General features: G+C 30.9%; 1 protein-coding gene across 2 annotated transcripts; it reads right to left on the bottom strand.

Moving 5' to 3' along the window:
* Positions 1 to 7553: 7553 nt before the first annotated feature.
* Positions 7554 to 54669, bottom strand: Stt3A (catalytic subunit 3A of the oligosaccharyltransferase complex). Of its 2 annotated transcripts, none has more exons than XM_075380757.1 (14): positions 54608 to 54669; positions 53673 to 53785; positions 49855 to 50022; positions 47649 to 47809; positions 42589 to 42679; positions 41412 to 41518; positions 36268 to 36459; positions 31932 to 32085; positions 28098 to 28336; positions 23577 to 23741; positions 21353 to 21541; positions 14946 to 15165; positions 12731 to 12919; positions 7554 to 10810 (listed from the first exon to the last, which is right to left on the bottom strand). In XM_075380757.1, exons 2-14 carry the CDS (start codon positions 53764 to 53766, stop codon positions 10665 to 10667), a joined length of 2115 nt encoding a protein of 704 aa, XP_075236872.1. In that variant the 5' UTR covers positions 53767 to 53785; positions 54608 to 54669; the 3' UTR covers positions 7554 to 10664. The 2 variants fall into 2 exon arrangements, with proteins under 2 accessions (XP_075236872.1, XP_075236873.1); XM_075380758.1 differs by lacking the exon at positions 54608 to 54669 and adding an exon at positions 54494 to 54512.
* Between the last annotated feature and the right edge of the window lie 7746 nt (positions 54670 to 62415).

Raw genomic sequence — 62415 nt, forward strand, 5'->3', positions numbered from 1 at the left:
AGGTTGTGAAAAAGGCTCCCATCTCGGATAATAAAATTAAAGACATAGAACCAAAAAAATCAAAATTGAAAGTAAAGGTTAAAAATTATCAATAACCCCTGTAGCATAAAAATATATATGATAATATTACATTTTTTGCAGTGTGCATAGGGGTGCGACTCCTCCCGACATTAGGTACTCGTGCGTCCTCGTAAGTCCTATCCGTAACCGGCAGAGGACTACTTCCTCACGACGAGTTTTTCTGCAAGAGGAGCCCGATGGCAACACTGAATCTTTAATCCGTCGGAGTTTATTATCGACGGTAGTCGCCCAGTCACTTTGACACCTTGCTCTCAGTGATTGTTTTACAGAATTAATAAAATCAAAGGTAGTAACTCGGGTGGTGAAAGGAGGTTGAATACACCCTTCTTTGGCAGCATAATCTGCTTGTTCGTTACCTGGAATCCCTACGTGGCTAGGGACCCAGCAAAAATTGACCCCTGTGTTGCGATTACCTAACTCGGCGACTGCATCGAAAAATTTCAACATGACGACAGGATGTTTGGAAAAATGTTTTCTAACGCCTTGAGAGCACTGCAAAAACCGCCTTGAGACACGAGTCACTGCAAATAAGAATGTTTCTATATTTAGGGTTAACGATATTTAGAGCCTTATTTATAGCAAGTACATCAGCGGTGAACACACTCATAATACCGGGTAGGCCAAAAATATAAGTTCTTTCATTGACAACAAAGGCACAACCAACGGTATCGTCTTGTTTCGACCCATCAGTGTATATCACCGCGTCTGGGTTCGTCTTGGTGAGAATATACTGAAACATTTGCCGGAAAATAGCAGGTTCAACACTACCTGCTCGTTTATGTTGTAAGGTCAAATGTAAAATTTACACGGTTTATTCTCCACGGAGCATATGAGCACGGACATGATGGAAAGAACGAGGGAATGTCAACATTTATATTCTGCAGCAGACATCGGGTACGGATACCCACAGGTGTAGTACAGCGTGGACGGTCCTCATACTTCCTTAAATTAGGATTCCTAAGAACTGGGACAAAAGCCGGGTGATTTGGTTGTCCTTTGAGAGGCAAAATAAGATAACAAAAGTTGGTCTCGTCTATCTCAAAGTGATGGCTCGCCACAGGCTACAAGTAAGCTTGCGATAGGGCTTGATCTAAACGCCCCTATGGCAAGCCGAAGAAAAGCATGATGTACAACGTCCAGCAGTTTAAGCACGGTTTGACGAGCTGAAGAGTAGGCGACACAACCTTAATCTAAACGGGAACGAACAAGAGAATAGTAAAAACGTAACATACATGACCGATCGGCTCCGCAATTGGTGTTACTAAGGACCCGCATCATATCTAAAAGTTTGGAACATTTTGTCCTTAATTCCTTTATATGTCTGACCCAAGTAAGACGGCTATCAAAAAGCAAACCTAGAAACTTGATGTAAGAAGAGATAGCAATAAGCTCTCTGTTCAGAAAAACCTGCGGAATAGAAGGGTTTCGTAGCCGAGAAAAGACTACACATTTGGTTTTGTCGGATGAAAATGTAAACCAGTAGCAGTAGCTCTGCAGTGGGCGTTGAACGGCTCTTATAGTAAATAACAAAATCGTCAACGAATAGAGAACATGAGACAGGAGCCTGTACACAATTGGTAATGCTGTTTATGGCTACAGAAAACAGCTCTTTCTTTTTCCTGTTTAGCCTCCGGTAACTGTTTAGATAATTCTTCAGAGGATGAATAAGAATGATATGTATGAGTGTAGTCTTGTACAGTCTCAGTTTGACCATTCCTGAGATATGTGGTTAATTGAAACCCAACCACCAAAGAACACCGGTATCCACGATCTAGTATTCAAATCCGCGTAAAAATAACTGGCTTTACTTAGGACTTGAACGCTGTAACTCTCGACTTCCAAATCAGCTGATTTGGGAAGACGCGTTAACCACTAGACCAACCCGGTGGGTTATGGCTACAGAAAACAAGGTGGCACTTAATACACTACCTTGAGGTACTCCATTTTCCGAGACGACACGGTCTGAAAGTGAATCGTCTACACGAACACGAAACGTTAGGTGATTTAAGAATCCCCGGATAAAAACAAGCATATTGCCTTTGATTCCCCATCTCTTGAGGCTGTTAAGAATACCACGTCGCCAGGCTGTGTCGTACGCCTTTTTTATATCGAAGAAGATAGCAACGAGGTGTTGGCGGTTCAGGAAGGCGTTTTGTATGGCTGTTTCCATTGATATTAAATGGTCAATGGAAGATCGTCCTTGTTGGAAACCGCACTGTTCCGAAGAAAGAAAGCCATGTTTCTCCAAGTACCATGTAAGCGGTTTACCATCCTCTCCATTATTTTACACAACATGCTTGTTAAGGAAATAGGGCGGTAGCTTGAGGGATCGGTTTTGTCTTTACCAGGGTTTAGTACTGGTAAAATAAATGCTTCTGACTAGCCTGACGGAAAGACTTGTTCGGAGAATAAACCATTGTAAATATCCAAAAGATGTTGTAGTGCTGAGTTAGGAAGGTGTGAAAGCATACAAAGGCGAACGTTGTCAGGTCCAGGGGAAGTGTCACGTGAATTCTTAAGTGTGTACAACAATTCTTTAAATACGAATGGAGTGTTCGATTCACCAATGTTTAACGTCAATATTTCTATCTGTGCTTTGTACCTCTGAAAGTCGTTATTATATGAAGTGAGCGACACCGAGCGGAAAGATTTTGCTAAAGTATTTGCTACAGCCGATGATGAAAGGAGTTCTCCTTCATCAATGAGACCGAGAATACATTGCCTTGGCGATCTGAAAATTGCCATGTATTTTTTCTACACAGTACACGTGGGAGTAGTACGTGAGATGGTGTTCACATATTTCGTCTATGAATTCCTCTTAGCGTTCAAGAAGATCCGACGGCATACCGCTCTAGCCCTGAGGTACAAATTTAGATGTTCAGTTGTAGGTCTATTATTAAATTTGCGTAGTGCTCGCCGTCGATTCTTAATAGCACATTTGCAATCATCATTTCACCATGAAACGGAAGGACGTTTTAGATTACCCGATGTTTGTAGGATATATCTGCTGGCAGTTTCAAGTATCATGGACATAAAAGAGGACCATTGCTCAAGGATGTTCGCACCATCGTCATACTGTGACTGGAAGGCTTTACGCTATCCATCCCAATCTGCCCTTTCAACAATCCACCTCCGTGGCCTTTTCTTAATCTCGTGGTCCACACTGAAACCAATAATAATTGGTTTGTGGTCACTGCCGTGAAAGTCAACACAAACAGACCAATCAAGATGAGGGAGTAAATTCGGTGAGCATATGGAGAGATCGATGTTAGACATAGTACCAGATGATAAAGACATGAATGTATCTTTATCATCTTTCTTTATCAGAAGGTCAAGCCCTAGGAAACATGGTGGGCATTGAAGTCTCCTACTATTAACAACGGAGATGGTATTTGTGTGAGGAGATTTGAGATATCCAGAGCACTGAACTCAGTGTTCGGTGAGAGATACAGATTGTAGATATGTAACTTGAAGGGGATAGAGATCTTTACTGCAACAGCAGGAACGAGAGTGATCAGTTGAATCCTTGTAGCCGATACCTCATCCTTCATAAAAATAGCACCACCACTCTCTCTACCATCTACTATACAGTCGTATATCTCACAGAAGTATCCTCTGAGTGCTATTGGATCATGTTGTAGAAGATGAGTTTCCTGGAAACACATGATCAGATTATGTACGTGTACCAGCACTCCAATATCTTCAATGCGGGACCGAAGACCTCTAACATTCCACTGAATAATGTTCATAAAGAAAAATTAAAAACAAATTTAAAAAAAATTAATAAATAAAAAATTAAATATACTTAGAAAACCATATAAAATTTAGCTGTATGTGATTCGGTTTTTCTTTTTCGTGTTCTTTAATTTAGATAACTCCGATGGCTTTGGGTTGGGAGGTTCTTCAACCATATCCACCAGTATATGGGGTGATGGTGGAGGAGACTTATTAGACTGGGATGTCGCTATTGACATCCCAGAGAGGGGTGGTTATGTGACTTTTTATTCATCTTTGTCAGCTCCGAAATAGTGCGATGGCGAAAGACACATCTGGTTTTACGAGGTTCCATGAGTTAACTATCTTCCTATATTCCCTGCGCGCAGCTGGGAAAGATAGTTTCTGCTCAGTACAGATCTTGAGAATTGCCTTTTCTTCCTTAAAGGTTGGGCAATCTCAGGAGCGGGCCGTATGTAAACCACTGCAGTTCGCACATTTTTCACTTTTCTCGCAGTGAGTGTCATTGTGACCTTCGTTAGCACATCGAGCACAGATCTCCGTTCTCGAGCAAGATGCTGACCATACCTTTGGCATCTGAAACACCACCGTGGGTTGGGTTTGAATGAGCGTACCCGAACGGAGAGGTACACTTTAATCTTCTCTGGTTGAACAGGAAGATTGAACGTCGGTATAAGAGACGGTGTCGGTTCCTCTGTTCCGTTCTGCCGTTTCATTATTCGTTTCACTTCTACAACACCTTGAGTACGAAGTTCATCAGCAATTTCACTTAAATTCATTTCCAGGTCACAACAAAAAATTACACCTCGGCTGGTATTTAGGGTCTTGTGGCATGTCGTACTTATGTTTATGCCACCCATATTAGTGAGACGTAATAGGGAGCGACTCTGTTTATCGTTAAATTTTCCACCAGAATCGTTCCATCACGTAATTTCTTAATGTTCCTCGGAGAACCAATACATCCTGTGACGCACTTGTTAATCAGGAAAGGTGAGACCTTTTGAAGGGAGCCACCTACCTGATTACCTTGGATAACAACAAAGCGAACATTTTTACACCTGACACCATCTTCGTCTGCTGTAGCAAAATTATCCTCGTCAGACGAAGCTGACCGAGGCCTTTTCACTAGACTGAAATTGGTGGTCCAACCACCATTTTTCAGATGGACCACCAACCATCATAGAATTTGCTGAAGGAACTGAAATTTTGGTCCCACGAGAACCGGCAATATAATAACCACTCCAGCAGAGCGCATGCGTACTGGAGCTAGAGCAAAATACAACTGGGTTTGTTCTGGTGCCCAGAGGACATCGTTCGAGACTCACTACATAGAGCCATTCACCCATCAGCACGATAGTTCCCACCTTAGGTTACGGTTACGTTTCATAAGATGTCACAACACCATCAAGTGTAAATGAAAGAGAAAATTGTGTTGGATGTTGTTGTGTAGTTGAGTAAATGTATATGTTGTAATTCGTGTAGTGTTCCTAGTGTAGTATATGTGTATATTGTAAAGTGTTCTGCAGCTAAGTGTGTAGTGGGAAGAAAAGCTGCAGAGGCTAGGCCTGTGGGGATGCCAACCCCCAAAGTCTTATTAAAGAAAAGTCTTTTAAAGAAAAATGTTCAGAAGTGGAAAAAGAAATGAACATTGGTAAAACAGACGGAGCATACAGGAAAGTTAAGGAAAATTTTGAGGTACATAAATTAAGATCTAATAATGTCTTAAACAAAGATGGTACACCAATTTATAATACGAAAAGGAAAGGTAGGTAGAAAAGATAGGTGGGAGTTACATGGAGGAAATGAATTAGAAAATGGTGTTATAGAGGAAGTCGAATAGGATGAAAGGGGAGAAATAATACTGAGATCTGAATTAAAGGGAGCATTAAACAATTTGAATGGCAGAAAGGCTCCTGGAATAGAGGGAATACCTGCAGAATTACTGTGCAGTGCAGGTGAGGAAGCAATAGATAAACAAACTGGGGTGTAATATTTACGAAAAAGGGAAGTTCTGTCAGACTTCAAAAAGAGTGTTATAGTCATGATACCAAAGAAAGCAAAAGCAGATAAATGTGAAGAATACAGAACAATTAGCTTAACGTCATGCATCAAAAATCTTAAAATTCTGTACAGAAGAATTGAGAGGAAAGTGTTAGGAGAAGACCAATTTGGTTTCAGGAAAATTATATGGACAAGGAAAGCAATTTTAGCACTCAGATTAATAGTAGAAGGAAGATTAAAGAAAAGCAAACCAACATACTTGGCATTTATAGACCTAGAAAAGGCATTTGATAACGTAGACTGGAATAAAATGTTCAGCATTTTAAAAAAATTAGGGTTCAAATACAAATACAGAAGAATAATTGCTAACATTTACAGAAACCAAATCGCAACAGTAATAATTGAAGAGCATAAAAAAGGAATAATAAAAAAAGGGAGTCTGACAAGGATGTTCCCTATCCCCATTACTTTTTAATCTTTACATAGAACTAGCAGTTAATGATGTTAAAGAACAATTTAGATCTGGAGTAACAGTACAAGGTGTGAAAAGATACAGATGCTACGATTTGCTGATGATATAGTAATTCTAGCTGAGAGTAAAAAGATTTAGAAGAAACAATGAATGCATGGATGAAGTCCTACACAAGAACTATCATATGAAAATAAACAAAACAAAATGAAGTAATGAAATGCACTAGAAATAATGAAGATGGACCACTGAATGTAAAAATAGGAAGAGAAAAGATTATGATAAAAGAATTTTGTTATTTGGGAAGTAGAATTACTAAAGATGGATGAAGCAGGAGCGATATAAAATGCTCAATAGCACAGGTGAAATGAGCCTTCAGTCAGAAATATATTTTGTTTACATCAAAAATTAATTTAAGCGTCAGGAAAACATTTTTGAAAGTGTATGTTTGGAGTGTAGCTTTATATGGAAGTGAAACTTGGACAATCGAAGTACCTGAGAAGAAAAGATTAGAAGCTTTTAAAATGTGGTAATATAGAAGAATGTTAAAAATCAGATGAATGGATAAAGTGACAAATGAAGATATGCTGTGGCAAATTGATGAAGAAAGAAGCATTAGGAAAAATATAGTTAAAAGAGAAGACAGACCACATATTAAGACATCCTGGAATAGTCGCTTTAATGTTGGAGGGGCAGGCAGAAGGAAAAAATTGTGGAGGCAGGCAACGTTTGGAATATGTAAAACAAATTGTTAGGGATGTAGGATGTAGGGGGTATACCGAAATGAAACAACTAGCACTACATAGGAAATCTTGGAGCTGCATCAAAGCAGTCAAATGACTGAATACAAAAAAAAACTTTTACTAGATACTAGATCATGGATACCGGCGTTGTTTGGTGGTTGGGTTTCAATTAACCACATATCTCAGGAATGGTCGAACTGAGACTGTACAAGAGTACATTTCAATTACACTCATACCTATCTTCCTCTGAAGTATCATCTGAAAGGTAACCAGAGGCTAAACAGCAAAAGAAAGGAAGAGCTTTGGCACCTATATTACATTCCAGACCCAAAATGAGAAGTAATTTTTTCATTACTTTCATAAATGTTATACTTGATTGGCGCATGCTGGTAAATCATGCAATATTTTGCAGTTTTTTCATAATTTTAAAAATTAAATGATTAAAAAATTACTTAACAACAAAAGAATTAAACTAAAATCAAAACAATCAGGTTTAAACAAATTAAACTGGATAAAAAACAATATTTCTAAAAAAAACCATTGCTTTATTTCATAAATACTATAATCAAAATGCAATATGAGGAAAACATTCATACATAAATATAAAAAAAAAAGAATTACAAAAACAACAAAATTCAATATAACAAGTTGAAATAATGAACAAATTTAAAAATTTCTGAAAATATTTGTTTTTTAGTTTGTTTGAGAAACAGTCATTATGATAATTTTGTACATATACTACTTATTAAGTTAATTATTATTTAATAATAACAGTTCTTTCTATATCTGTAAACTATCTAATATATTTTATACAAATATGTCAATTTAATATAAGTTTTGTTCAGTATATTTACATTTCGTTAATTCAATTTTTCAATTATAAATGAAGGTAGAGAGAAAAACCAAACAATAAGGCTGGAGATGCACCAACATATAATATCTGTCATAAAGTGAATTGTGATATACAGTACACATTAACATTATTCGGTAGTAAAACCCAAAAAATATTTGCAATTTTTAGTACATGTTGGAATGGATATTGTCTTTTTCACATCACAAAGATTTATGCATACCATTACATTATACAGTAAGTAATATTAGTACTAAGATTAATATATTTTGAGAAGTTTTTTTTTTTTTTTTTTTTTTTTTTTTTAGTAATAGAAAAAACCTGATAAAAATTAGTCAATGTTTGATTAAACAGTGTATGTGTGATGTTTAAGATAAACATCCACATAGATATTTGTTGTAACGGATATAATCCAAACATCTATATGTCATCAGCCTAATAATAATAATAATAATAACACAAAGGTAGCTCTTAAATAAACCTACTGTTAGAAAAAATATTATACATATAGTATTTTTTTCTTATATATATCTACTGGGGACTACAGAAACTATTCTTAGTAATTTGGATACTGTAATGTAAATAAAAGTACAGCCAATCATGAGACAAGGTGCCAGGCAATATAAAATTTTAAGTTATACAATACAAAAAAAAAGATAAAATTAACACAAACTAATTAAAATAGAAGTTTGAATTAATGGATTACGTAATTAAGATTAACCCTTGTTATTTGTTGGTTCCATGACATGATGTTTCTCGTACAACTGACAGCATCAATAAATCAAATTTGCTACAATGCACTACAGCATTGTAATTTTGGATACAATTGACATGAAAACTACACCGATTGCCCATATAATAGTTTTAGAGAGTTAGTTACAGTTTTATCTACAATACAAAAGTTTTTATGTGCTTTTTCCCCCTTTCGCATCCTTGATAAAAACATATACTATGGGGGGGGGGAGGGTATTCTCTTGGTTTGTCTTTTTGTATAATTTATGAATTTTTAAAAAATTTATTTTGCTTTTAGTAAAATGTTGTATGCTCAGATTTTGAAATTGAATTTGGTGATTTTTAAAAAATATGTTTATAAATTTATAACATTTTTTTAAAAAAAATTTGGTATTTAGAACCAACATATTCATGCACATTCAAATACAGTTACCTGTAGGTGAGAAAATCTTTGGATTTAAAAGATTTTACTTTATATCTCTTAGAAGATAAAAAACTATCTTTAATTTTTTGCATAGAAGAAATCAACATGTCAAGGACACATTGACAAAATTTTATAACATACACTTACAGGATAAAAATTAACCCTACATTTACTAAATAAAGCATTAAAAAAATTGATCACTTTTATAACTCAGAGAGCAGTGATTTTTCTTTTTACTAGTTAAACCAAAAGGTCCAGTTTTCAATTCCACATTTATAATATGGAATATATTATTTTTGTGCAACTGCCAGTCTGTAAGCCCTATTTCCATTCATTTTATAGCTTTTCCAGGGAACATTTTATAAATATAAAATGGTAATGCAACACATTTATTTCATCTAAGGTAAACTTAAAAACTATAACTTACACTTTCTTTCTATCTTGAGCATTAAAATGATAATAGCAGTTGATGCTATTTAAAAAATACAAACAATGAATTTGGATTCATTTAATATCATGGCATACTTATTCAATTTTGTTACAGCTAAAAGAAAAAGTACATCTATGAATTATTTTCTGATAATATAGTGAAAATATTACCGAAAAACAAAAATTTTAATGCACAAACTAAAAATGTTTAAAACAAATCTGCAATTGGTTTGGTTAGGGATCAACTGGCAGCTGATTATATACATCATCACAAGCAAGGCAAAGAAAGATAATCGAGAGACAACACTTTCTGTTCATGGCACAACATTCTATTAATAATCAGAAAGATATTATTTAGCTAACTAATACATTACTTAAAAATAAAAACATTATAAAAAATAATTTTTAGAGATCAGCAAGACTATATTCTAATGGGTGAACCACCACAAGGAAATAATAATTATAACAACAATATTATTAATATAATACAAAGAAAAAATTGGCTGTCAAAGAAATAATAGTACTGGCATATTATCCTTAAAAAAAGTACTGGCATATTACAATATATATATATCCAGGTGGTTTACCTATCGAATAAAACAGAATTACAATGCAATTTTAACAAATACTTTTCAGTATATTTAATGTATTAACATATTTAAAAATTTAACCCTGTCAATGACCACTGTACAAAAACCAAACTGTCATTAGTGTTTACAACATATCAGATTTATAAAGAATGTCATAACCTTTAGAGAAATGATTTCTTTTAAATAAACAGAAAACCAATATGTCACATCTTAAATATCTGTTCCGATAAAATCCAAACTTATTACCTATTAATGTTTCCTATAAATCATAACATAAAACTATTAATTAACATTTATTAAATATATAAACATATCAGTGATTGTTCGCATATAGTTTGATCTAATATTTTTTGTTCTCTGAAGTACCATTTTTGTTATATATTAACATTAGAGAAAAAAAATTTAATATAGTACTTTAAAAATCGAACTTTTAAAAAATCCATTAATTTAAATTATTTATAATAATGACTAACAATAAAGAAGACTTGTACAATTAATAATTAAAAATGACCATCATGAAAAAGAAAATGGCAATGGTGATGAATGACGATGACAATAATGTAACCGTGGAGGCAGTAATTTAACATGTTTAATATGATAATTATTCTCGTCAGATGCCTCTGTTTCTTAATGGTTTTACTTTATAGATACGAACCAACCAATGTTCAGTTGTATAAGCTTCTTCTAATACATCCAATTCAAAATCCTTATTACCAATTTCAGCACCTCTTACTCTATCATATCCAGGTGGTTTACCTGTCAAATAAAACAAAATTACAGTGCAGTTATGACAACTACTTTACGGTACATCATCTATTCCATTTTATTAACAAATTTAACCCTGTCAATGTCCATTGTACAAACACCACTTTTAATAAAACACTGACATTGTTTACAACATATCAGGTTTATAAAAAATGCCATAACCTGAGAGATATGTTTTATTTTTAAACAGTATGCAAGGGTTGTTCAATAATTTTAGAGAGGAATGGCAACAGCAGAAAAACCTATTTAATAGAGAAACTGAAACTGTCTGATGTTAAAGTTCACAAACCGGAAACAGAAAATATCAGCTGTTCAAAAGGAATTTCCATTATTACGAGGGACATTCAATAATTAACAAGATAAACTGATGTAGAGAAAAAATGGTTCATTCAATGATAATGAAACGTTTTGAGGCTCAAGTTGGCGACAACCTTGAGAACACATTTAATCAGCTGTTCGATCAAAATTAATCTAAACACAACCTCTTTTGTTCATTTCAGAATGTCAGCTCTGCTTGAAACGTTATGCCGGAAGAGTAATGTTCAGTGATAGGATTTTTACTACCAGGTGTGAAACCGGCAGAAATTTACTCAGGAATGTTGAAACTGTATAGTGAAAAGTGTTTAAACTGCTGTAATGTGTATAAGTGGGTTGAATCATTTAATTTGGACAGAACAAGTGTGACTGATCTCTATCACTCTGGAACATCATTTGAAGTTTCAACTGCCGCACTGCAAAATCGCATAATTATTTGCAGACAGGAGAGTCAAAATTTCCCAGATTGCTAGTTTGTGTAATTAGTGTTGGCACTACGCATTCAATCATTCATGACGTGCTGAATAATCATAAAATGTGTTCAAGATGGGTTTCAAGACAGTTGACTCAAGCCCATAAAGACATCCAGATTCGCATTTGTTCTGAACTCAAAGAAAGGTTTGAAGTATAAGGTATTCTAGATTCTATAATAACCTGTGATGAAATGTGGATACACCATTTCGAGCCTGAATCCAAATGGCAAAGTCTTGAGTAGAAACATCCAGATCTGCCCACCAAAAAAATTCAAAACTTATATGTCAACCGGTAAAGTGATGTTGACCATCTTCTGGGACTCACAAGGCTCAATTTTAGTGACAGTTTAGAAGAAAAATGTACCGTGAACATTTAGAGTATTACTGTAACATTTTCCAACAGAAAGTGAGACCCGTGATAAAATGAAAACATCAGGGCGTTCTCTCAAAAGGTGTGATCTCTTGCTTGACAACACGTGTCCCCACATCACTCAGAGAAAGGGAATAATGCTTGAGATGGGTTGGGAGGTGTTGCCACATCCTTCTTACAGCCCAGACCCTGCCTGTCTGATTTTAATTTGTTTAAAAATGTCCTATTGCCAATGAATAAATTGTTTTTTCTCTATATCAATCTGTCTTGTTAATTATTGAATATCCCTCATATAACCTCATTCATTTATTTCAAAATGTCAGGTTGGGTTGAAACAAAACTATGGAAGAATAATATACTATAATAACATTTTTATTTTCTGAAGGTGAAAAACCAGCTGAAATCACTCATGGGTATTAAAACACTGGTAAAAAGTGTATTAACTGTGTAAATAAGTAGATTGAACAGTTTAAATCAAATGTTAGAAGGTTTTTCATGTCACTTCTTTAGTCATCAAGAGTAACAGAATCATCTATTCTGATTCTTCCATAAGTGATTTTATCTTCTTAAATAATTTCATAATGATGCTTATTGTACAGACTTTTAAATATTAATCTTACAGGACAATAATGTAGATCAACATTTTTACATTTTTTGAGGTAAAGAAATAAAATAAACAACATTTTTAATAAATCAGAAAAAATATCTTGTTAAAAAAGGTAATTTAATAACAATGATAATGAGAATACATACCACCCTCTGAATAGACTTGTCCAAAACGATAGTAGCACATTTTATACATAAGACAATTTAATAATGTTGGAGAACCTTCCTTATCAACTCTAAATTCACCACTGGGTGAATAATAATCACTCTCTTTAATATGGCGACCATATTCTGTTGAACCTCCGATACGAACCATCCATAAAAATTTATTTATATCTGAAAGAAAAAATGAATAAATCTAATTATGGCATACTATTCTTTGTTCACTTATTTTTATAATTACTTATCCACTACTTAATACACAATATTAAACTGCTAATTTTTGCCATCTGTCATAGTAATTACATTTCAATCTGTCTTATCATAGTTGCATCACTGGCTGTGTATTAGCTGGTGCAGTTCAGTACTGCATGTGTTTGCTGCACTTATGACTGTTCGTACTTTCATCAACATGGGTTTGATTGACTTAATCTGTGAAGTGCCAGATAAAAAACACGTTGTATAGTTGTAATACTACCTAAAGAACTCATAGCAAATAAAGCACATCAAGTCTTGAACAAGACTGATTGATTTGACAATACCTGAAGAAACTGACCTAACTACCCGAGAGCATATAAGGTGAGTTCAACATGCAGTAAAACAACTAAAAACAAAATGTAGAACAAAAACAAATCACAAAAACATAAAACAGGTAAATATTAAAACAAAACAACAACAGGGCAGATCCAGGGAAAACCCTACATCCCCTTGCCAAATAAACAAGAAAATTTTCTACAATCGTTCATTCAGCCTGGTTTCTCCAATTCACACAGAGTTCCAACATTGACGATATGGAGCCGACAAATAGTCTCCATGCACATTAAATCATATTTAGTGCCTTCATACACCATATGGAAGGCGTCAGCCAGATGTCCACATTGCGAACACATACCAAATCCACCAGGCCAAATCGCTGCAGTCTGTCCCTGAAGGCACCAAGCCCAGAAAGAAATTGTCACATACCTGTTCAGGTTTTCCCAAGAGGCACCCTGCAAACCAACAATATCTGGAAAGAGATCTGCATATAATTTCCACTCACCACCTCATCCCATCTGGCCTACCATAAAGCATTGCCATGTTGTTCAATTTCCCGAACTTTATCTGAAGTCAACTCTGCTGATCTCTAAGCAACATAACACGGTTATGTTGGTTATGTCAGTCAGATGCAAACCAATCTATCAGTTTCAATCTCTCATCAAGAAACACCCCGAGGTACTTCTGAACCTGAACATACTTAATACGCTGGCCTGGCATTGAAACATGGGTTTGATGCAAAATGACCTTTGAGGAGCGTAATCATGCTCTTCTCTGAGCTGAACATCATCTGGTGTTGATGACCCCACAGCTCAAGTATCTTGCACATTTGGGTGGCTTGGAACGCAACCTCCCTCTGCAAACATTCTTCAACCAGCAGGACCCATCGTCAGCATAAGCCAGGATGCAAAACCTGCTGGGCAACCTCAACTGCAGAAGATGCAGAGATATCAAGGCAAAATCTTTCAGGTAACACTTGCTAACAAAGTGTTTCCAAATCTACGTTTATATAAACTTTCTTCTTTATTTTTACCAGTAGAACATATCCTAAAATTTTGATACATTCTTCATGAATCATACTATATTCAAATTCTTAAAAACTGACTAAATTCTCATACATTATCTTAAATATTATTAAAAAAAAAAATTCATTTTTTCATTAATACAATTTTTAGACTTTATTACATTACTCAAAAAAATTACACCATAAAATAGAACAACTGAAAATCAGCAAAATATATCAGATTTAAAACTGTTATAATTTCAGACAAGGTAAATTATTGAAAACTAAGCTATACTATGCTGACAAGTATTACAACAAATAAGTACTTTAGTCATCGGTTTAGCTTATTCTGAAAAAGAACCAGACATGTATCTCCATCCCTGGATAAATGCCATCAAATAGAGCTCCACTGCTATTTTTTAAAAGGTATCTACATAGTTTTACAGCTGGAATACAGTTAATTGACACAATTCCTAAAGTGATCAGAAAAACCAAATGACAATGGATTAGAAACAGGAGGTTTTAGAGGAAAGAAATTAACCCACAAAAGAGATTATATCTAATTGAATAAGTTTATAGTATTTCCAAAGTTCTCTAAGGCAGTAAGTATATTGTTAAATAAAATAAATAGTTGAAACAATAATTAAAAAATAAAAAAATACTGACCATCTGAAGAATAACCTACAACACCACCAAATATAACAAGAACATAATCCACATCCAGTTCCTGCATTATCTGATATGCTTTGTCTTCCGTTGAAGCCATCGCTTGACCTACTCTAGATATATGTGTATTATTCCATGTATTATTATCGACTAATATTGTTCGATTGGCCATAGCTGTTATCTGATAACCATAATCCCACCATGACATAACACGAGCATCCTACAAACAAAATAATTAAATACTAATAGTGTAAACAATCTATAGAAGCAAATTAAACTTAAGAAAATAACTATGTACTTAATTATAAAGAGATAAATAACACAAATGGTAGTGTACTGTCTCGTAAGATGAACACAAATATGGTACAAATCTGTTAAATGTTTTGAAATATATCTGTAATGTAAATATCATACAAAGAAAAATCCAAGTTTATTTAACAACTTATGTACTGGGTTATATTAGCTGATGCATGGGTAAATGCAAACTGACCGTGTTGACTAACAAGGGAACTCTATTCCTGAGAATTTTAATATTTATACTTCTTATTTTATACTTTGTTTTTTGCAGGAAGCCTAATATTAATTTAGTTTAAGATGTGAAAATAGTGCTGTGTAGTTAACTAAGATCTAGTAGGCGTACCCAATCTCAAATCTTTGTATTATATTTAGTCTTAAATAAATTTAAATTGATACACAAATTTTACATTCATAACAGTTTTTTGGAATAGACTGTACGTAAAATAAGTGCTACTGCTTGCATTTTATGGTTACAGTAGATTACAAAAATGAGTATAGTTCTCTGGATAAATATCATAGGATGTGGTGCGACTATTGCATTAACTCCATCAGCACTGCTCAGTAACAACCATTAGAGTACTTACTTAATAGGTAAAGCTTGTTGGAGCAGTAAATCTGCCTATGGGCTTGCTCAGAGAGATTGCTTTGTATTCTGACATTGTACAGAAATCACAATTTGATGAAATACCTACTGGGTATAGTACAAACCACATACACTTTTAATAATAAATTTAGAAAAACCATTTGTGGGTATATGTATATAATGGGAGGAGCAGAGGTAACGCATGTTTTTCACTAAAGTTTTACATTCAATAATATTCTTATTGCATTTTTGAAATAACATACCTTAATTAGGTTTAGAAAATATGTCAGTAAGATAACATACTTCTTGTTGGATGCAAATTCAGAGCCTCTCCTCAAAGCTCTGCATGGCTTTCTCCAACATTTCATTTGACACAGCTTCAATTTCTTGACAAATGGAAATTTTCAGGTTTTCAATTGTGTGTGGTTTGTTCACGTACACTCTTGATATGAGGTAGCCCCACAAAAAGAAGTCACTAATCTATAGATCAGGAGAGCATGGGGGCCAAGAAATGATCACCAAATCATGAAATGACATGTCCAAAAAACATTTGTTGAAACACTTCAATCGAGCTCTCGTCATGTGAGCTGCGGCACCATCCTGTTGGAGCCACATTTCTCTCATTTTCACCAGATGCCTTTCCAGTTCTGGGCACAAGTTGTTTAACATGTCAATGTACCACACTGATGTAACTGTAACTGTGGTTCCTCTCCTCAAAAAAGTAAGGGCCAACAATCCTTATCTTGAAGTGTGTATGTACCACACTGTTACTTTTGAGCTGTGGAGAGGTTTTTGGTGTAGTTCATGTGGATTCTCCAAAGCCCAGTACCAACACTTCTGTACATTAACATAGCCATCCAGATGCAAATGTACTTCATCACTCATCATTATTAGGAAGTTGCATCTTCCGTAAGAATGAGGCACAAAATCTTTTCAGTTAGCTGCTGGATGATCATTATTTTGTATAGGTAAAATTTGAGATCACCAAGCTGTGATGAAGTAAAGGGAACGTGACGTATCTAGCACTACAGCCTGTCGCCTTGCAGATCATTTTGGACTAGCAAGAACTGCCCTTCCCACTCTGTTTGTTTTCCAGAATTCGGACTGAACAGGGAAGGCCAGGTGGCTTTTTTTTCATCACAAATCCAGTACTTCTAAATGCCTCAACCCATTGGAGTATGGTGTTTTGATCTGGAATTGCACCTTGATGTTGGACATTAAAATTTCAACAGAAAAGATGTTGAACCATGACCACAGAATCATTATTTCTAAAAAAAAACTGCTAGACAGCATACATGCAATGTTCTACACTCCAATGCTCCATAGCGACTGAAACTGTGTAATCTGAGCTGTCCGCCAGATGCTGCTGAAGGTCAATACCCCAACTTGCCGCTGAGTACTAGCGGTTTAAAAAAAAAACCGTTTCCTTTCCTCTGCTCCACCTGTATATAAAAGAACGACTGACTGATTTAACAACACCCAACAAAAACTACTGAAGATAAATGATGAAAATTTGTGGACGTATTCTTCTTATGGTGTAAGGGCACAATCAGAAAGGTTTTTTTTTAAATTCAGAGTTTAAAGGGTTAAAATGGAGTAACAATGAAATTTAATATTCTTTTAATTTCTCGGTAACAAATTAAGATAGCAACTTGATTTTTTATGTCTAATCTTCATGTAATATCTAAAATTATTTCTAAAAACTAGTATCTACAAAATTATATCCAAAAAACTAATTTCTATATTTTTTGAAATTCTGAGTTTAAAGGGTTAAAATGGATTTTGAATTTTTTTGAAACCAGACTATTTTTTTGAATTTCTTGCTAACAAATGAAGATAGCAACTTGATTTTTTGGACGAATAATTTTCATGTAAATATCTAAAACCCAATTTCTAGAATTTTTTTAAAATAATACCTTGAAAGTGGTGAAGAAAGATAAAAAAAATTTGAACAATGCTTACAAAATTTTCCCCATTCCCACTATACTTCAAACAATGATATTCACTAAATTTGGGCTTGCAAATACTCTTCAGATAAATATTCAAAAACAATTTTCGGAGTTTTTTGAATTTTTAATTTTTTTAAGGCCTGCGATGGTGTACAGTTCAGCCACTGTTACCAGCACAGGTAATAGTGTTTTAAAAATCTAGAAATTAATTTTTAGATATTCACATGAAGATTACACATACCAAAAATCAAGTTGATATCTTCATTTGTTAGAGAAATTTTAAAAAATAGCCGGTTTCAAAAATAATTCAAAATCCATCCAAACCCTTTCATCCAACCCATTAAACTTGAAATTTCAAAAATCAAGAAATTAGTTTTTAGGTAATCAACACTGTAAACAACATAGTCCTGTTACTACATATATGATGCGACTGGCTGTATCTGCCTCTGGTTGACGTAAAAAAAAAAGAAAGATAAACAAAGTATGGTCACTTACTACCGGTGTTTGTCGAGTAACGATAAGAACTGGGGAAAATACATTTTTACCCACACAAAAAGTAACCAGTTATAGGTAATATTTTTAAGATGGAGACCAACTGTTCTAAAACCCACATTCTTAGATCAGTCAAAGTTAACGTAATGACAAAACTGTTGCTGTGAAGAAATTACAATATACTGATAGCTTTTATAAATAGAACTATTAAAATAGGCTTTAATTTTAATTTATCATTATTATTCTCACCAGCATGAGTTTAATAAAAACAGAGAGGTCCAGAGGAGCGAAATGAGCCCTAACTAAACTACCCACAACTGCAATGAGAAATATAAGTAACCATATAGTGCAGGCGAAGCCGCGAGGGGGTGCTAGTATAAATATATGTACAGAGAGAGTGAGTATCTCACAAAGAAAAAAAAATAACTGCAGTATATGTTATAAAAAATTTCAAAAAAAATATACGTCCAGGAAATTTTTCTAGCAATTACTTGAGAATGAAGATTCCCAAGTAATTGCTAGAAAAAATTTTGCTTTACTTTCTGCACAAACAGCAAAATGAGAATTAACAAAATTCTTCAGATAAGACTGATAAGCAAAAGTGATGGTTCTATATGATTATGAAAAGAAGAAAGATCCCACAACTATATCACAAAAACTTTCTAAGAAAATTATATGAGTAAATCCAAAAAATTATGGAAACAATACTTTTAAAAAAATTGGTAAAATCTAAAGAAAATATAGTTCTGAGAGAATTTATCTAAGAAAAGTCAACTAAAATAAATAGAGGTTTAAGAAATTTGACTTTAATTTAAAGCCAAAACATGACAGAATTGAAAGAGATTTTAACCAAAATTTTTTCTGAAGTTGCAAAACAATTGCCTAATCTAAATTAACAACTTAAAATAATAATTAAATGGAAAAAAAAATTTAATTACTCAAAATGTTCTTAAACTCATTGCTAACACAATAGTTGAACTTGGGTGGACTAAAATCCATTGGATTCTCTCTTGTTTTATATTGGTTTGTTTTGCATAATTTCAATGGCAATGAAAATTCATCACAAATTCTTCTCTTATTACCCTTTTTTTATATGATATATTAAATATTTCATTTGAATTCACAGGATTCACTTGAATCCTGTGAGGACAAATCAGGGCAAAATTTTTCTGAAACCCTACCTAAAAAATAAAATATGTTATTTTTAAGGTTTTCTTTATTTTAACCAATATACCTTAACCTTAGATTACTTTTGTTCCTGTATGGAATACTTGATTGCCTTTATAGCAGCAGCTTTGAATATACCTCTTAGCATTTCTTGTATTCTTTGAAACAATTAAACGGTATCCTGAATGAAGTATAAAATACTTCATTCAGGATACCGAGCACCAAATTTTCCTTTATAGAGGTAACTGACTCAAGATATTGGCTTCCAACAAGATTTTAATTTGCGGAATAAAAAAGCCCATTGCTGCTAAAGTGAATAAGGAGATTATGAAATGCATGTTTTCTATTTCACGAAACACTGACAGAATAATAATAATATGTGCATGGATGCATTATGATCATGAAGCATGCATCATTTTAACTTCCAAATATCAGACTGAATTTCACATCAGAAGTTTTTGAGATGATTAGTTTATCAGTTATCTCAATAGTTAACGATAATTAGAATGTATAACTTTTTTAGCTTTCACAACTGACTTCAATTTACACCCTCATTTGTAACCATTATAAATTTTGACCTAAATTAAGCTCATAAGGCTTAATTAAATTGGTTAATTTATTTGTATTTTTTACATTTTATTTTATAAATTTCTTAATGATCTATAAAATAAATCAGACGATTTTTAAATGCAAAAGTTAAATTGATTTATTCAAAGACAGATTGTGGATAATGCGGCATGATTCATTATTTATCACAAATTGTTTCTCAAAATAAAATTTTATCGTTGTATGACATCATGCTTGCAAATAAAAGAACTTTTCCCACAGAAAGTGTTGCGTTAGTGTGCATATACGTACACACACAGACTGTGTAATTCTGAGAAATGATGGTGGGGCTAAACCGGTGAGACCATCAGTAAGATGCAGTTACATGTTGGAATTTGTCATGGTGAGTTGAGTGCAGTGACTATGCTAAAGTAAAACTGTTTTTGAGATTTACAATCTATGTTTTATACAAGTAAGAGAAACTAATATTAAAGGCCTCTCCATTAAAACATTTCATTGATCCATTAGAAAATTGCTTATCCGTAGACTATTTAAAAAAAAATTAATTACAAAAAAAAAATATTAAAAATGTAACATGTTATAATGACAAATTATGTTCAAAATTATAATTAGAATTAATTTTGGATTGGCCAATTCCTTAACAGTACAAGTATTAATAAGATATTTTGTAAAATTCTGATATGAACAAGCAGGTAAGTAATAGTGGTTCTACAAATTCAAGTAGACTAATTATGGGTGTTCAAAGTAAAATGTGTTTATTGTTTGTCTTTTATTTTATTTTTATAAAAAATGTATATTTTTATTCATTGCTGTTAGTAACATTTTTTGGTGTGTTGAGTTATTGTAACTGTCTTTTTTGAAAAACTTGAGAGAGCAACCGAAGCAGCATAGTCTTAGTACAGTGTTTTGTAAATCCCAATAATAGTAAGTTCAATTTTTTTATTCATTAAAAATTAATACTTTAAAAATTAAAAATTTTATTTTTGTGAATAATTAAAATTTAAAGTTATGTATGAGTGTAAATGAAGTGTAGTCTTGTACAGTCTCAATTTGACCATTCCTGAGATGTGAGGTTAATTGAAACCCAACCACCAAAGAACACTGGTAACCACGATCTAGTATTCAAATCCATGTAAAAATAACTGACTTTATTAGAGCTTGAACACTGGAACGACTTCTAGTGGTGAACGCAAAGAGACGCGTTCACCACTAGACCAACCCAGTGGGTTTAACATTCAAATCTAAAATATCAATAGTTAACATACTTTTACAATCAGAATTTGTTACAACTTGTTTATAGCAGATTAAAAGAAAATGTTGTAATAAAAAGTAACAGTAATAATAATACATACCTCAGGAGTATTCATCCGTAACCAATAATAAGCTTCCCTGAAGTCATCGAATATAATCTGAGATCCATCATGTGTTCGAGCAGACAGTACAATACTTGGAGAACTGTATGCTTCAGAAGTTACCCATGTACAATGAAATGTATAAGAAATTAACAAAAATGTCATCATGCCAACAAAACATGTTGCAATCTGAAAGATAAAATAAAATAATTTTTAAAAATAAATATTAATGAATGGAAAAACTAACTTCAATATAACAAGAAGTTTGTATAAATGATAAATCCATAAAACACAAAGTTCTTCTATTCATTATTCTTTGAAACAGTCTAATTAGTAGTCAACCAGCACATGTCGCAAAATCTACAACTTAGTTTATTCTTTCAATGTTTGTTCCCAACATCATCCAATTTTTTCTATATGACCATTAAACAACCAAAAATTACATATATTTATAAATATTTTTGAAAAATTTCAGCCAATTTCAAAGCAAAGTTATAATTTTTACAGCTTTTAATATTCTTTAGAAATCAAAATTTAGAAAATGTTTCTTTATTATAAAATTCATTTGTAATAATTAAAAAAAAAATAATAATTTTGAAATTTAAAAAGCATTAATCTTTTAATTTACTGTTTACTTTCATTTGAATTCAAATTAATATCTGACCTTGTTAAATCACAACTTATTATCAGGGTGGTTCAGAAACAATCTCCGTTTGGCTATAAATAAAAAACCTGCACGGATAAAAATATTTTATCATATATAACTTAAAACAGCTTTTAAATATTTTTCAACATAGTTGCAAATTCATTTGTCATAGTGTTTCACTAATTTACAGAAACCTTCTTCATAAAATTCATCACCAGGGAACCTAACCAACCTTTCATGGTATTTTGAAGTTTATGAAGAAATTCACTCAGCTCCAAGTCCAAGATGTAATGGGGATAATAAAAAATATCCCATTAGCTATGATTCAGAAGTTCTTGAGTTCTTCAAGCACTGTGAGTAGCATTGTCATACAAAAAAAAAAAAACACAGGGATGACAGCATACCGCAATGTTTGTTCTGAATGGTTTGCCTAGGTTTCTTCAAAGTTTCACAGTAGACTGCTGACATAGCTGCTTGCATCACAGCACTTCGTGATGATGACCAACTTCAAAATGCTGAGAAAGGTTGGCTAGGTACCCGGCAGTTGGTCTAGTGGTGAACTTGTCATTGCAAATCAGCTGATTTTTAAGTTGAGAGTTCCAAGGTTCAAATTCTAGTAAAGGCAGTTAGTTGCTTTTATATGGATTTGAATACTAGATCATGGATACCGATGTTCTTTGGTTGTTGGGTTACAATTAACTACACTTTTCAGTAATGGTTGACCTGAGACTACAAGACTAAACTTCATTTACATTCATACATATCATCTCCTGAAGTAATACCTTATGGTGTTCCAGAGGCTAAACAGAAAAAGAAAGGTACCCAGGCAGCTAAATTTTATGAAGAAGGTAAATTAGTGAAATGCTATGACAAATGCTTGAATTTAATTCGCGATTATGTTGAAAAATTGTTAAAAGCTGTAGTTTTAATTTGTACATAATAAAATAATTTTATCTATGCAGGTTTATTTATAGCCAAACAGAGGTTACTTTCCAAACCAGCCTTGTATAATAATGAAAATAATTTTAAGAATAAATCTGTCTATAAGAATGTTGATGATTAAACAAATTATTACTAAAAACAATACAGATTTGCTTTGTATTGCAATTATACAGTTGATAATAAATGTAAAAATGCTAAGTGTAAAAATATTATTTGTTTGGACCATTTTTTTAAAAAAGAAGATAATTGTCAAACAAAATTATGCATTTTCTACATTATAAAATTAAACTTAGTTTTTGTTTCTTAAACTAGCTAAAACCAATGAATTATACCTTTCAGAATACTGTTAACTTTTCACAACACTGTTTTACTTTGCGATAGATATATTTGAGAAAGATCCTAAAACATATGTTACTTATAATTTATTAGAATAAGAAAATATACACATTTTTTTGGATAAAGAGAGAGGTCTCTTAACATTTACACCAGATATGTACAACATATTGATCTACCTACATTTTGTCAATCTTACAGACAAAGTCTTGTTAAATTTATTTAACCAACTTGTGAATTTTAAAAGCTAATTTTATGCAATAAAAAACTAGGCTTTGTGATAAATACAAATAAGAAACGTACCTCACTCTTCATTACAAAATTATTTTCCAGTTTTCTAGCTTTTTTATCAACATTTTTATTTGGATCCACTTGTTTCATGTATGTATCCAACATAGCATTAACAGCAATACCTGATAATATACACATCACAGGTGCAAGTACTAACATCAATCGCACCATTACACCCTAGAAAAAAAGATTTTTTTAAAATAAAAATATATTTGTATATATAACATTTTTTCAATAATGAATTTATAGGAAACTAATTTATTTCCAAAAATAAAATAAATTATTATAATTAAAAAATAAATATTATAATTAAACTTATCAATAAAGTACTAACCTCGATCCAGATTTCTGGATTTTTAGCTTGAACTTTCTGGAATGCTCTGGGTCAATTGTTTGAAATGCTAACAATAATCTTGAGAAAACAAAACAGACAGAATCAAATAAAACTCTTTATGAACATCATACACTCAAGTGATTGACTGCACTTAATTGTTATTAGGAGGTAGAAGACAGAAAGAATTTCCCTGTATTTCGGGCCAGTATAATCCTCAGGAAATAGCTAGTGCAATCCTACCTCACTGTATATTTTCATCTAAAAATTTAGAAAAGTTTTCATTAAAGGTTATAAATATTTGCTCACCCACAAAATATCAAGACTGAACCGATAACTTTTTCACCTAAAATAGATTAACCAAATTTTGAAACAAATCTTTTTTTTGTCAAATATCATGCATTTGTTATGCGTCTTAAAATCAAACGGTTTCCTATAAATTATTTTTAAATATTCAACATAAATCTATAAAGAGACCACTTCAATAAATCATACTGACATAATATAAATAATATTCTGTTGTATACTTTTGCTGAATTTTAAGAGATTCAACATCAGAGAGCACAAAGTAGCTTATTTATTTTATATACAATATAAAAGTAAAAAGTGTAACTGTATAATATACAGGTATACAAATTCAATAGTTTTGTTAAACTTTAATTAAATTTAAGGAAATCTTTATCTGCAAGGTAATTTGTATATATATTATAGAAATCTGAATATAAATTGAATAAAGTTTTGCTTTCAATAGAATAGAATCAATTTTGTTTGGATAATTTCTTCAACATTAAATCATGTTGATATAAACTTATAAGTAAGTCTTTCAAAATTCAATACTTAAAGATAAAAATTTCTCTCTTTATCAAAATAACAAATAATCAGATATAACACAGATAAATGAAATAAATATTAAAAAATTTTCAAGAGAACATAAATTTAAAATAGTTATTTATTAAATGAATCATTTTCAAATTAATGAAATTTATCTTCTGAAGGAAGATCTTTCTCAGTTAATTATCAGCTCCCTCTTCGGCAAAATATTAGAAACAATGTCTTTAATAATACCCATATTAAAAAGTTAGGAAATCCATTAAGTATGCAACTAAGTAATGTATTTGATCTATGTGCATCTGTTCATTTATTTAATAAACTGATTTCATCAACTTTTCTGAGTTTGTAAATTCTATGTTGTTCAAATACAATGATATCAAGGTTTTTATGTACTACTTATAAAACTTTCATACTGTGGTTAATATATTTGTACGAGAGTCCTGTTTCTATGAAGTGATTTAATCTTACCTGACGATTCAAATTTGTAATGATTCAAAAAGAATAATGGAATATTCTACATTTTTATTGTCAGTGTAGAACTAATGCAACTACACTAGAATAATAATAAATAATATTATTTCCAAAAATTTTTTTTAAACAAAATGTTAATTATATTGTATTTTGTTATGACAATAATTATTTTTGTTAAACTCTAATTTCAATTATTTTTGTTAAACTCTAATTTCACACTAAATGAATTTTTTTTTGTTAACATTTAACAGTTTATGTATATATATATATAATGAATTTGGCTAGAGGCAAACTTCTCCAATGTTTAACTGAAGTGATGAAATGGAGTGAGCAAGTAGGTCACTGAATTGTACAGTATGATTATTTGTTTGTATGAGAGAAAAGTACAATGCGATAGTTAAAAATAGCAGGATATTGCTTTCTCACAACCAATTAAATTTTTATCACAGGAAGAATTATTTAAATTTAAATCCTAATCATCATTAAGTAACTTTGATTTTTCAGGCTTGGGGTCTTAGTTTAATTTAAATTATAATTTGAAAAAGAATGAACAGAAAATGGTATTTCTCTATGTAATCTGGAAGTAATATGGACATTATACATTTTGTGAAAATTTCCCCAATTTTAAGGAATATTTGGGCCACATGCTTAGGAGAGAATTTCCTGACACATTTGAAAGTCTCAGAATGGCTAAATGGAAAGAATCTTTATAGGATAGAATGGTATTTACGATCTGCTTCAAATTTAGTTATTGTGTGAACAATAATTATTATTTATATTTAATACTGGGGAATAAATTTAATTACTGTGTCTAAGTGCCGCATATGTATGTGTGAGCACTCTGTAGAATATTAAGGACAATTATGAAATCTATTTGATTGTTAATTCTTACTATTTTTTACCAACTTTTCAAAGAAAAGTACGATATTACTTTCAGTCGCATGGTGGGAGTGGGGAGTGAAAATGAATTTTCTTTACATTTTGAGTTACAAGGAGTACGAAAAATACCATTTACGTAAAAAGTAATTACAATACATACACATGGCGATTCCAAATTGCACAGCAATCTCTTGGGAGATGATTCTATAACCAAAAATAAGAAAAAAAGTTTGTATAAACATAGGTCAGAAAACGGTTAGTTAGAGAGTTTCGCCTCGCGAAACAATTAGATCTGCTTTCTGCTCCTTCTGTGAAATTAAATCATACTAAAATCTTCAGGGTACAAATTTGGTATTTCCTTATGATTTTTTAGTTAAGAAATTCAATAAATGTGGTCCCAAACCTCTGTCTTACTTAAGTTTTAAGAAAAACGGGATAAAACACAAAAAAGTTTTGTTGGAAAATACATTTCAATAGGTTTGGAATAAAATAACTGTTAATTTATCCATATAAAAATAAAAATTTCTAGAATACAAATTTTTATTCTATTCTTTCAGAAAGTTAACTTTGCAGAGAATTTAATTCTTAGAAAATTGATGTAAATAAGGTCTATTAAAATTAAGCATAAATTTGAGAAGTTCAACTTTAATTAGAAACAAAACACAAACTGGATCGGAAAAGTGATACGAATTTAAACAGAAAAGTTTAAATACAAATGCAAATTTTCTTAGTAGAAAACTGAATCTTTATCTGAAATTTAAATTTTATTTATTTACTTTTTAATAGTTGTTTTTTTTATATTTAATTTTTCCCACGTTTCTATAAATTCCATATCTTATCAGAATACCCTTTATGAAATGAATTATGTCTTTTATTCATATTTAATAAATTTACTTATTATTATTATTATTAATACTCATTATTATTATTGTTTTTAGTTTAGGAAATTCAACAACCATAATGCTTTCAGTTTAGTTCAGAGTGAAATAAAAACATTTAGAGATAAGAAATAAACGATTCATTTATTTTTTTATGCCTGAAGGCGCACTAAATCCAATGGCCAGACGGTTATTATAGTTCAACTGCGTACTTCTAAAGACCATATAATTCCAGAAATGAGCAAGGTAGTTATTTCACTAATGCCTTTCTCCAGTAGTACTTTTAATTTCTGGAGGAAAAGCCAATTTTGTTATAGCATATAATATTAAGCCGGTTAGAGATCAATATGCTGATCCTGTAAAAAAAAAATGCTCAGGCCTTCTAAACATTTGCCATCAGGGTGAAAGTTTGATGTCTTATACAATGTTTTGGTGGGGTTTGTCTCATTCCTCCAAGGACAGATTCAACGGTCACCAAAAGTCTTACTGAATAATAAGATCGGTCTTCATCAAGTAAATCCTGTTCTTTCAATAATGCAATTTAATAATTCAGAGATATGACATTTTAAATTTATAGTTTAATAGTTCTCACATTTATCTGCTGATCCTTTCTTTAGTAAATAATGCTTACATTGAAATCTTGATATCTTATAAACATTACACATTAATTTCTAACAACGTATTTATGTTTATTTTATGATTAATTTACTAAATAAGGTTGAAGCTTGTGAATGAGAATGTGTAGGGAAATTTTTATAACGAATGAAAGAAGCTAAGCCGGAATAGGATATGAACCCCTCCAGATAAAATTTGACTTGACATTTCAGGTGCTTCCACTTCACCATGGAAATCGGTCCAATTAGTACAGTAATTATGATGTTTATAATCAATTATACTTCCAGTACAGTATCAAACCATTATTCAGACCCTTCCATAAAAAATAAACTTTATTCCAAACAAATCAATAGAAGATAAACAAGAATAATGTAATAACGCTTACTGCATCAAATTACAATCTAACTAACCTTCCTGTGTTATTTACTAACACTACCAATAAGCTATATTATAAAAATATAATACTTAAAATAGAAAGGTAATAAATTAAACATTATAAACATTACTAATTAGTTATTAATTACTTACAGCAAAGTAAATGCTTGTAACTCCGTATAATATTAAAAATATATTGGCATCAGACAATTTAGCAAAACAAAAGTAAAGACCAGCTGGGAATAAGAATACAAGTATCTGTAAATCAAAGTAAAATGATGACCATGATGTCGGCTGATGTTCAGATACAGATGCTATAATCGGTATATGATTTTTTGCATACGATGGATCCAATAACGTGTAGAATCTTCCTGTCCATGGAGCAATTTTTCCTAACAAAAAAAAATTAAATACTTAAAAAAGAAAAACAAAATAATACTGATAAAATTCAAAATACACAAATTACATAGGCAGCTCATTCATGTATTATCTTTTCTGTGGGCATTACTGTATCACTTTATTTATTATCCTTCCAGCAACTACAGGCGAACACCTAATTGCAGCTATTCTTATCTTTTTGTTTCAATAACATAAATTTTATAGGATATGAGAAAATAACCTGACTAGGATTTGAATCAAGTGATATCCAGATGAAATGCAGAGATACTTCTTACACTTATTGAATAATGCAACAATAGGTCTAACTTTCTCTATAAAACTTGAGTAGAAGGGAGAAATTACATCCATTATTCTTGTATATCAAATATATTTCTATTTTCCTTGTTCTAAAACAAAATGTTCAATGGAAAATAAATGTATGGCAATAAGATAACATAAATTATTTTCTAACAAGTTGAAGGTTACAACCATAGATGATAATAAGACTAAAATGTTGAAAAAATCTGAACAGACTATAAAAGCAGAAATTATTCAGATGTCATTGAGAATTTTATGCACACCTGAATCTCCTCATTTGGAAGAGCGAGAGATAAGACGGATGTAGAGAGATCGTGATCCCCACTTGGCAGGAGAGATGGGATCAATTAATGAAAAGAAGATCCATCAAACTAATCCCGCATTTTCAGAGATGGCTGGCTTGCAAACACAGAGAACTAGGGTATCTACTGACCCAGTTTCTTACTGGTCACAAGTGTTTTAAAAGGCATACCTGTATGTGATGACACTGAAACCATTTGCAGATTGTGATTATTATGGGAAGGAAGGTATCAAATAACACTCATTCTTGTCCAATTGATTCCAGTAGCATAGGAAGCACGTCGGAAAGAATTCGTCATACTTAATCCATACAATATCACTGGGGCTATGCTGCAGGCTGACATGGCATGCAGTGTCCAGAATGTTGGTTAAGATTTTCCAGACAATATGGTGAAAGAAATGTAGCAGTGAGGAATTCCTTCTGAATTTCTGTTGGGGTTGTTTCTATCAAAGCAGGTCTGGTCTGAGGGTGGAAAAAAAACAGTTATTGAGCAGATACAACTGTGTAATTTTAAGTTTATTTCATTCTATTCATAACAAGTTATACTATTTTCTTTAATAAAACTAATAGTTAAATGTAGTCAACATTTATATAACAAGTTACCGTTTATTAAAATAATTTTGAAGTTACTGAATATTTTATTAAAAAAAAATATATACTATCACTATTATTGTACCTGAGAACATTATTCTTTTAAAAATTATCGTAAGAATACAAATAAACTATTTTTTAATAAATAAAAGTTTTTTACAAGATGTTTTCTTAATTTACATGCTAACAGGAAATGAATAATCTGATTATAAATTTAAGTTAAACATTAACAATTAAGTTATAAGCATGATGTATCTATTTGGTGTTTAGTAATGCAACACTCCAAATGAACATCACTAGTCAGTGATGTTCATTTGGAGTGTGGACTCATTGGTTAATTTACTTCACAGGTTCTTTAGTAAAATCTCCTTGTTTACTCTAACTGGATTTTTTATATCTTCCTTAATTTTGATTTCACTACCTAATAGTAGCATCAGTGTTCTGCTATTTAACAGGTATATTTTTACACAGCATTGGCTCTCTATTCTTTTCTATTTTCAGTTAACTTCTGTATAACCATAACTTCTTTCTACCTTAATATTATCGAGCAGTTTCCATCTTCATCTTCCTCTCCCTCTCTTACCATGCACTGTACCCACTAAGACAAACTTTAACAAACAGTTCTGTAAAACAAGTTCAATCCAGTTTCTTTTTCTATTTCTCTTTTTCTATATAAAATAATATATAAATAATAATATATAGTATCTATAAAGGCAACTTGTCCTGACTGATTCATCAATGCCCAGAAAAAAGTCTGCAGATGTGATTTACCTTTCCCAACACTCTCTAACACCTCATTATTACTAATTCTGTCTATATTATTTTTTCTAACCTGTTCCAAATCCACATTTTGAAAGCTTTTAATTTTTTCTCACCTTCCTTGCATAAATTCCACATTTCTGCCCCATATAATGCTACAATCCTTAAAAAACATTTGACAAGTCTTTTCCTCAGATGTTTATCAAGCTTACAACACAAGTTTCTCTTTCTACAGAAAGTTTCTTTTGCCATTGCAATTCTAATTTTTATTCATTTATGCATCTCATACCATCATAGATAATGCTCCCAAGATATTTAAAGAGCTCCATTGTTCAATTTCTCCTTCTTCTTCTTGATTAACTAACAGTTTTTTCTTATCCTTGTCAATTATCATACATTTAGTTTTCTTACTACTGATTTTCATAACATAGTCATTACACACTCTAAATTCATCAGCATTCCTGTAAGTGTCTTGATATTATATGCTATTTAATATCTTTTATACAAATCTGATGCATTCTACTCTCTTCCCACCCAAACACATATTTCCCTTTCCTTCCATGCACTTTTCTATGATCTCTTCAAGGTAAAAATGTTAAACAGGATAGGCGAAAGAAAACATCACTGTCTAACGCCTCTTCCAATCTTGCTTTCCTCCATTAAGTCATTTCCTACTCAAACTTTTACTTCTTCATCAAGGTACAAACTACTTATTAGTCTTCTTTCCTTCCAGTCAACACCTTTATTTTGTAGAATGGTCATTACTTTTTCCAACTGTATTCATCAAAAGACCTTTCAAGATCTGCAAAAACTACATACACATCTCTCTTCCTTTCTCAATGTACCTTTCACCAATAGTTTTCAATAATCCAATAGCATCTTGTGTACCCCTTCTGAAAACCAAATTGTTCTTCAGCAATAGATTCAGAAAGTCTGCTAGATATCCTTCTATTCATAACCTCAGAAGCACTTTAGCTGTATGGGACAACAAACTTATAGTTCTGAATTCCTCACACTTGATTGAATTCTTTTTTTTTCTACTGATATCATCAGAAGTCTCTTGGCTATTTACCTTTCTTATAACTCGTATTACACAAATATATATATATATATATATATATATATATATATATATATATGTATATAAAACTTCCTTTCTTAAATATCACCTATAGTCTCTACATCTCTACATTTTTCCTTTAATTTTTAATTTCTTTTGCTAAAAGTTTAAAGTTGGAAAGTGATGCCACTTTATCCAATCTCTTTTTGAAAAAGCATCTTTTAATTTCATCTATTGCTATCAGAATTATCTGATTTAATTGTTAGAGTTCAATTAATACTAACAGAGTTAGTTTCTTTCCAACAGGGTTATAAATTCTCTTTCCAGAGAATAACTGGTAAAGCTTTGCAAAAGATCAGAAAAATCAACACTCTGAGGTATCAAAACATTAAAAAATTGTGTATATAAAAATGTATCACAAGGAATCTTGCTATGAATTTTATTCATTAAATGATAAAATGTCGCCAAAAGAAATGAAAAAACAATTCATTAGCATTTGATTAACATTTATTATATTATTGTTTTTTTCAAAATAAACTTAATGCTATGTTTCTAATACGTAATCTAAAATTAATCATACCTGTTAATGTAAGTACACCACCAGCTATAGCACATATTCCAACTGTACTAACAACTACAGCTTTAAATAAGATATCAAAGTCTTCACCAGACATTTTGCTACGAATGTAATCCACACAACTATGTAATTGACATAAGCCAAACACACCTAATGCCTAAAAAAAATAAATAGCAAAAAAAAATTTTATATAGAAAAATAGTATAAATATATATATATATATATATATATATATATATATATATATATATATATATATATAAATAATAATATATAATATCTATAAAGGCAACTTGTCCTGACTGATTCATCAATGACCAGAAAAAAACTATTGAAGATAAATTGATGAAAATTTGTATACATGTTCTTGTTACAGAATAAGTGCACACTAAGAAAGAATTTTTTAAAATCCAAGTTTAAAGGGTTAAAATGGAGTAACAATGAAATTTAATTTTTTTTTAATTTATCAATAACAAATGAAGATATCAACTTGATTTTTGGTGTGTGTAATTTTCATTTAAATATTTAAAAACCAACTTCTAGATTTGTCAAAATTCAATCTTGAAAGGTGTGAAGAAAGGTAAAAAAAATTTGAACAATGACTGCAAATTTTCCCCATTTCTGACTATATTAAACAAGATATTCACTAGATTGGCTTGCAAATACTCTTCAGATAAATAGCATTTTCAGTTTTTTTAATTTTGATTTTTAAGGAGTGTGATGTTGTTCAGCACACTTGCTCAACTAACACAGCCACTACCATTGACTGTATGAGATTTATGATTGGCTGCACTTGCCTCCAGTTACTTGACTAAAAAAAAAATTAAAGTAATTAAACAAATTTTTTAAAACTGCGACACAAAATACGATCCAAGTAAACATATAGATGAACATAAAGAAGGTATCAGATAAAATCAAAAAGAAAAATCGCATTGCCTTCTACAGTCACCAATGAACTGTAACAGGTTGGTAAACATTTTACTTACTCATTTTAAAAATCAACTGGATCAATGAAACTGAAAGAGACACGGAAGAGCTGAAAATAAAACAAGAAAACATCAAAGAAAGTTTATTTCTGTGAAACAAATTGCAAAAATCACAAGTTTCCTGGAAAAACAATAAAAAAGAAGTATATCTGGATAGAAGAAAGAATATAAAAAACATCTTGATGGAGATGTGGATGAAAAAGGAAATTAAAAACTAAATTATCTGAATAACGTAGTAGCTGGAATTTGGGGAAAGGTATCTCCCCCACACAAACACAGGTAACGCTAAGAACCAGGCAGAAATGTTTTTACCAGTATGAAGTATGGATAATTCTTATAATTAATATTTCTAAGATGGAGGATGACTTTTTGAAACCCACATTCTTATATCACTCAAAGTGATCCTGTACTGACCAAACTGTTGTTCTGAAGAAATTACAATACCATAATATTTTTTAGATATAACAGGCTTTAATTTTTATTTATTATCATTATTCTCACAAGCATGAGTTTAATGAACATAGTGGGGTCCAAGGGACAGAGCTTACTGGCTAGACGAAAAGGACAGGCGAAGCGTGCCGTGACTGGCTAAATATCCTCTGACCGCAATCGGGAAATGCAAGTAACCATAAAGTTCAGGTGAAGCTGTGATGGGGATGCTCTATTTTTTGGGCTTGTAAATATAATTTAAAAACCATTTTTGGGTTTTTTGAATTTTTATTTTTTAAGGGATGCGATGGTGAACGGCACAGCGACTCAACAAACACAGCCACTACCACTGTTACTCTCTCTGCGACATGACTGCTGCACCTGCTTCCAATTATTCTACTAAAATATTAAATTAAAAAAATTGAACGTGACAGGAAATGCAAGTAACCATACAATGCAGGCGAAGCCATAATGCTAGTATATAAATAATAGTGAAAAATAAGTAGAAAATAACTTAAAATATCGCTAAAATTACACCATCATGAAATATCACAACAAAAACTTGTTAAAAAAAAATATATATATATATACACAAAATATGATAAAAGTATTAGAGGCACAAAAAACTATAATTTTGGAGATTTAAAAAAATTTGGGAACTCAGATTTAAATTCGAACAAACTGCACTGAAAAATCTGTATTCATTTTGATGTTGCACAGAACAACACTATTATTCTACTACAAAGGACAGCTGTGGTTGTCAAGGTTGCCTTCATTTATTTGCTTATTTTGTGTAGACTAGTTTTTTGTTTTTTATATTACACACAAGAAATTTGTACCAACTGATTTCACTTGAATAAATGAGGTTTGTTTTGACATTACACATGACATTCTGGAATGTGCCAACGGTGATTCTAACTTTGTTACGATCATAAAAATTGTTGATGAACTTTGGGTATATGGATATGATCAAGAAATAAAAACTCAGCTGTCACAGTGAAAGTCACTATTATTGTCAAGACTAAAGAAAACAAGACAAAGAAATAAAAACTCAGCTGTCACAGTGAAAGTCACTATTATTGTCAAGACTAAAGAAAACAAGACAAAGGTAACAAAGTAAATGATGTTGATTGTTTTTTTGTTTTTTTTTTACTACTGCATTACCAATGCAAACTAGAAAGCCAAACTCTCAACAAACTGCACTACCTGGAGGTTCTGAATCATCATTATGAAGTTCAATACAAGAGATCTGTGGAAATCACACAGGCGAAGCTACACATCACAATAATCCACCTGCCCATTGGTCAAGTCTAATCGAGGATTTCTTAGTCAAGCACATAATTCTCCAGTTCACAAAGTTCCTTATTTAGCAACATGGGTTTTTGTGATTTCCAGTTACTTAAAGCTGAAGATGTCACTGAAACCTGATTGATTCCAATATGATAGCTAGAAAGACATGATGACAAACATAGCGCAGCTATGTTTGTTCCAAAGGACTATGATAAATATTTCCAGAATTGAAGGACTGCTGGATTAAACGGGTGGAATCAAAAGGGAATTACTTCAAAGGAGACTGGAAAAATGAATCAATCATATTCTGGGTAATCTGTTAATTCAGAGTCTAACTTCATGCATGTTTCAATTAGTGATCTTACATAAACAATGTAACAAATAGGATGTTTTAAGGCTTCTACACCAATAACTCATTAGGCAAATAAATACAGGGTGTTCCATATAAAACGCAACCCATCAATCACTCATCCATGAAATTTCAAAAGTCAAGCTTACTCCCCTACTCGTTACTGAAATGAACTCTTCATCGGAACTACGCGGCGACACAGTAGAACACTACCGATAGTAACAACAATGCAATCATAATGTTCAGTGTATTGCTAGACACAAGATGGTGTTTTCGCTAGATGAATGTGTTTTCATTGTTGAGTCGTACTTCAGTACGAAATCAGTGGTTGCAGTGCAAGATTTCTTTCGCCATAAGTACCCAGATACCAGCTCCTAACAAAATATCAGTATTAAGGTTAGTTGCAAAATTTAGACAGACTGGTTCTGTTAATAACAAGGAACACAAAAGATCTGCGTCAGTGTTGAATACAGATACAGTCACTGAAATCAAAGACTGATTACTCGCCTCGCCAAATGAATCGATCAGACGTTTGTCTGCTGAAATTAATTTGTCTAAATCAACCGTTCATCGGGTGACCAAACAATTACAATTACGACCTTATCGCATTTAAACGGTTCATCAACTTCTTGAGCCCGACAAAGAAAAACGGCTACAATATTGTCAAAAGTTCCGTCGATTTCTGCATGAGGGAATTAATGTTATGGATTCGTTATTTTTCACAGATGAAGCACGGTTTTAATGCAGAACGATATAAGGATATTTTATTTCAGTTCATCGCACTCTTGGAAGAGGAAGACAGACATTGCTGGCTACAACATGACGGTGCGACATCACACTACGCAGGTTCAACTTCTGATTTCGTTGAGGAATTCTTTGGTAATCGTGTTATCGGTCAAGGCTTGTGGCCACCAAGATCTCCAGATTTGACTGCGGCGGATTTTTTTCTACGGGGTTACCTCAAAGAAAAAGCCTACAGCAACAAACCACGAACAATTGAAAGTCAATATTGAACAAGCTGTATTAAATATCCAGCCACAAACTTTGAAAAAAGTTGCAAGAAACACTGTAAAAAAAATTGAAGCTTGTATTCAAGAAGATCTTCCACTTCCAGTTCCAACATTTACTCTAAATGTAAGGTAATGGATGGTAATAATAAAAATTACATTTACATTTACACATGCCTTTTTATTATTTCAATATCTACCAATATAAGGTTGGGTTTGCTTTTTATATGGGACACACCTGTATATTTAAAATTATACAAAAAAAAATAAAAACATACCAGCATATGTTCAGAACTCTGTACAGGTTGAAAGCCAACAAATGATATTTGCATTGATAATATAGTCCCAACACAATACAACGTACTGTATGCAACATAAATACGATGTGAAAACCGTCCAGTAATCATTAATGTTAAAACATGTAATGGAATGAGATTTATTAAGAATACGTAGCCTCCCCATGATGAAACCTGTAAACAGAAATTAAAAAAAAAATCCACAATTACCTCAACATTTTATACACATACTACCCATATGTGTAGTATTTGAGTATTTTACAAAAATATAAATAGGCAGCAATATTTTTCAATGGATTGAGAAAATAAAAATAAAAAGTACAATTGCCAAATACGTGCAAAAAACTCAATAATCACATCCATTCCAAAGGAGCAAAGAAATATATGAACAGTTTGTAGAGAATCTTTTTAGGGAAAATATCATTTGTAAATATCGTTGCAACGTCAATTAATGTAATAAGTAGTTTTTTTTTATAAAATTTATTAACAGAATATTTATAAAATTAATTATTTGCAAGACTTTATTCTAATGTCTAAAATACTACATTTTTAAACTAAGTTTTTACAACTATTATAATTGTCAAATTACAACCTCCTGCAATACAAATTAGTTTTGAATTTTTTCTTCATAACTTTTCAAACAATTCAAAATTACTTTTTAATAGAAAAAAATTCCTGTAAATATAGAATGTTTGGCAGATATGGATGTATACTTTGCAAAATTTGTTTTTCATATTATTCACTGCCTTAGACTCATTGTTACGCTTTATATTGGCACAGTTGTAAAATCTCTTCCATTTTTGTCTCTGTGTTAATTAGTTGCATAGTATGTTTCGGTATTGTTCTCACAATAAAAAAAAATTATTTCAGTTGTGTCAAGTATGCGTACAATGAAAATAAAACCTTGCTTGCACAAAACAGGCAGTCGCTGTGCATGGCATTATTTACTTTTTTCCATAACATTAGGCTCATTCAGAAACCAAGAATTCTGCAGTACACTGTAATTAACTATTTTCATAAATGGTAAAAATTCTTTTCACAATTAAAATTTATCATAATTATGTTTAATATCAAACAATAATCTTATACATATATAAAAATGAATGTTTATTTGTCCCGTATGTGTTCCTATACTATTCATCCAAATGTGATAAAACTTTTGTGAGTTGTTGTGCACATGCCCATAAAGGTTTTAGTATTACTTTGGACCCGCTAGGTGGTGCTGGGGGTCAAGATATTAAAAAAAATTATATTTATTGTCCAATTTGGCTCATATTAAGAATGTATATGTTACATGAAAAGAAATATTTTTACAAAAACTGATCTGCTAGGTGGTGCTGAAGTCAAGATATTTCAGAAAATTTTATTTATGGCCTGATTTGGCTCATATTGAGAATATATATTAATTACATGAAGAAATATATTTTCACAAATTAATTTTCTTTTTTGTGGCCTGATGATTATTCCCTCTTTTAATTTGGCTTTACTTAATGGTGAAAAAACCTCAGCTAAATATTTAAAGCTGTCTCAATCTTTATATAATACTATTACAAAATTCTTCATCAAGTCGTAGTTTTATGTGTAAAGGTGGTAAAATAACACAATCTGTTTTCAACAAGGGGAATATTGACAACATTTTTCTTTCCTAGAGTAAACTGATTTCGTTTTGGCCAGTCTTTAATTGCGTAGTGTTTATCTGTAGCCTGACTATCCCACAAACACAAGAAACAGACACATTTTCTAAAGCCACTCTGGAGACATACTTTCATATGTCTCCTACAGCATCTGCTACCAGTATAGAAGAAAACTTATTCGAGTTATGCAACAACAATTGCCTTTAACCTTCTTTTTGATGAGTCTATAAATAAACACCAATCATGAATAACATATTCAATGTCCAGTTCAGATATTAGCCACCCTAACATCATGGTAGGAACAAATTAAACCATCTCTTCTGAAGTATTTCAGTAAATTTTCATTGTAATTTCTAAATACTGAAATTCTAATATCCTTGTTTAATAAATTCCATTCTCTAAGACATCAACCTAGGAGTTCTGCATGTTGTTTTGACAAATACAAGTCACGAATTAGGTCGCTCAGTTCTGCTTGTGTGTTGAGGTGAGGGGTTCAGTATTTGATTCTTCTGGAATGAAATTAATGGAATAATTAATGAAGTTGAGGAGTCATCGGTTGAATCTTCTGGGGAATCAGAAATTTCTTTCCAAGAAGTTGGAGCAATTGGAATCAGTAAATCAACACCATGAAGTACTGGTCTCATAGCTGAATGAACATTTGGGTATACAATACTGCTTTTATTGTTTGAATTGAAACCAGTAACATTTGATAAGCAAAAATAGCATTCATAAATAGCATTTGGCTCTCACCAAATCATAGGTATGCCAAAAGGCAAATGCTCTTTTTTTCCTTTTAACCACTGTGTTAGCTTAATGTAGTATGCTACATATGTAGCCCAGGATTTACCTTGTTCTCCCACGGGACAGTCAAAATAATGTTTGTACGCAGTTTTCAGCAGATTCAATATGGGTTTTCATTGACTTTTCATGGTGAATTCTCCACAAACGTAAGGGAAAAAATTTGGAGAATTTTTACAAAACCGATTTTTATTGATTGTAAAATTCAAAATGTTTTAATGACTGAAACTAAACTTAAATACTTAATTACATAAATAATTAAGTTTTAATTTATAATTACTTAAAATACTTAATTGTTTCACCATGGAGTGCAATAAAACACTACATGAAACAGACACAAACAACTTAACAAATCTTGATGTTCAATATAATAATACCAAAAGTTATTCTGTCATAAAAATCTTTCACCAAATTTATGGTATCACTTATGAAACAATCTTTATATGTGTATGATAAAACCACTACCACAAATAAAGAACACAGCAAGTCATACCAAGAAAATCAAAAACATTCAGCGTTAAACTGAAGAAAATTTCATCACGTTGAGTTACTAATTACTTGACTCACTGATTTGTCTATACATGTCAGGCTTGACATGAAATGACATCACTCGACTTATGCATCAAATATAGGTCTACAGCATTCATCACCATATAGATTAGATATGAGTACACAAATATACAGAAGTACTAACTTACTTGTATTGTTTGTTCCACAAAGGATGGAACAAATGTATTTAAGGGATTATAACTTAAGAACGTTATGTGATGGGTTGTTTCAGAATATATATTCAGATTCAGCATATAAAATACTAAATAGAACATCTAATCCCTTTTCAGTTCCAAATTTCATGTTTAACAGTGTATTTGTATGTATAATTTAGTGAAATTATGGATGCAATATAATTACATTTAAACAACAGTTAAGATTTTTTTTTAGTTTAAAAATATACCTAAATTAAAATTCTTGTTTTTACAATCTTTATTTATTAAATTAATAATACAAATGATGTAATAATGAATTATAACTAATAAAAACATAAAAACAGTAATAAATTAAACATGCTTAAATAAAAGTACGATTATTACTGTCCAATTAGATGGGTGTAAATATTTTCAAGTTCGGTAGTTATGCAACCTCGACCTTCTTCAAAACAAGCTTTTATTTTTATTATATGCACTGTACTTGTTATTAATAAATATTTACAATAATACACAAGTTAATTTACTTAATAATAAAAATTTATAAAATAGAAAAGGATCAAATAATATTTTATAAAACACAAATTAACCATTTAGATGTTTAAAATTACTAAATTCTTTCATAACGTATAATTTACAACAAAATGGGCAATTACTTGATATCCATTAAATACTAGCTTTCATACCTAGCCTTGCTTGGATGCTAAATCATTTCTTTCCACAGGAAACATAAATCTCCTTTGCTTTCCTATTTATTGAATTTAAGCTTTCATTTCAAATCTAACTTGTTTATTACCCAACAATAGTTTTATGGTTTGAACACGAAGAGTTTGCAGAAAGAAAATATATTTTAAACTTTCAAATATATAGTACAATAACTAATATAACTACATAAATATGTACAATTAGATTTTTAATTTGATAATCTTAAATTTTTTAATTTAATTAAATTAATTAATTAATCCTTCTATGAGCATAGAGAAAATTGCTATAGACAGCTTAAGTTATATATGAAGACATACACAAACAAATGTATAATATACAAAACAACTAATGCAACTCAAATATATAAGTCTGTACAAACATACAATATACAATCAAATAAAAGCAGTTTTCAAACTACAACACAACAGAATACAAGGCTGCAATGACAGACTCATCAAACATTTGTTGATTTCATGTAAACATTTGTTGTCTTTCCTTCCTGTTCCAAAAAAAATAATAATATTAAAAAATATTTGGGAATGCTTTAGATTGCTCCAAAATATTCTAAAAATTTTTAGTAAGTTCTACAAATTCCTAAAATTAATAATGTTGAAAAATGTTCTAAAACACTCCTAAATTTACCAAAATTTTAACCTTCTATAATGTTTTAAGGTTCTCACCCCCTCACATAGAGGTTGTGATAGAAATGTCTAACAACATTAGGAAGTAATAATTGTCCAAGTTTGGTTGAAATCAGTTCCACAGTTTAGGAGATGTGACCTCTATTTATATTAAGATTGATGTATTGGATAAAAAAATACTCTGACAAAAAATGCAGCATAAAAAATATTCTTTCAGTTACATTGTGAGACAAATCCTATTATTTTTAAATGATTAATTTGCCTTAGACTCTTGGCGTTTGTGGTATTTGATAATATATACTAGACACTTTACAAAATACTATTCATTTACTATACTATACTATACATTTTAGAAAATACTACATAAAATATGCTAAGCCTGACCAGAACTGAACCTAGATAAACGACTAAGGTGCTACCACTCTGCCATTGAGGTAATTACAAGAAAAATGATCAATAAGTAAAAAAAATTCATGGTAGCAACAAATGTCATTAGTGGAAAGATTCTGCTGAATTCAAATTACATTATAAATTTATTACATTGTTCATTGATAAATCAGACATTTAATGTAACAAAGAAAGAGCTTACATTTTTCTTCAAACCAGAAAAAATATTTGATTTAAGCTAATAAAAATTTTATTCTCACCATGTAAAAGTAAGCAAGCGCAGTAAATGTTGACCATAAAATGCTGCCTGTTTTTACTGCCTTTATCCACATATAATAAGTTAACAGCATACAAAATATGGCAATAGCTGTAACATGCAATACAAAAAAAACATACTTTTCAATGTAATAAAACTTCACAATGCTTATAAATAAGTTATTTTTATAAACAGAATTTTTTTACAAGTGAAATCAAATCAGTCAAGTTTATTTTTCTGTTAGTTTATTACTTTGCTATTAAAAAAAAAACTTTATTAAAATTAATTTCTGTAAAAGTGATTAAAGTATCTGAAAGCATTAAACATAATACACGGAAATAAAATTTCATAGCAAAAATTGGAGATTCAAATCCAGTACAGAAAAAGGAATATCTTTCACTGTTATTTAATAATAACAATAAAAACCTTTTACTTTCTATTTAACTATTTACACTTTTAAAGCAATTACATTAAATAACCAAATTTTGAGTTGCTTACATCAAATAACAAATTAATTCAACAAAATATTCATATTGGAGTACTACAGCTCCAAATTGGTTTTCATACTTTCATGTATTTAAAATGTAAAACTTCTTTAATTTTACTTTTTTACATCACACTTGTGAGAATAAGACAAAGTACTTTTGTAAGGCAATCACACTACAGCACTCATAAATATTTTAAATTACTACATACTTTGTAAGCAACAAACACATTCGCTTAACAATTAGAATTCTATCTGGCCAGAGGTAAACTGTCAACTAATCTGATCAAACATGCCATTTGAAGAGATTAAGTGCTTAATTGCAATCATAATAAAAGATGAAAGAATAGCGTACAGAATAACTGACGTCATAGAAATGATGTAAACTGTTGTTATAACTTTCCATCATTACATGAAACTTTCATTATAATTATTAGTATTTCTAAATGATAATGCAGGATGAAATATACAATAATAAATCCGTATAGCAAAATGTATATGGAAAGTTAACATACCAGTTACACAAAAATGATGTTGCAGCTCTGGTATGAATATAATAAGCTGCTTTATTTTTGTTTTTTAGAAGAGAGTATTCTCTTATGTTAATAAAACAACCCAAATAATTTATATATATATAAATTGTGAAATTCATTCTTATAGTGCAATAAAAATTAAAAATAAAAACTGAACTAATCACCTTCATTATCATATGATCCAGCAACAGAACGTGAAATATATCCTGGTACAATAGATATCATAGCAGCTGCAACTAATCCAGCTCCAGAATTCTACAAAAGTGGAAAAAATACTCATTTTGAAAAAATATAATAGTATATAAAAAAGTTTAAAGTGATTATAACTTTACTGGCAAAGCCAGAAGTTATACATTTGGCTACACAGGGCTTTGCCCTACACAGTCTACTATGTAGAGAGAAAACGAGGTAAATCATGTAAACATGCAAATAAAGAATTATATTAAAAAAAAATTATCTATCATGAGCAAAATTTTTATATTGAACCTCTAAGATTCATATTGTGTTTTTTGGTTAAGGGGGTCATGAAACATAAAGATCTGCAATAAAACATTGACATGTAAAATTTGATCTCATTATCATAATTTTCCTGAAATAGTATTCTGCATATCTAGCTCTACAGTATAACTACATAGCTAGGAAAGTAAAAAAGGAATGCTACTTATAAACATAACATTTGGAAAGCCACTGTGTAGTATGCTTTACAATTATGTGGTCCATTCTGTTCTTTCAGCATTACGTTGGTTGCTCTATGGGGTTGTTGGGCGTTCTCAGTAATAATCCAAGATGTCAGCTGTTGAGTTATGATTGAATGTGCTTTATTTTGTTTCATGCTATTTTATTTATCAGAATCAACAGTTGCAAGAACGTAACGGTTATTTCAGTAAAGGAATGCATTTTTCTTGTTGAACATGTCTTTTGTGAAGTTATCCAATAAAAACTACTGATTTAATGGAGCACACGTTTTCTGAAAATTTTCCAAATAATCTTGTTCCTCTCTGCAATGTAGTTCAAATTCTTATCAAAAAATTACAGGCAATAGGCTTTGTTGAAGACACTGATTGAAGTGGAAAACCACCTAAACTAAATGAACAGAAGCTGCTTGATATTTTGAATACTATGGCTGAAAGTCCATCAAAATCAATGTATAAGATAGCACAGCAGCAAGATATCAAACTTGCTACCACACATAAAGCTTTAAGAAAAGAATTGAAACTTTTTCCCTACAAAGTAATGTGTATTCAAGAACTGAAACCTACAGATCATGCCAAAAGAATAGATTACTGTCAATGGTTTAAGTGTTTTATTGACCAAAATTCCATAGGTATCCTCAACATTACGTTTTTTATAGAAGCCTGGTTTCATCTGGGAGGATATATTAATTCACAAAATACACAACTGCTGTCAACAACTAACCCTCATGAATACACGAATAACCTTTACATAAAGCGAAAATTGGAGTTTGGGTCGGTGTAAGTAGAACGTGCATTGTGGATCCAATCTTTTTTGAAAATACAATTAATAGTAACACTACTGTGCTGTTTTAATAAACTTCATTAGTCAGTTAACAGAAGTAGAAATCAATAACGGTTGGTTCCAACAAGATGGCATCACAGCACATACAACTAATAGATCAATGACTTTTTTATGAAATGTCTTTGGTGAATGAATCATTTTTAAGGGTTTGTGGCCGGCATGATTGTCCAATCTGACTCCCCCAGATTACTTTCTAGGGGGGGGGGGGGGGGAAGCCAAACAAGCAGTGTATCACAACAGACCATGCACAATTAGCAAACTAAAAACCACAATAATGGCATATGTACAAGATATTCCAGTACATCAGCTGGTTAAAATGTTTGAAAACAAACTGAAATGTATATAGTGTTGTATTGATATTGGAGATCATTTTCAACACCTTATATAAATTATTCAGATTATTTTTTATTTAATAAAAATAAAAAATAATAATAAAGAAAGTTTCATCATTACACTTCCATAATTCCAATGCACAGCAACTTTCTGTATGAACTGTATAATGATAAATTGCCGCATAAGGAATTCATGTCTTACACACACTGAAATTTCTCTTTCACAATTACCAACCTAAGTAAATATGGAAAAAGTAAAATTCAGCAACATTCATTTTTAGCATTACTGACTTCCTATTATGCCATTATTTGTTAAAAAGTTTTCACATTTAACAACATTCGTTGTTTATCTTTCCAAAAGTCCATAAGTAAGTTAAAATTTCATACCAGTAATTATATCTTATACTCCTTGGTAAAAAGACATTACAACTACTTTTTAACACCTCTAGATGACAATGCTGAAATCCTTGTTCCTGGAAAGAAAGATTAGAAAATGTAAACTAATAAATTACACATACATGGGTGTGAATTGTTCAGAAATTGACAGTTGTAGTACTGCTTGGCAAACATGTACATATATTAGAGTGAAGTTAAAACTCCATGAGTAATAATGAATCGTTATTTGCTGCTAGTGTTTCATGTTTATTATTTAACATTAGTCAAATAATTGTTGGTATCAACATCAGAGATGACTATATGATTTGTTATTATATGATTTTTGATGATTGATGATGATCCTGATGATACCTATGGTTCTGATGATAGGTGAATTTGGTGATTCATGCATACAATGATAAAGAATGATGATTCATGCAACTGATGACATGGATAATTCATGTAACTGATGATATTTATGATTAATGCAGTTAATGATTTTGATGGCTGATAATATTAATTATTCATTTGATGATAATTATGATTACAATCATACACTGAGAGAAACAATACTGAGATCTGAATTTAAGAGAGCATTAAAAGATTTGAATGGCAGAAAGGCTCCTGGAATAGATGAAATATCTGCAGAATTACTGTGCAGTGCAGGTAAGAAAACGATTGATAGATTATACAAACTGGTGTTAATATTTAAGAAAAAGGGGAAGTTCCATCAAACTTCAAAAAGAGTGTTATAGTCATGATACCAAAGAAAGCAGGAGCGGATAAATGTGAAGAATACAGAGCAATTCGCTTAACTAGTCATGCATCAAAATTCTTAACTAAAATTCTGTACAGAAGAATTGAGTGGAAGAAGTGTTAGGAGAAGACTAATTTGGTTTCAGGAAAATTATAGGGACAAGGAAAGCAATTTTAGCACTCAGATTAATAATACAAGGAAGATTAAAGAAAAGTAAACCAACATACTTGGCATTTATAGACCTAGAAAAGGCATTTGATAATGTAGACTGGAATAAAATGTTCAGCATTTAAAAAAAATTAGGGTTCAAATACAAACACAGAAGAATAATTGCTAACATTTACAGAAACCAAATCGCAACAGTAATAATTGAAGAACATAAGAAAGGCAAAATAAAAAAGGGAGTCTGACAAGGATGTTTCCTAACCCCGTTACTTTTTAATCTTTACATAGAACTAGCAGTTAATGATGTTAAAGAACAATTTAGATCTGGAGTAACAGTACAAGGTGAAAAGATAATGATGCTGCGATTTGCTGATGATATAGTAATTCTAGCTGAGAGTAAAAAAGATTTAGAAGAAACAATCAACGGCATGAAGTCCTATGCGAGAACTACCGCATGAAAATAAACGAGAACAAAATGAAATAACGAAGATGAACCAGTCCGATTTCATCATCCCATCCACAGGCAAAAGTGCTCCTGGCCTTTCATGTGTAAAACATCCCCAAAACATCTTTTTGGCTGGGTATTTGGGAGCTTGTTGCAAATGTGCTGATGTAGTAGTATTCTAATCTGCTGACTTACATATGTAGGCTACTCTTTTCCCTTGGACAAAGAAATGAGTCTCCTCTAAAAAAATAACAGTTTCCCACACCTCAATAGTCCATTCTTTATGTTCCTTTGCCCACTGAAGTCTTTTTGTCTTCATAACCTGTATCAGTAACTGCTTCTTTTTAGGTTTCCAAGTAATCCTTCCAACTGCCAACTATCTTCTACGAACTGTCATATCAGAAATATTAGTCCCACCAGCTCTCAAGTCCCTATTAAGGAGGTTAATAGCTGACAATCGTAGATTAATTTTGCTTTTTCTTATTAGTAACATCAATTCTGTGTAGGTGTGATGTTTTTCTTTTTCTTTCCACATTTTCCTTTTCTCTTTGGAGAGACAGAACCTGTTTCCTTAAACCTTTTCTCGATTTCATTTACAGTACCTAACCCCAAACTACACTCATTGGCAATCTCTCAAAGTCATTTGGGTGTGTTACATACATGCATACATATAAAAAAATAATTTAAACTGTTTATGCTATCCCTGCCTCTTGAAAAATATTACCAAAGTGAAATTTCACTATTTTTCGTGTTCAAATTTATTGGTAATTTTCTCATATAGAAGAGAGATAGGTAAATAAACCACTGGACCAATCTCACTTACCTTGACAAAATATTAATAAATTGGTTTTTTTTCATCCTTTCAGAACCAATAAGTTTTTAGTTATGATTTTTTCTGTTAAACCCTTACAATCACAAAAATAGGTATGCGCACCATAACAAAAAGGCCACCACAGGTAAATTGCTTAAATAAAAAATTTAAAAAAAGTAGTTTTAAGGTCTTGAGACATGTAGAAAACAAGTGGGTAAATTTCAATTTTTTTTAGTTGGTCAAAAAAAAGCAACCATCCATGGGTCGTCACTTCAAATGGATTGGCTCTACAATGATTGATGATATCTATGAATGGTGATTTATGATATTGATATAATTTTTGGAACTGATAATATTGTGATATTGATGATATTAGATGATTGGTGATTTTGATGACTGATGATTTTTTTTAAATGACTTATTTGGACGAGTGAATTTTTTATGATTGATGACTGGAATCATCAATCATTTATAAAATCGTATATATGGTATCAATTATAATGTAATATATTCAAACATGAAAAATATTCATTAAAACTACACAATTTTACATGTAATGTCCAGTATAACTCTACAAACAATTTCACTGACTTTCTAAATGCTTATAACAATTATAAGAGGTTTCTATTAATGTAAAAAACCAGTTGATTTTAGTAACTGATACCTAAAATAATGCACAAATTCTGCATTTAATCAGCTAATCCTACAAATTACACAGAATAAAACCGTACGTGTTCTTATAATAATAAAATATATTTTGTTTAAAATATAAAAATATGATATAATCTAAACAACACACTTACCCTTAGTTCTTTAGTTAACAAGTATGTGATTATAGTGGTAAGACTAGAAAAAAATGGAGCAAGAAATACACAAACATTTCTGATATCAATTGTAATATTCAACATCCATAAAACATGATACAATACAGCAGATGTGACCATTAACCCTGGATATATTGTCCCTGAAAAAAAAAAATATTAAAACAAATTCTGACTTCCGAATAAAAATCACTAGTTCATAAAAATGTATTAATTTGTCTAAATTTATATCGACTTGCTGTCAAATTAAAACTACTATACTAAGAAAGAAATAATTTCCAAAAAAAGTTTTGGTGAAGGAGGAGTAAAAACTAATAAGTACTGAGAAGACTATGCTTGCAGAATTTAAGTTGTTTAAGATTACAAGGAACAGAGTAGAATATGTTAGTTGAACATATTCTACATTAAAATTGTCTTCAGCAAAGGATGATAAAGGGAAAAGTAAAAAAAAGGAAGAGAAAGGATAGCGATCCTTACAAAAATTTAAAGAAAAAAATGTATGTTGAACAGAATATTTATTTCCTTTAAATAAATGATCAAGGGGGAAATTAAAATAATAGGTATTCAGTTGAAAACTGTCAAAGAGATTTAACAAAGCAGAAACACAAAAACTTATCAGGATAATTTCTCTAAAGAGCTAATTTTTAAACAATATAAACAATTTAAAACCTGTGCAAATAGAACTCTGTATCAGATATACTGTTACTGCACATTAGTATATTAGATGCCAGTGTTTATTTTTTCCTGATGTTGATACTCAACAATTTCTTGATGACAACTGAATTTTGTAGGATCAAAAATATGAAGTCTCACTGGGATTTCAATCCAAAACGTATGGATGACATACAAAAACATACACTATGACAGGCTGATAAATATGTCATTTGTTTTATTACATTAATATTCTTACCCAATCTAATAAACATTTAATGAATTTCTAGATATTATATGTTTCTGATTCCAGTTAAATTTTTTTTAGAAAAGTTGTAAGAATGTGACAGTCCTTCATCAAGTGTAATATAATCTGTGTGCATTCTGCTTAAATGAAGTATTTTATTTATTAATGCCTTATAGTAGTTAATTGAGTAAAATTTTCTTTTCTGGTTGTGCACCTGGTAATTTCTTTATTTAGACTACTAACTTAAAAATATAATTAAAAGCTAACTAAAGGTTTGTTTACCAAGCCAAATATTTCATGTAATATTTCATTCTTTCATTCCTAATTGAGCATTATAATTTTAATCATAATAAAAAGAAAAAAATAATATAAAGATTACTTGAAATAAAAAAAATCATTAAGCATAAAGTAAAACAACTTACATATTAATTCCTCACACTAAAATATAACAATCATCAAGCTGATAACTAGCCATGATATTAGAAAACAAAAAATATCCCTCCTTTGTAATGAATCCAGAACCAACGAGAATTTTCTCATGACGTAAGTATACAGAGTGATATAAAAGTATGAAATGGTTTCGCATTTCAAAACAAGTGTGGATTTACATAATCACAAAATGTCTACTTTATGGTATACTTGAAATATTTGTCTATTATTTTGGATCCACTGTACAAAACGAAACTTTTATTTTTAGTGAAAAGTGGACATATATATGGTACATGATGTAAATGTGAGCTTTCATAGAAAAAAGATGATGAAAATCATTTCTCAATAAATATCTTTGTTTTCGAGTTATAGCAATCAAAACTCCAAAAATGGAAAAATTTTGTAATAAAATAATAAAATTCCCCAAAGTTTGTTGTAAAGCTTCGTGTTTAAAGTTTGTTATAGGATGTAATTCTGAAGGTAATATAAAATAAAAAAGTACTACAACATGTTTTACCTTGTTTTATTACTACTGTGATTTTTCCATTTTTGCAAGTATGATTACTTATAACTCAAAAACGTATATATTTATCATGAAACAATTTTCGCCATCATTTTTCTCGTAAAATCATACATCACGTGTCCACGTTCAAATTAAAAAAAAAAGAAGTTTGATTCAGACGGCACACAAAAATTTCAAACACACCATAAATTAGTAATTTTGTGACTATGTAGATCCGTACTTGTATCTGACTTTTAGTATCCCTCAGCTTTGAAATATGAAGCCATTTTCATACTTTAATATCACCCTGTATATTAAACAAAAATATGAATTAAGTAATCGGAATTGTTAATATTTACCACCAATAATTCTTCCAAGAGGATACCATGCTCTATCATCAAACCAATTGTGGAAACGATAGAAACCTTCATCAGCAAGAAATTTTGTAGTACGATAATTGAAATATGGATCAAATTCATGGATAACACTCTCAAAACGAAGAACAGAAAACAACCGAGTAGCAAACGCTGAAATAAATAAACATATCCAGTTACACAAAAACAGGGTAGCAAAAGCTGAAATAGATTAACATATTCAGTTAAACAATAACCGAGTAGCAAATGCTGAAATAGATAAACATATTCAGTTAAACAATACCGAAACTATTACAAAGAATAAGAACAGAATTTAAAACATCTGCCTACAAAATTATTATACACAGTCACGGATAAAAATCTAAGAAAAAATGTACATTAAAAATAAATAAATAAATGACATTTTTAGAACATAGAAATTTGTTTTACATCACTTTTGATTCTACTATAATGTTTAATACATATATATATATATTAAACAGTAGAAATTAATTTCTGTAGTAAAATTAAATTAAGAGATCATAATAGAGATTATAAATTGTTTCAGAACTGTCAAAAAAAAAATCACTGTTCTTTTATTAACATTCATATAGATTTGTACTTAATCACACTGTATTATAATAAAGTCAATGGTAAATTAGTTATATCACCTCTTTTCACTTCATCTTTGCAAGTAGGAAGCAGGATGTTAACTGGTAATGATTAAATTCCCTCCCGATTGAAGGATCAAAATACAACAAGGCTGCTGTAAGCTTACTCTCTCCAGCTCTCACCCTTCCAGCTTAGGTAGGAACAATTAAGATTACGACAAGCAATGTGACATGAATAGACGATATTGGAGCGCTTACTTCTACGTGCATTCTGGAATGTATAGACTGTTCTGGCCAGGGTAAATGTATAAGTAATAGAGTGATGTTGTCTGACGACCATTTTATAGATTTAGCTTCTGTTGTTTAAAGCATGAAAACTTCTTGTTACTTGTAAAGCAAATGAAGTTTATAAAAAAGGAAAAAGCCACATTACTTTTCTATCACCCAGAAGTTTTTGCTCTATGCTGAAACCTGCTTTTTGAAGGATATAGATAGAACCAAGAAAAAACTAGAGATCCCAGATTGGAAAGTTAGAGGATTAGGTTATCAGCTATTTGTTTTATTGTTCAGAAATTATTGTAGTTTGTAAATGACCAAACATATGTTCGACTACTTTCTGTTCAGAAAATAATCAAACTTTATTTTTTCAATCTTTATGATTAGTTTTACAAATTATTGGTCCTTGTCGCTTGAAAGTACTCCCCTTCCCAATTTACACACTTTTCCCAACGTTGTTTCCATTATTCAAAGCAGTCCTAGATAGCTTAATTTGAAATGGCCCTTTACATTCGTGACAAACTTGCTTTAATGTCATCAGGTCTCAAAACGGGGTCCTTTTATCACTGATTTTTACTTTTGGAAATAATAAAAAATCGCGAGGAGGCAAGTCTGACTAGTAGGGAGGCTCAGAGAGGACAGTCATCTGATTTTTGGCACAAAACTGATGAATTGACAAAGTTGAGTGTGTGGGCACATTGTTGTGGTGAAGAAACTATGAGTTCTCTCACCACAACTCTGGTCTTTTTTTGCAGATTTTATCATGTAACTGCTATAAAACGTCTTGATAGTACGCACAGTTCAGTTTCACCTTGAGGCAAGAATTCAAAATCTACAATTCCATTAAAGTCAAAAAATACAGAGCATCACTTTGACATCAGATCGAGACTGACGTGCTTTCTTGGGGCAGGGAGATCCTTTGCCAATTCATTGTGATACTTGAACTTATGTCTCAATGTCATAGCCGTAAACCCAGCTTTTGTCTCCTGTTATGAGCTTTTGAGTGAATGTTTCATCATCATTGGCTTGTTCAAGAAGTTGCTGATAAACATCCACTTGCTGTTGTTCTTTCTGGCGTTTGGCGTCAAACGAGGAACAAACTTTGTTGCAACTCGATACATGTTCAATTTTTTAGTAAAAATGTCATGGCAGAAGAGTTTAGGATGGTAAACTCTTCTGCAAGTTCTCTGACAGTCAATCGGTGATTTGGATGCACCAGATCATTGATTTTCTGAACATGGGTGTCATCAGTTGAAGTCGAAGGCCTTCCTGGTCAAGGGTAATCTTATATTGACCGACATCTACTTTTAAATCATTAAAACCATTGGTAACACTGTGTATGTCCCACAGCAAAATCTTCATAAACTTGTTTCAGAATTTGAAACATTTCTGTGAAAGATTTCTCCAGTTTCACACAAAATTTTATGTTGTATCGTTGCTCCTGAAAATTGCACATTATAAAAATTGCTATTAACACTTAAAAACATTGCATTCAAATAACAATAACACAAAAACTAAATGAGGCAACAACAATCCAAGAACATGTGGTTACAGAGGGGGTTATGCTGAACACAATGCTACCAACTGCACATCACTAAATATCTATGTTGGCATGTAATTAAAAATGTTTGGTTATTTTCTGAATGGACCTCGTATTATTTTAGTGCATGATAAAAGGCAAAGATTCTACAAATCAACCTAAATCACAATGATGAAGTTTCAGTTACCTTATACCTTTTTTCTGAAAAATATAACCAAACCCTGCATTAGAGTCTGAACTAGTAAATGACATATCATATCCATTAGCAAGCATTTTGTTAAGCTAATTCCTTACTGAATATACTGTGATCTATATCGTATAAAAAATAGATTATGCTTGCCTTTAATGCAGTTTTGCTTCAGAAATATCTTCTCCAATACTGTGAATAAGAATGAAAATCCTAGGCAAGGAGAAATATTATCATCTTCATACCAGCTATATTTAATTCATAGGAACTCCTCCCACATACGATAATATCCTCATCATGCCTGTGGAAAGTCAAACATCAACCAGAAAAGAGTAACTACTTCACGTCCTGTAACTAAAACTGGGAATGAACCTTTCAAGAAGAAACAGAAGATCCTTGAACCACTTTCTTATCAACACTGGTAAATATTTTGTATCATGATGGGAGGTTTTAAAAGAGAGCCATCTGGAAATTACAGACCCTTATCAATAGGATCATAGTAAATGGATGACAGATAATTTATAACACTAGAATTCTAGGAGTATGTATGACTGCCACTGAAACCTAATTTTTAAACAGGACAAATGAATAGAGATATGACACCTTGCTTACATTAAGTTTTTCAGCTTCCATTATTGTTCCTTATAACACACTCTAGATATCATCTATTAAATGTCAAACCTATTGGTCCCAAAGAATCAAAAAGGGACCTCAAGAAATTATAAGACTTTAATATAGATGAAGGTTTTGGTAATGGAAAGAGGTAATAGTGAGCTCTTTTAAGACTACAATACAAAAGTGAAAGAAAAAAGGAACCCTGTAGGAGAAGGCATGTTTATTGCAAAGAGGCTTACTGATATTAAACAAAGCAAAAATCACAACTAGGTTGCCTGTTGAACAAATATATTATTTCCTGGCAGAGTTAGGCAATGGAAAATGTTTAAAGAATAGAATGTAAACATACAAAATAGCACTGACAAATATAGCAGGGTGGTTGCTATGAAGTAAAATCCTAAAATGACTTCCAAAGTCATTCTTCCTACATCAAATCACCATTGCATGAAGTCATAATCAAAGAAACCAAATCACATTCTAAAGAGCATAGTCAAAATACAAGATATCACCAGTAAATAAGAGGAAACAACAATGGCAGTAAAACTTATTAAAAATAAAACTATAAATTATTCTATTTAAAAAAGGTCATACTTACAAAGAACAGCAGCTAATGACAATATACTTAATTTCAATAACGTCTCCTGTTTTTCAGGAGACATACGTAAACCTCTGCTTTTTAATACAGTCATCTCTTATGTCATTTATTATCTGTAAGAGAGAAAGTAACAATTTAGCAAGCTTATTTACAAAATTTTAATTTTGTCTTAATTCCTGATAAAACTTTCATATATTTATTGTAATATGTAGAAACTAAAAACAATGTTACTTTATCTAAATGTGTTTTGCTATAAACAATACAAGATAATAAACAATTCTTTAATATTACCAGTTAGAATAAAGTTAAAAATCTAATTTTTAAACACTAAAGTTACTTTAAAAAAATTAAATTAAATTTTCAATAAATAACATTTTCCCAAAATACCAACGAAAAAGCATAAAATAAGTAGAAGCATGACATAAACAAAAACGCCTATATTTACACGTCAATATAACTTGAATTCGGTTCAATGTAATAACAAAATTATGACTTCATTCGCTCTCTTACAAATGATAACTATTTTCTTAACTTAAACTCACTAAAACCTATTAAACTAATGAATAAATTAATAAATGACAAACTAATAGGTTATAAAAGAATATACCAGTTTTTCCACTACATTTTGGGTAATAAAATACAAGCAACGAATGAGTATGAAGGCAAAATAAAATTATTTAAATAATAATAAATAATTTAAAAGCCGAAATTATTTTTATTAAAAAATAAACCTCTATTCTTAATACAGGTAACCCTCTACGCTATCTACAAACAAGCAGTATAAACAATTACGGCATTGATATAAGGTCTTAACCACATACATATACGAAACTTGATATTTAATAATCGTAATAGTAATTAGAATTATTTATAATCGTTCTCAATATTACAGTGACATTAAATACTACAAAAATGTTAGATAACTGAATACGTACCGGCTAGCACTACTACAGAGCATCTTGCTGGAGCGTGGCATTATGTTATTGGAACATTCGTGTTCGATAAATGTATCGATATTTAAGTGCGTAAACATTACTCGATAAAAATACCATCGATAACTTTTTTATTCTCAATTTTAAAAATATAATGTATTTTAAAATATAAATGTATTTCGTAAAATACCAAATGTTTTAGGTATTTTACGAAAAACGATTATAAAGTTTAATTATAAAAAGTATCTAATTATTTCAACAGAGCAATGTATTCAAGAGAATGTTGATGTGTCTGGTACTAAATTCGATGTGGTAGTGCGCTAAAAGTTAAGCAGTAAAAGTTGTTCGTTTTAAAGGTAGATTTCATAAGAAAGCTACTTATTGTAATGGATACCATGATTCGACTTCTGGAAAGTTTCGATATATCTTCAAGTTTCACATCCCCCAGACCCCAAAACCACCGTCAGCCCAAAAATTTATAAATATTTCACATTCTTGTGAACACGTTAACTGGCGTAATTTTGCACCAATCACTTTCAAATTATTACTTAAAAAAAACAACCCAAAATCTCGGTCGAGTTCGTTAACAGCCAAAATCGGATCATGTGGATGGAAATGAAGAGCTTTTTCGAAAAAACAAAATATTGTTATAACTTTCTTATTAAGTAAAATATCGAGCTTGTTTAAAGTTCTTACTATTCTTTGGATAAGGGCTTAAAACTTATCTAAGTAAAGTTTTTTATACCACCAACCATTGTGCGGCTTGTAGTATGCTAAACATGTGAAATATATATGCTTTTTCACGCAATCATTGTTGTATGGAATAAATCTGAAGATTATTTTTTAACTTTAACGTGCAAATTTTTTTATCTCCACTTAGCACCAGTGAAATCTACCTCCGCCTTCTGGCATGCCGAAAGGTTTTTTTAAATACTTAAATTCAACAGCCTTTAATACATAACTACAAAATGGATTATAAAACGTTATAAGGAAATTATATTTCTGTTAATGGATAGGTGTAGGAAGTCACAGAAGAGACAAACTTCTGAAAGAAAGAAATATGTATGTAATATATTTTTGACTGTTTATCTGCTTCTTTATATTCTACTTTGTTTTATTATTTTTTGTTTGCTTCAAAATTTAATCATAAACCATTAAAACAAATAAGTTCATTTAATTATTAAATAAACTACTTTCAATTAACATTGAGACAGAAAACGTAATTTTTTTCTATTCAGTGTGACAAAACAGGGAATAAAAATAATTTTTACAGAATAATTAAAATTCATATTCTAAATTCTTAAATAAATGCTTGTAGATGTTTCACAACACCAATCAATATCTCTATTAGCAGAATTGCTCATCCAGGAATTACTATTATTGTGGGAAAATGACTGGATTACAATCTTTGAAAAAAAAATTACATAACTGGATTTTCAAGTATTTTATAAAAGAATATTTTCTGTAAAATTTTGTTCATAAATATCTTTTCTTTAGTAAAGAAAATTAGTGATTTTTCACACCTTAATATAAACATTAACTTGGTTAAAGCAGTAAATTCTCAAACAAACCTTATAAAGGCAAAAAAGACCTATATAAAAACTGCTTAAAACAATTACCCTGAGAAAGAATAAAGAATTAGAATCAGAATTTTTGCTTTATTGCTACACTGTTTAGCAATTGTAAACAGACGTAAATATTCAACATTATTAGTAAATAATAAAAATATTTAGTTATTCTTTAAGCCATGGTACTTAGTGAATTTTTATTGCATATATTTAGATAGTTTAATTACTTAAACTGTTCAGCCCATTAAAATAATATTAAACACAGAGCTACTTGAAGAATGACTACGGTTCCTATATTGATTTACAGTGGTGCAAAAAACATTAATATTCAGCTCTATTTACAAATGCAATAGTGGGAAAACATTAACAATATAGATTTAACCTGCAGATATAAATTTAGCAATACAAAAAAGAAACTTAGATAATGACCACTTTTAATAAATAAAAAATTCATTCAAATGTATATTTTGATTTTTAAAAAGGAAGATTGCTATTAACAGCTGTATTTTTTACAGAATTATTTATGTCAACATCCTCTTTCATTTTTCTGACTGGTCACATGCTGTCTACTCCCTTCTTTCCTTTCCCTATTACAGTTTTGTAATCTTCAGTAGCATTTTTAGTTCCCATCATCTCTTAGATGCTCAGTTACGTCTCTTGCTTAATATATTTCTTTTCAGTACTTACATATTAATACCACCGCAGCTACAGCTTTATTTAAAAACAAAGTAGTCAATCGGATTTCGATGGAAAATGAACAGTCTCTTTATTAATTTTAATAAATGGTTATTTATATTTATTTATTTTATAAATATAATTTAACCAAACTTAACCTACACTCGCTAACCTTGACTAATTAACACCGTAATTTTCTGAGTATTTATTTAATAAATTCAGTAATTATTGCAATTATTTATTATTTAAATAATCAAAACACTCCTGTTAATTAGTCAAGGTTAGCGAGCGTAGGTTAAGTTTGGTTAAATTATATTTATAAAATAAATAAATATAAATAACCATTTATTAAAATTAATACAGAGACTGTTTTGAATCTATGTTAAACTCTATATCAGCCCATTTTTCACCGAAATCCGATTGACTACTTTGTTTTTAAATAAAGCCGTAGTGTGGTGGCGTTAATATGTAAATACCTTCTTTTCTTTTGCTGAATAGTATGTCATACCAATTGGGTATTATTACAACTGACTGGGCATTTGCTGTCTCATAACTGAAATAATTTTCTCACCATGTTTGTAATAGTCTACATTTTGCCCTATTTTCTTACTCATTATTCTTTCTCCTCATTATCAATTTCTTTTTTTTTAAAGTTAGTAACTATAGTTTGTATTTATGATTGGTTTTATCTATTGATTTTGAATGCGAAGTTAGTATTAAATTTTTTTATGGCGAGATAAAAGAAGTTTGCTTTCTTTATCTTTTTCAGTAATACAAGTTATGTATCTGAGAATTTTGCTGATACGCAAGTTGTTGTTTATAATGCTTGGTGTTCTGATTGCACTGTATAGAAAAAGAATTATGTCATCTGCATACTTTGCCAATAAATTATTTTATGTATTTTTATCATTTTTTAAGTACTTTTAAAAATATTTCAATGTGTTATAAATATGTTTCAGCTAATATTTTTTTAAATCGATCAACCCATACCTAGTACATTATGTTGATTTTTAAATTTTCTGTTTAAAGTGAAATGATTTTAATGACCACATAGAAAGTACCAAATATTTCAGAAATTAGTTCGTCATCTGTGTTTTTTTGTTTGATTAAACAACTCCTGCATTTGATAATAATGCTGATTTTCATAGCATTACTCTACTGGGATAATCTTTCCTAAAATGTTGGTAATTGATAGAAGTGTGTTAGAAGTATAAGGACTCTGTGTTACGTATTAGTAACTTTTGAATGTTTTAATTTAATTCCAATCTATAAGCACAAACCACAGCCATGTAGAATACTATATTCTCAATGACTTCATAGTACACCATAAGGAATCTGCTCAAAAATAAGCAACAATTATGCTGACTTCTAAATCATCATGGTAGGCTTTAACATAATACTCCAAATGAGATTACAGGAGCAGTAAACAAAATTACATTGAATTCTGACTGCTAATTGAGGCCATTTTATATTTGTTGGTTCATCTAGCTCTTCTGTTAAAGCCAACTGTGTATTATTCTTCATCTGTGAGCCAGTTACCACACATTAAGAGTAAAGCAGTCACCAACGAAATGCTTGGATTGTGATACCCTTTGGAAGCAGAATAACCACAAAGTCATCTTACACCAGTTTCCAGAACTAAACCCATGGTACTTACCCACATGATGTACTTTTATAATTAGAAGTACTGTTTTAAAAATGTCCGAACACTCAGTTTGAAAATGAGTCAGAAAAAATGTGGTGAAAAATAATAATTTATTTAGAACTGTAGCACCAGACAATTCTTCTTCTTCACCTACAAATTAAACTCAAAGCCTGTTGCAGCTTCAAACCACTGGTTTCTTGGCCTTTCTAGAATGTGTCTTACAATTGCTTGATATTTTATGGCAAACAGTGAGATTTTATGTGCAGACATTTACTCTACATATTGCACCACCTTTCATAAAACTTTAATACTTCCATTTCTTTCCTAGATAGCTATCCTCAAATAGCTTGGCTTCTGATATAGTATCTCAAACTACATCCTTTTACACCTCTTAAAAATGTTTGTTGGTGCAAATTCAACTTTTGCAGTGATTTTTCTTTTAAAACCAAAGTTAGTTTCACTACCATAAAGTAAAAGTGGTAAAGCTATTATATCATGCAACCTGAGTTGATTGTCTTTCCTACCTTTATGTATAAATTTTCTACTGATTAATATTTATCCACAAACAGTTTCATCCAGAAAATAGAATTTATCTATCAATAATTTGATGTTGACCATCTTAAACATAGGCTGCAAAAAATTACTTTTCTTTCAAAAAAGAAGGGTCAGGGTTCAGGATCAAGAAGAAAGGTCAGGGTTCCTAAAGAAATAATCTTAGCCATTCCTGAAATTAGATGGAAATATCCAACTTAAAAACAAATCAGCTAGAGTCTAGTAAGGATATTGAAGGTTTATACATTAAGTTACCTTAAGTAGTTTATATGGATTTTTATTACAAGATTTTATAATTTAGAGATTATATATAATTTATATATTATCACAGTATTTTTACTCTCTCGTCTAGATAGTGCTATAGCAGAGCTATAACTCTAGATGGGAAAGTATTGTAATCAGTCCAATTTGGGCATATGCGGTTTTCACTGTATCTTGAAGTTTTGACACCTAAGGAACCCAAAAAACCAGATGGAAATTTTCTGGATGTTAATGTTTGTATTTATGTGTGTGTGTATGTGTGTTCAGTATGTTGGGCTCTAAATCACCCTATATCTCCAGAACTACTGGATCGATTTTGACCAAACTTGGTCAATTACTTTTATATATGGGGCATTGATGCCATTAAATTTTCAACTTAAAAGATCAAGGGGGTGAGGCTGTAGAGCAAGGCCATCCTCAGTATTTCGAGATTATGCCTAATTAAGATCATATTTCTCTTAGACACATTTGTTAACAATTAAAAAATAACAATATTTGCAAAAAATGTTTTTTTACAAAATTGCACCCCTACCAAAAAATGCTCTCTCTAAACTACTACTATGTTGTGATGTCACAGGTGAATGATAGAATTCAATAAATGAATAATGTTTAAGGTGTAAAAAAGTAACTCAGTCTAGCTGTGTCTCAAAGTCGATTGCTCGGTTGACTCAGTACCTGATGTGTTAAGAATGCTTTAGTTATAATGAATTAAGTAAATGGAAAATACTATATTTAAATAAAATTATAAATATTTTAAATTAAGTAGTGTGTGTAAGCTGAGCATCAGAAACAACAATATTGCTTTTTTAGTATATGATATTATACTTTCAATAAGTTTGATAAAATACTTAAAAAAGTCATAATAAAAAAAAATGGTTTTTTACAATTCTTTAAATTCTGTTCTATAGAAGCCAGCACCAAACTAAAACAATTACTGCAACATCAAACTGCTTAATTTGGTGCCAAGTTCAAAATTAAACATTAAGAATAGTATTTAAAAAAAAAAAATTTATTTTTCATTCATGTTAATTTGTGTGAATGTGAAGTCTGGTTGTTTGGAATGCACAAATGTTATTATTTACATAGGTTTTCTAATTAATTCTACTGAATTTATATATGAATGATTTTTAATATCAGGTTAAATATCACTACGTGAAAAAACTGAATACTAAGTAATGATTGGTAGACTCCATGGTGGAGTGGTAGCATCTCTGACTTTGATCAGAAGATTCTGGGTTCAAGTCCCAGTCAAGCATAATTTTTCAATGCTACAAAAAATTAGTTTAATTATTATCTAACAGCAACTGTTACAAGGTGCCGGCCAGAAAAAATAGAACGTAAAGAAAAAGTTGATTGATTTTGGGCTTTCTACCGTTCAAGTCAATTATAATCATTTAACACATCTATTCATTGTTCTGAGGCAAGATACTGTAGATATTTAATTTTTTTTTTTTTGTCTTCAGTCATTTGACTGGTTTGATGCAGCTCTCCAAGATTCCCTATCTAGTGCTAGTCGTTTCATTTCAGTATACACTCTACATCCTACATCCCTAACAATTTGTTTTACATATTCCAAACGTGGCCTGCCTACACAATTTTTTCCTTCTACTTGTCCTTCCAATATTAAAGCGACTATTCCAGGATGCCTTAGTATGTGGCCTATAAGTCTGTCTCTTCTTTTAACTATATTTTTCCAAATGCTTCTTTCTTTATCTATTTGCCGCAATACCTCTTCATTTGACACTTTATCCACCCATCTGATTTTTAACATTCTCCTATAGCACCACATTTCAAAAGCTTCTAATCTTTTCTTCTCAGATACTCCGATCGTCCAAGTTTCACTTCCATATAAAGCGACACTCCAAACATACACTTTCAAAAATCTTTTGCTGACATTTAAATTAATTTTTGATGTAAACAAATTATATTTCTTACTGAAGGCTAGTTTAGCTTGTGCTATTCGGCATTTTATATCGCTCCTGCTTCGTCCATCTTTAGTAATTCTACTTCCCAAATAACAAAATTCTTCTACCTCCATAATCTTTTCTCCTCCTATTTTCACATTCAGTGGTCCATCTTTGCTATTTCTACTACATTTCATTACTTTTGTTTTGTTCTTGTTTATTTTCATGCGATAGTTCTTGCGTAGGACTTCATCTATGCCGTTCATTGTTTCTTCTAAATCCTTTTTACTCTCGGCTAGAATTACTATATCATCAGCAAATCGTAGCATCATTATCTTTTCACCTTGTACTGTTACTCCGAATCTAAATTGTTCTTTAACATCATAAACTGCTAGTTCCATGTAAAGATTAAAAAGTAACGGAGATGGGAACATCCTTGTCGGACTCCCTTTCTTATTACGGCTTCTTTCTTATGTTCTTCAATTGTTACTGTTGCGGTTTGGTTCCTGTACATGTTAGCAATTGTTCTTCTATCTCTGTATTTGAACCCTAATTTTTTTAAAATGCTGAACATTTTATTCCAGTCTACATTATCGAATGCCTTTTCTAGGTCTATAAACGCCAAGTGTGTTGGTTTGTTTTTCTTTAATCTTCCTTCTACTATTAATCTGAGGCCTAAAATTGCTTCCCTTGTCCCTATACTTTGCCTGAAACCAAATTGGTCTTCTCCTAACACTTCTTCCACTCTCCTCTCAATTCTTCTGTATAGAATTCTAGTTAAGATTTTTTATGCATGACTAGTTAAACTAATTGTTCTGTATTCACATTTATCTGCCGCTGCTTTCTTTGGTATCATGACTATAACACTTTTTTTGAAGTCTGACGGAAATTCCCCTTTTTCATAAATACTACACACCAGTTTGTATAATCTATCAATCGCTTCCTCACCTACACTGCGCAGTAATTCTACAGGTATTCCGTCTATTCCAGGAGCCTTTTTGCCATTTAAATCTTTTAAAGCTCTCTTAAATTCAGATCTCAGTATGTTTATCCTCCTCAACGTCCTCTATAACACCATTTTCTAATTCATTTCCTCCGTATAACTCTTCAATATATTCCACCCATCTATCGACTTTACCTTTTGTATTATATATTGGTGTACCATCTTTGTTTAACACATTATTAGATTTTAATTTATGTACCCCA

Source organism: Lycorma delicatula, chromosome 12 (assembly GCF_047948215.1).
Source record: "Lycorma delicatula isolate Av1 chromosome 12, ASM4794821v1, whole genome shotgun sequence".
Lineage (NCBI taxonomy): Eukaryota > Metazoa > Arthropoda > Insecta > Hemiptera > Fulgoridae > Lycorma > Lycorma delicatula.

Bases quoted from the DNA above. Each gene is read 5' to 3' on its own strand.
- Stt3A (XM_075380757.1), bottom strand. From the start codon at position 53,766: ATGACTGTATTAAAAAGCAGAGGTTTACGTATGTCTCCTGAAAAACAG. The intron at 47,810-49,854 runs GTAAATATTAAC...TTTTTTTTTCAG, and splicing joins TCTTGGAAGAATTATTGGTG to GGACAATATATCCAGGGTTA. The intron at 21,542-23,576 runs GTACGTTTCTTA...TTTATCTTTCAG, and splicing joins ATTTTGTAATGAAGAGTGAG to ATTGCAACATGTTTTGTTGG.